Source organism: Sarcophilus harrisii, chromosome 4 (assembly GCF_902635505.1).
Source record: "Sarcophilus harrisii chromosome 4, mSarHar1.11, whole genome shotgun sequence".
In the NCBI taxonomy this organism is placed as follows: Eukaryota; Metazoa; Chordata; class Mammalia; order Dasyuromorphia; family Dasyuridae; genus Sarcophilus; species Sarcophilus harrisii.
In genome coordinates, this window is record NC_045429.1 from 108,254,735 (window position 1) to 108,315,682 (window position 60,948).

At 35.9% G+C, this 60,948-nt stretch overlaps 1 protein-coding gene across 3 annotated transcripts; it reads left to right on the forward strand.

Moving 5' to 3' along the window:
- The first annotated feature begins 16,000 nt into the window (after nt 1–16,000).
- On the forward strand, nt 16,001–41,881 carry FLVCR1 (FLVCR heme transporter 1). Of its 3 annotated transcripts, XM_031937343.1 has the most exons (10): nt 16,001–16,834; nt 21,933–22,077; nt 26,862–26,999; nt 28,682–28,749; nt 29,389–29,492; nt 31,268–31,378; nt 32,018–32,123; nt 32,505–32,616; nt 39,880–39,947; nt 40,108–41,881. In XM_031937343.1, exons 1-10 carry the CDS (start codon nt 16,082–16,084, stop codon nt 40,132–40,134), a joined length of 1,632 nt encoding a protein of 543 aa, XP_031793203.1. In that variant the 5' UTR covers nt 16,001–16,081; the 3' UTR covers nt 40,135–41,881. The 3 variants fall into 3 exon arrangements, with proteins under 3 accessions (XP_031793203.1, XP_031793204.1, XP_031793205.1); XM_031937344.1 differs by lacking the exon at nt 40,108–41,881 and having other exon boundaries at nt 32,536–32,616; nt 39,880–39,951; XM_031937345.1 differs by lacking the exons at nt 32,505–32,616; nt 40,108–41,881.
- Nucleotides 41,882–60,948: the final 19,067 nt, after the last annotated feature.

Genomic DNA, 60,948 nt, shown 5'->3' on the forward strand with positions numbered 1-60,948 from the left:
GTTATTCCTAGGCAAGCCTGGTATCAAATGAGAGAATTACCCTTTATATTATGATATATTATTATAGATTATAATACATGTGATATATATTGTTGTATAAAAAATGATGAACAAGAAAGCTTGGAAAGATTACCTGAACTGATGCTGAATGAAACAAACAGAACCAGAAATCCATTACACACAGTAACAGCAATTGTGAGATGATCAACTATAAAAGACTTGGTTTTTCTTAGAAGTTTAGTGATCCAAGACAATCCCAATAAACTTTGGATAGAAAACGCCATCTGCATCCAGAAAGAGAACTGTGGAGAGGTAATGTAAATCAACACATGCTATGTTCACTTTTTTTCTGCTTTTTTTTCCTGTCGTTTTTCCCTTTTGTTCTATTTTCCCCTCCCAACAAGTATAAACAGGAAAAAAATAAAACAATTAAATACAAAAAAATAAGAATAGAGGTAATACCCTCTTTCCTAAGAAAACCTAAAAATATACTTCAGAATAGCTTATTTCTAAGCAAGCCTGGTATCTAATGAAGGATTACTCTTCTTATTGTGATACATTATTATAGATTATAATATATGTTATATGGCAGATTCATAATACATGTTATAGATTATAATATTATATAGCATGTATATCACATATTTTGTAACTATAAATACAACAGAAATGTTACCCTAAAAAAGGGAAAGTAAAAAGAAAGATATCAATGTATAATATGAATCAGGTATGAGAAGTAATTTAATGTGATATGCAATGGGAAGGTAAACACAGAACTCACAATGTACATTTAACCAAAACAAACTTAGAACAGGGTACAGAAACATAAATGCTGTTATAAACATCTGGGCAGCTCATACTTAAACCCAATCAAGACATAAAGTAGTTTGCAAGATTGGCAATTAGGCATTTTTTACATTTCAGCTTGGCTCTGCCAAACTAGCAAACTAGTACTTGTTGGCTGGCAAGATGGTTAAGCTCTGGTTGATTCTCAAGTCAATGACCATTCTCTTCAGTGCACAATCTTCCCTTGTTGCCAGCTAACTCTGGCCTTATGAAGATTTCTAGACTTATAAGGTCCCGGCCAAACCGTAGGGACTTAAGATGGGGACTTATTTCTCAAAGATAGAAAAGAATGAACACCAAAGATGTAGCCAAATCCAAACTGGAGCTAGACCAGGCATGTGCTCACAATTGCATGGTGACCAAGGTAGGGAAGCCCAGCTTCTCCTCCTTTCCTCAGCTCTTGGAAGGTATCTCCAAATCATCCTGTGTGGTTCTCAGTCAGAAAATAAAAGAAAGGGATTGGACTGGACATTTTCTTTTAATCTGTGGAGTTATCAGCTCTACTGGCTCCTAAGCCAATAAATAAGAGGACTTTCATCTCAAAGGGCACAGCCCCTCCACAATGATTCCTACACATAGCCAGAAGCAGGAACATCTATGGGATGACCCTTGTACAAGGACTTAGGCACTAGTCATTGCTGGTAATAGGCCACCGCCTATTTAGGTGAGTTGTAATTTGGATAATTCAGATTGTGCTGTTTTGAGATTCCACAAAAGTCCAACTCTGATACTGAGGTAGATCAATCCCTAACATATAGAAAGAAAATCAAGAGAAAACAATGTCATAAAAATGAGGGTATAGAGAGTACATAAGGAGAGAAGGTGTTGAGAAGTTCAAAACTTGAAGAGATGTCAAGAATGAAGAAAACCAAGAAAAGACCACCAGATTTAGCTATTGGGATTTATTTAATTTATCTTGGAGAGAATAATTTCAGTAGAGTTGTAATGACAAGTCAGATTGCAAGAAGTTGGAAAGTGAGGGTAAGAGGAATGCTTCAATAACCCTCTTTTCTTTCTTCTTTGGAAAAATACTATATATTATTGCTAATTCACTTCTTTCTTATTCCACAGATGAAAAGGAGAAAATCACTATACCCTCAAAAAATGAGCATAGTGAAGCAAAACAAATACATGTTGGCCAAGTTTAAAAATGTCTCATTTTGTACTTGGTCAGGAAGTGGGAAATAAGTCTTTCTCATTGGTCTTTTGAAGCTGGGGTCAGTCATTGCATTGAGCCAAGTTCTTAAGTCCCTCAAGGTTCTTTTACTTTGCAGTGTGATTATTCCTCCATAAACTGTTCTCCTGGTTCTACAACATCATTTTGTATCATAAATCATCACCCACTGTTGCTATTACTAAATACAATGTTCTCTTGGTTGTTCTTACTTCACTTGGCATCAATTCATGAAAGCCTTTGAAGGTTTTTCTGAACTCTACCTGCTCATTCATATACCACAACTTCTTCAGCCATTCCCCAATTAATAGGCATCCCCTTAGTTTCCAAGTTTTTGCCCCAAAGAGAACAGTTATAAATATTTTTGTACATGTGGTTCCTTTTCCCTTTATGATCTCTTTGGGACATAGACCTTGTCATAGTATTGCTCGATCAAAGGAAATGCACAATTTTCTGGTCCTTTGGGCATAGTTTCAAATTGCTCTCCAGAATGGTTGGATCAGTTAAATATTCAACCAATAGTGCATTACTGTCCCATTTCCTCTATATCCTCTCTAATATTTATCATTTTCCTTTTCTGTCATATTAGCCAATCTGATAGTTGTGAGGTGGTACCTCAGAGTTGTTTTAATTTGCATTTCTCTAATTAAAGGGAATTTAGAGCATTTCTTCATATGATTATAAGTAGTTTGATTTCTTCATCTGAAAAGTGCCTGTTCGTATACTTTGACCATTTAGCAATTGGGGGATGGCTTGTTTGATTCTGTTCTTTATATATTTGAGAAATGAGGCCTGCATTAAAGTCTTGCTATAAAGATTGTTTTCCAGCTTTCTGCTTTCCTTCTAATCTTGGTTACATTGGCTTTGTTTGTACAAAAGATTTTAATTTAATGTAAACAAAATTACCCATTTTATATTTTGTAATGCTCTCTATCTTTTGTTTGGTCACAAATTCTTCCCTTCTTCATAGATTTGACAGGTAGACTATTATTCCTTGATCTCATAATTTACTTATAAATTTACTTTATTACTTTAATTATACTCATAATTTATTTATGTCTAAATCATGTGCCTATTTTGACCTTATCTTGGAATACAGTGCAAGATGTTAATCTATACCTCATATCTGCATTTTTTTTTTTTTTTTTTAGTTTTCCCAGCAGTTTTTATTAAATAGTAAGTTCTTATCCCAGAGGCTGAGGTCTTATTGGGCTTGTCAAACACTAGATTACCATGATCATTTACTATTGTGTCTTATGTGTCTAATATATCCCACTAATCTACTACTCTCTTTACTTATCAGTACTAATTAGTTTTGCAGATTATCATTTTATACAATTTGAGATCTGGAATTGCTGGGTCACCTTAATTTGCATTTTTTATTAATTCCCTTGATTTTCTTGACCTTTTATTCTTCCAGATGAATTTTCTTATTTTTTTCCAACTCCATTAAATTTTTTTGGGGGGGGGGCAATTTGATTGATATATTCCTGAATAAATAAATTAAGCATAATAGTCATTTTTATTATATTGGCTTGGCCTACTAATGAGCAACTGGCATTTTTCCAATTATTTATATCTTACCTTATTTATATGAAAAGTGTCCTGGCAGGTAGACTGTCAAGTATTTTATTTTTTTATTTTATAAAGCTTTTTATTTTCAGACATATGCACAGATAATTTGACAACATTGACCTTTGCATTGCCTTGTATTTCAGATTTTCTCCTCCTTCCCCCCACTCTCCCCGCTAGATGGCAAGCAATTCAATATATGTTAAACATGTTAAAATATATATTAAATCCAATATGTATAAACATATTTATACAATTCTCTTGCTACATAAGAGAAATCAGATCAAAAAAAGAAAGTAAATGAGCAAGAAAAAACGCAAGTGAACAACAATAAAAAGAGTGAGAATGTTATATTGTGATCCACATTCAGTTCCTATAGTCCTCTCTCTGAGTGTAGATAACTCTCTTCATCACAAGATCATTGGAACTGGCATCAATCATTTTATTGCTGGGAAGAGTCACATCCATCAGAATTGATTATCATATAATCTTATTGTTGCCATGTACAATGATCTCCTGGTTCTGCTTATTTCACTCAGCATCAGTTTATCTAAGTCTCTCTGGGCGTCTCTGAAATTATCCTGCTGATCATTTCTTATAGAACAATAATATTCCATAGCATTCATTACTTATTCAGCCATTCTCCAATTGATGGTCATCCTCTCAGTTTCCAGTTTCTGGCCACTACAAAGAGGGCTGACACAAACATTTTTGCACATGTTGGTCCCTTTTCCTCCTTTAAGATCTCTTTGGGGTATAAGTCCAGTAGTAACACTGCTGGATCAAAGGGTATGCACAGTTTGCTAACTTTTTGAGCATAATTCCAAATTGCTCTCCAGAATGGCTGGATCCTTTCACAGGTCCACCAACAATGTATCAGTGTCCCAGTTTTCCCACATCCCTTTCAACATTTGTCCTTGTCTTTTCCTGTCACCTTAGCCAATCTGAGAGTGTGTGGTGTTATCTCAGAGTTTTCTTAATTTGCACAAAATAGAATTTCTTTTTCTATCTCTTGATGCTGGATGTGTTTTGTAATTCTTATGGGTTTATTTTATATCCTGCAACTTTTCTAAAGTTGTTAATCATTTTAAATGGTTTTTTAGTTGATTCTCTAGTATTCTCTAAGTACACCATCATATCTGCAAAGAATGATAGTTTTGTTTCCTTATTGCCTATTTGAATTCGTTCAATATTTTTCTTCTTTTCTTATTACTATAGCTAACATTTCTAGAACAATACTGGGTAATAATGGTGATAATGGGACTCCTTGCTTTACCCCTGATATTACTGGGAAAGTTTCTAGGTTATCCTCCCTAACACATAATGCTTGCTGATGATTTAGACAGGTTTAGATAAGATACTGCTTATCATTTAAGGAAAACACCCTTTATTTCTATGCTCTCTGGTGTTTTTAATAGGAATGGGTGCTGTATTTTGTCAAAAGCTTTTTTAAGCACCTATTGAGATAATCATATGATTTCTGTTGGTTTTCTTATTGATATAGTCAATTATGTTGATAGTTTCCCTACTATTGAATCAACCCTTCATTCCTGGTATAAATTCCACCTGGCTATAGTGTATGATCCTTGTAATATATTGCTATGATCTCCTTTCCAGTATTTTATTTAACATTTTTGCATGAACATTCATTAGGAAAATTGATCTATAGTTTTCTTTTTCTGTTTTAACTCTTCTTGGTTTAAGGGTCAGCACATATTTATATCATAAAAGGAATTTGACAGGATGCCTTTTCCTATTTTCCCAAAGAGTTTATGTAACATTAGAAACAATTGTTCATGAATGTTTGATCAGAGGTAGAGCCTTGGTGAGGATAGAGATTCACCAAGTTCTCCTCTAAACTTCTTCAAATTCCTTTAAATAATGACTCTAAACACATTTTTGAGAGTCAGAACACAGAAAAACAGTGAATGGAATATTTTCCAGTCAAAGAAAACTTAAAAGGTCAGCAGGAAACATCTATGAAACCAGGGTAGGAGTCCAGCAGGCAGTCCTGCTACAGGCTGTGCCAGTGAAGTCCCAGCTCTGGCTCCAGTGCCAGCAAAGCAAGAACAGGCATTGGATCTCTGAATCAGTGGCAGTACTGGCAGTTTCTAGACCGCTCAGATCAGAGTCACCAGAAACAACTTAAAATGTCAGCAGAAAAGATCTGTCAATAAGGTGAAAGGGCCTTGGAAAACCAGAAAACCAAGAAGGGGTTAGATGGCAATGGTAGCCACAGCTTCTAGAGGCTTCAGTCACAGGAAGTCCCTTTACTAGCACTGAGGGAAAACTGTCGCTTTAGCACAGTAGTACTTACGGCCACAGTGGAGTGGGGACCCTTCTCACAGTTCCAGGGCAGAACAGAGTTCTTGTGGTCAGATCCCTAGAAGGATATCTGCAAACAGCTGCACAAAATGGTTGAAGCTCTGGACAGAGCACCTTCCACCCTAGAAACAGAGCCCTACTTTAACAAAGAGGAATGGGCTCAAAAAATGAGCAGACAAGAGAAAAACATTCTAACCATAGAAAATGTTCATGGTGACAAAAAAGATTAAAACACATACTCAGAAGATGATAACAAAGTAACACTCCTATACTCCAAATCTCCAAGAAGAATAAGAATTGGGCTTGGTCAATGGAAGAGCTTAAAAGGGATTTTGAAAATCAATAAAGAAAGCTAGAGGGAAAATTGGGAAGAGAATTGAGAATGACACAAAAGGAAATACAAAAAGCTAATGAGAAGAAGAATACCTTAAAAAGCAAAATTTGTCAAATGGGAAAGGAGGTACAAAAACTCATTGAGGAAAATAATTTCTCAATTCTTTAAAAAATTAGAATTGAGCAAATGAAAGCTAATGATTTTATAAGAAACCAAGAAACAATAAAACAAATGTGAAATATCTCTTTTAAAAGAAAGTTTTTTTTTTTCTTTCCTCTTTACCTTTTTATGCTTCTCTTGAGTTCTGTATTTGAAGATTAAATTTTCTATTCAGCTCTGGTCTTTTCATCAGAAATAGATGAAATTCACCTGTTTCATTTAATGTCCATCTTTTTTTCTGAAAGATGATGTTCAATTTTCGCTGGATAGTTGATTTTTGGCTGCAATCCAAGTTCCTTGGCCTTTCAAAATATCAGATTCCATTCCCTTCAGCCTTTTAAAGTGGAAGCTGCTAGGTCCTGGATAATCCTGATTGTGGCTCCTCAATATTTGAATTGTTTCCTTCTGGCTGCTTGCAATATTTTCCCCTTGACTTGATAATTCTGAAATTTAGCTACAATGTTCCTTGGAATTTTCATCTCTTTCTGGGGGTAATCAGTGAATTCTTTCGATGGTTATTTTATCCTCTGGTTCTAGGACATCTAGGCAGTTTTCCTTGATGATTTCTGAAAGATGATATCTAGGCTCTTTTTTTCATCATGGTTTTCAGGAAGTCCAATAATTCTTATATTGTCTCTCCTAGATTTATTTTCCAGGTCAATTGTTTTTTCCAATGAGGTATTTTACAATTTTTTCTTTTTTCTTTTTTTTTTTTGGTTTTGTTTGATTCTTGAAGTCTCATTAATGATGACTCAATAAGACTTCCATTGTTCATTCTAATTTTTAGTGAATTATTTTCTTCAGTAAGCTTTGTTTTTTAATCTTCTTTTGCATTTGGGCAATTGAGGTGTTTTGTTCATTGCATTTTTTTTCCATTTCACAAATTCTATTTTTCAATGAATTGGTTTCTTTTTCATATCTATTTTTTAAAGAGTAAAATGCTTTTTCCATTTCATCAGATGTATTTTGTAGGAGTCTTCTTCAGATAATTTCTGTTTTTCCTTTTCCGTTCCCTCTTATAAAGATCTCATTTCCTTTCCCCATTTTTCTTCTGTCTTTTAAGATCCTTTTTGAATTCTTCCAAGAGAACCTTGTGAAATGGACACCAACTCATATCATCCTTTGGGGCTTCATCTGGAACTAATTTGCCTTTAGAATCCTCATGATACGAGGTCTGTTCTTCTCTTACTCCATAAAAGCTGCTTACAGTCAGAGTTCTTTTTGCTTTTTTGCTCATTTTTTTAAAAAGCTTGAGGTATGCTCTTAAAACAAAGTGGTGATAACCACTTTAGTTTGCTCTGGGGCTGGTGTTGCTGACTGACTTCTAGTGTTGGGTAGGCATGGCCAGGTCCCATATTCTGGAGTTCAGGGGCTCACAATTTGCCCTTTGTATTTGCTTTAGTTATCTTACAGCTAATCTGCTGATCCATTGGCTTGTAACCAGGACAGAGTAGCCTGAGAGCCTTGCAGTAGATTTCCTGGTACACAGATGCTGCAATACCCTGGCTTCCTGCCCCAGCTCCTTGCCCCCATGCTTCCTGCACTGTAGTCTGGCCTAGGCAGCCTTTCCCCTTGCCTGACTGAAATGAACCTTTTCTGAAGTTCTTCCAGAGTATCTTCTTCTGGAGATTTGTTGTACTCCAAATATTTGTGGGTTCTGTTACTCCAAAACCAGTTCAGAGGCTTAATCTATTGTTGATCTGAGGGAAGTTCACAGGAGGTCACATAGATATGTGTCTACTCTCCACAATCTTGGCTCCAAACTTCCTCTCCCAGTGTGATATATCTCATTAGAAAAAAAAAAAAAAGTCAACCTAAAAAAAAAAAAGATGCAGGAGAAATAATTTTAAATTTACTAGTCTACCTGAAATCCATGACCAAAAAAAGCAAAAATCCTAGACATCCTCTTTTAAGAAATTATCAAGAAAAATTGACCTGATATTCTAGAACTAGAGGGTAAAATGCAAATTGAAAGAATCACCTCCTGAAAGAGATGCCCAAAAGAAAATTCACAGGAATATTATAACCAAATTCCAGAACTTCCAGGTCAAGAAGAAAATATTGCAAGCATCCAGAAAGAAAAAAATTTAAGTAGAGTGGAGTCACCATCAGGATCACACAAAATTTAGTAGCTTCTACATTAAAAAACTGGAGGGCTTGGAATATGATATTCCAAAGAACAATGGAGTTATATCTAACAACAAAGAATCACCTAACCAGCAAAACTGAGTATAATCTTTGAGTAAAAAGTGGTAATTCAATGTAGTAGAGGATTTTCAAGCATTTGCAATGAAAAGACAGATCGGAATGACTCAGCATAACAAGGTAATCAGGAAAGGGATATCATAAGGATTTTAATATAGTTGATCTGTTTACAATCCTACATGGGAAGATGATATTTTAACTCAATAGAACTTTCTCATAATTGTGGTAGTTAGGAGTATAAAGAAACAGAATAGGTATGAATTGAATATGAAGGGATGATATTTTTAAAATAAAAGTAAGAAGTAGAAAGGAATGTACTGGAAGAATGGAAAAGGGAGAGATGGAATGGTGTAAATTATTTGGATAAAAGAGGCAAGAAAAAGTTTTTACTGTGAAAGGAAAGAAGGTGAAAAGAGAGGGAATGAGTGAACCTTACTTTCATCAGAATTGGTTCAAAGAGGAAATAACATACACAATTGATATGGGTACAGAAACCCATCATACACTGCAGGAAAGTAAGAAGGGAAGGGGATATGAGAAACAGAGAGGGTGCTAGAAGAAAGGGCATATTGGGGGAGGAGGTGGTCAATAGCAAAACACTTTTGAGAAGAGTCAGGATGAAAGAGAGAAAATAGAATAAATGGGGGGATACAGTCAGCAATTGTAATTGAGAAAAGAATTTTGAAGCAAGTTACTCTGATGAAAGCCTCATTTCTTAAATGTATAGGGAACTGAGTCAGATTTATCTTTTTAAAGGCCATTTCCTAATTGATAAATGATCAAAAGATATGAATTATGCCCAAAGGGCTAAAAAATCATGCATATCCTTTGACCTAATGATACTACTCCTAGGCATGAATCCCAAAAGAAATTAAAAAAAAAAAAAAAAGGAAAAGGACCTGTATGTACAAAAATATTTATAGTAGCTCTTTTCTCAGAGCAAAAAATTAGAAATTGAGACCATGCCCATCAAATGGAGAATAGCTAAAAAAATTATGGTATATGGCTATGGTGAATATTATTGTTCTCTAAACAATGATGAGCAGGGTGCTCTCAAAAAAATCTGGAAAGTCTTCCATGAACTCAAGCAAAATGAAATGTACTATGTACAAAGAGTAATGCTGTGGGATGATCAATGTGAATGACTTTGCTATTCTCAGCAATAGTCTCACAGCTATTCCGAAAAACTTAAAATGAAAAATGCTATCTATAGCCAGAGAAAAAATTGATTTTGTCTGAATATAGATTGAAGCATACTTTTTTTACTTTATTTTTCTTGAAGGTTTTTTTGGGGGGGAAGGTTCTATATTTTTTATCATAATGTGACTTTTATGGAAATATTTTGCATAACTTCAGATTGCCTTCTTGAAAGGGAGTGGAAATAGGGAGGAAGGGAAAAAATTGGTACTCAAAGTTTTAAATATAAATGTAAAAAATTGTTTTGTATGTAACTGGGAAAATAAAATATTAAATATATATTTTTAAATGAAATGTTTAGAAGAATTCACTTGAGAAATCATCTGGCTATAGGGATTTTTTCTTGGGGAATTCATGGATGACATGTTCAATTTCTTTTTCTAAAATGGGATTATTTAGGCATTCTATTTTCTCATCTGTTAATCTGGGCAGTTTATATTTTTGTAAATAAGCATCAATTTCACTCAGATTGTTAGATGTATTAGTATATAATTGAACAAAGTAATTTCTAATAATTGCTTTAATTTAGTTAAAAGAATTCATTAACCTAAATGTCAACTAATTAAGCTCTTTGTGGTGGTAGATTCGCCCTTTTGATTTTTGATACTGAATAGTTTTCTTTTTTCTTTAATCAGACTAACCAATAATTTATCTATTTTGTTGGGGGGTTTTCATAAAACCAGCTCCTAGTTTTACTTATCAACTCAATAGTTTTCTTGCTTTCAATTTTATTTATCTCACCTTTGGTTTTCAGGATTTCCAATTTGGTGTTTAATTGTGGATTTTTTAATTTGTTCTTTTTCTAATTTTTTTAGCTGCATGCCCAATCTGTTCTTCCACTGTTTTATTGTTGTAAGAATTTAGAGAAATGCAATTTTCCCCAAGTACTGCTTTGCTTGTATGCCAAAATATTGGTATTTTGTTTCATTGTTCTTATTATTTTTAATAACATTATTGTTTCTATGATTTGTTCCTTAACCCACTTTATTCTTTAGGATTAAACTGTTTCCAATTAATTTTATCCTTTTCCACTGCCTTTTGTTGAACATAATTTTTACTGCCTTATGATCAAAAAAAAGGATGTATTTAATATTTCTGCCTTTCTCCATTTGTTTTTTGAGATTTTTATCCTGTAATAAATGGTTAAATTTTCGTGTGGATGTTATATACTACTGAGAAAAAGATATATTCTTTTTTTATTCCCATTCAATTTTCTTTACAAGTCTGTCACATTGAACTTCTCTGAAATTCTATTTACCTCCTTAATGTTTTTCTTATTTATTTTTTAGTTAGATTCATCTAAATCTGATAGGAGACAGTTGAGGTCCCCTAGTATTATAGTTTTGCTCTTTCCTCCTATAATTCAATTAACTTCTCCTTTAAGAATAGGAATACTATACCACTCAATGCCTATATGTTTAGTATTGATATTACTTCATTCTCTATGGTACCATAGTAAGATGTACTTTCTTTCCTTATTTCTTTTCATTAGATCTACTTTTGTATTTGCTTTGTCTGAGATCATGATTGCTTTTTTTTTTTTTTTTTAACTTAACTGGAAGCATAATAGATTTTGCTCCAGCCCCTTTATTCTGTCTCTCTGCTTCAAGTGTGTTTCTTGTAACTGAATATTGTAGGATTCTGATTTTTGATCCAGTCTGCTATCTGTTTCTGTTTTATGGGAGACTTCATTGTATTCATATTCACAGTTATGATTACTGTTTATTTCCCTCCATCCTATTTTTTTCTTCTTGTGTTTCCTCTCCTTCTACCCTTTCCCTCCTTACCAGTGTCTTGCTTTTGACCACCAACTCCCCCAATCTGCCAGTTCTTCTGTCATCCCCTCCCTTACTTAATCTTCTCTCCTTCAACTTCCCTGTAGGATAAGATAAATTTCTCTACTCAACTGTGTATGTTCCCTCTTTTAGCCAATTCCAATGAGAATAAGTTTTGAGTGAAGTCTTCTGATCACCTTCCCATGTTCCCTTCCACTGTAATACCTCTTCATGTGAGATAATTTACTTCTCCACTTCTCCCTCCCTTCTTCCCTATGTTTCTCCTCTTCCTCATCTCTTAATTTTTTGATGCCATTCCTATAAATTTTACTTGAACCTTCTATCTATGCAGATTCTTTTTAACTGCACTATTAGTGATACAATTCTTAAGAATTACAAGTATCATCTTTCCAGAAAAGGATATAAAGTTATGTTTTCTTTCCTTTTTACTATTTTTGTGTTTCTCTTTGAGTATTGATATTGAAAATAAATGTTTTTGTTCAGCTCTGGTTTTCTTCTTATGAAAGCTTGAAAATCTATTTCAGTAAGTGATCATTTTTTCATTTGAAGAGAAAGAGAAAAAAATTATGCTCTATTTTACCAGGTAGATAATCCTAGCTCCTTTGCCTTCCAGAATATCATGTCCCATAATCTTTGATCTTTTAATGTTTCAGCTGTTAAATCCTATATAATCTTGATTGTGGCTCTCTGATTTTTAAATTGTTTCTTTCTGGCTTCTGAAATTTGGTTAAAATGTTCCTGGGAGCATTCATTTTGGGATCTCTTTCCAGAGGTGATCAGTAGATTTCTTCAATACCTATTTTGCTTTCTGGTTCTAGGATACCAAGGTAATTTTCTTTGATAATTTTTTGAAGTATGATGTCCAGGTCCTCCTTTTGGTTATGAATTTCAGGTAGTCCAGTGATTCTGACATTATCTTTCCTGGATCTATAATCCAGGTCAGTTATTTTTTCCAAGGAAGTATTTTACATTTTCTTCTATTTTTATTCTTTTGATTTTAATTGATTCTTGATGTCTCATAGTCACTAACTTCCACTTGTCCAATTCTAATTTTTAAGTTATTTTCATCAGTTAGCTTTTGTACCTCCTTTTCCACTTGGCCAATTCTACTTTTTAAAAAAGATGTTTTATTTTTTTACATTGGAACTTTTTTCATGATTCTCTTGCATTACCTTCATTTCTCTTCCCAATTCTTCTTCTCTCTCTCTTGATTCTTAAACTGCCTTTTGAGTTCATTCTGGGATTAAGACCAATTCCCATTTTTCTTTGGGGGTTTGTCTATAGATGTTTTGACAATGTTATCCTCTTCTGAGTTTGTGTCATCATAATAACTTTCTATGGTGAGATTATTTAGGAAGGAGAGGGTTGCTCATTTTTTCTAGTCTTCTTCCTTATTTCTAAATTTGAGTTCTGCTCCTGAGGTAGAAGAGGTATTGTCCCAAGCTTTCTGTGCCAGAGGCTACAGGCCCTAGCCATTTGTCTGGTGCTGCACTGGTGCTGCCCTGGGCCCATGGGGGACCCTTGTGCCTGATGTTGGGCTGAGGAGGTGAGGTGGGATAAAGTGGGGGATAGCAGCTTGTCTGATGCTGCACTGAGGCACGTGTGTGTGTGTGTGTGTGTGTGGTGGTGGTGGGGATCCCAGGGCTGGTGTCTTTCCACATGCACAGGCCTATGGTTGAGTGTTGGGTACTGGCTGAGGAATGTTGGGGTAAAGTGTGTTTTGGTGTTAACAATTTACCTTATGCCATACTAGGGTTCGGGATCTTCCACTGATTTGCTGCTGGCTTGGGATGCTTTCTGTCCTGGACTGAACTCCTTTTTTATCTAAGTGAGACAGATCTTTCCTGTTGACTTTACAATTTTCTTGGGCTAGTTTTACCCTGCCTTTTTGCTGGTTCTATTCCAAAATTTGTTTGAGGATAACATTTTATAGCTGTTTGGAGGTGGCTATAGGAGAGTTCAGGCAATTTCCTGCTTACTCTGCCATCTTAGCTCTCTGAAGTCTGATGGTGAAGTCTTTTAGATGCTTATATTTATAGAAAAAAATGTACCTCAAGACACTGCAGAGCCTTCCAGAAGAAATCTGTAATCACTCAAAGACATTTAGTGTCCTATCTGCATAGGAAAGAAATGGATAAAGAACAGCTATTGCCAAGTTTTCAATCTGCATTTGGATGGATATCTGATAATATTACAACAGTTTGTATATCTGGGACATATTTAGGCCCAGATTTGAAAAGGAGGTAAGTAGGCTAGATTATTTTTGGAAAATGGCAAAATTTCCCATGAAATAACATATTTTCAACATTAGCATTTATTAGTGTTGTTATATTCCCCCAGTATGTTGTATGTTTATTATGAGCAGGGTTTGGTTCATTTTTTGTAATTATATCCCCAATCCCTTGCACAGTAATATTCTCTCTAAAATGTAACATTCTCTGTTGAGGTTTTCTTGGGGTCTCTGGAGGCAGCCTTCGTTTTCAGTTCAGTAACCACCACAAGGTCAGCCAGGAGTTAAAGTCCAAATCCTTTATTATCTCATTCAAAGTCTTATCTCCTTCACCTGGGGCTCAGCTAGTTTTCTGGAGGCCTTCTGGAGTCTTGGTTTCAGTGGAGAAGCAAAGGAGAGCCTGCCACCAAAGTGGTGCGAGATGGGATGCATCTGTCTGAGTCCAAAAGTTTGTGCTCCATCCTTCAGCCTTCTGTCCGCTTGTCTCTGAATCTCTCAATCTCCCTGGCTGAGGCTTTTAGTTTATATGCTACACACTGAGTACAAACCAATCATTATATCACTCGGAAACCATTATTTGTTGTAGGATTAAATCAATGCTAAACTAGTCTTAACCATCGTCTCCTCCATTCCACATAGTGCCTTGTTTCAAGTTCTGGTCCATAACATCTCCTTGTAGGATTAAATCAATCATACTGAACTAAATTAGATTACTATTGTCTCTATCAATTCCTAAGCACCTTGTAAGAACCCTTTGTTTCAAGTTTAGAGTTCTGGCCCATAACAGTACTTGGCACTTGGTGCTTAAAAATACTTGTTTGATTGATTTGCTTGATTCAGGGACTGGAAAGATTTCCTTCAGCAGTGTTCTCATGTGATTTTAATAATATCTTGAAGAAATCCTATATAAGGAAGGGAAGAAAAACAGCTTTTCTATTCTGTCTGTGAGACTTACAAAGCACTCAAAGATAATGCAGTGAATTTTAACCCCAAATGCTAAAAGCTTTTGAGACAGTATATTTGACACAAGGTTAGGGAGGATTAGAAAGAGGAGGGAGTCTTCCTGCACAAAGTAGGCAGGACTTCCTCCTTGATTCTCTTCCTTTCGATTCTGTTTAATGTTTTCAAGGATGAATTGGAAGGAGAGAGGGAGGGAGGGAGAAATGAAGGGAAGAAGAGAGGGAGGGAGGGAGGAAAGGAAAAAAAGGAAAGAGGGAAGGAGGAAGGGAGGAAAGGAAAAAAGGAAGGGAGGGAGGAAGAGAAAAAAGGAAGGAGGGAAAAAGGAAGGGAGGGAGGAAGAGAAAAAAGGAAGGAGGGGAAAAGGAAGGGAGGGAGGAAGAGAAAAAAGGAAGGAGGGGAAAAGGAAGGGAAAGGGAAAAAAGAAAAAAGGAAGAAAAAGAAAGGGAAAGGGAAAGGGAAAGAAAAAAAAAGGGAAAGGAAAAGGAAAGGGAAAAAAAAAAAGGGGAAAAAAAAGGAAAAAGAAAGAAAGGGAAAAAAAGGGGAAAAGAAAAAAGGAAAGGGGAAAAAGGGAAAGGGAAAAAAGGAAAAAGGAAAAAAGGGGTGGGAAAGAAAACAAAAGCTAGAAGCAGGGGAAACGTGGCTACTTCTGCGCTGAAAGGTCACGTGTCAAGGTTAACGGTTAGATGACGCTTCACTCCGCGTCCGTCTCTGCATCCTCACGGTCACTATCTGGCGTTCACAGCAGTAGCCGTCTCCCTCTCCCCCATCCTCGGGCTCTGGATGTCCCCGTCCCTCGCTGGCGTTCTTCTCTCTTTCTCCATCTCACCTCTCCCCCCCTCCCCCTTCCCCTCCCCCGGCTGGCGCTCCTACACCGGATTCCCAGACTTCTTCCTCCCCCGGCGCCCCTCCCCGCCCTTCAGAGTCTTCCCTTGGGCCGTTCCCTCCAGCCCCACTCTAACCCAAACGCGCGGGCCCCTCTCCGCCCCCTCGGCCTCCCCTCCATCCCCGTCCTTTTCCTCCCCCTCCTCTCCTGCCCTACCTCGGCGCCTCGGATTGGCTCAGCCCGAAGACGAGCGTCACGCTGATTGGCCGGGGACCAGGGCCGAGACGGCCCCCTTTCGAGCCCGGTTTTCCCCGGGCGCTCCGAGGGGGAAGCCATCTCCCGGTGTGGCGGTGGCCCGGTGAGGCCCTAGTCCGGCGGCTTGCCCAGGCTCGGGGGTGGGAGCGGGGAGGGGTGGGGAAGGGGCGGAGGCGGCCCGGGTCTCGCGGCGCCCGGAGGGGACATGACTAAGACGGCGGCCGCGGCGGCTGCGGGGCCGGAGGAGGAGAGCCTGGCGGAGGGCAAGGCTCCGGGCTCGGACGCCTTCGCTCCTGCCCAGGGGGAGCCGGCGGGCAAGCGGGCGAATGGAACCCTCCAGGCCGCGGCGAACGGGGACCCGCTGTCGCGCCAGGCGGCCGGCGGCGGCGCGGACAAGTTTGACAAGTGCCAGGCCGGGGAGGAGGAGGAGGAGGAGCCCCGGGCCAGGCTGGTGCCCCTGCTTCTCGGCGGCGGCGGCGGGGACAAGGCCGGGGCGGAGACGGGGGCCCGCGGCCTGCGGACGGCGCTCTCGCCGCGGCGCTTCGTCGTGCTGCTCATCTTCAGCCTGTACTCGCTGGTCAACGCCTTCCAGTGGATCCAGTACAGCATCATCAGCAACGTGTTCGAGGACTTCTACGGCGTGCCCCTGACGGACATCGACTGGCTGTCCATGATCTACATGCTGGCCTACGTGCCCCTCATCTTCCCGGCCGCCTGGCTGCTGGACAGGTGCGGCCTGCGCCTCACGGCGCTGCTGGGCGCCGGCTTCAACGCGCTGGGCGCCTGGGTCAAGTGCGGCAGCGTGGCCCGGGACCGCTACTGGGCCACCATGCTGGGCCAGCTGCTCTGCGCCGTGGCGCAGGTGTTCATCCTGGGCCTGCCCTCGCACGTCGCCTCGGTGTGGTTCGGGCCCCGGGAGGTGTCCACCGCCTGCGCCACGGCCGTGCTGGGGAACCAGGTGAGGAGGGCGGCGCCGCCGGGGAGGCAGAGGGGCGGCGGCAGGGGAGCGCAGGCCGGGAAAGCCTCGGCGAGCCCGGCCTAGTGAGGGGGTCTCCGCCCAGCCCGCGAGGGCCGGGGCACGGCGCTCAATTCGGGGCCGAAGTTTTGTCCTTTGTCAAACGAGGGTGCCTCCGAAACAGTGTGTGAGCTGTGGGCATTGTCACTGACCTTTGCGAGCTGCAGTTGTCTGATCCGTTAAATGAGCAACGTTCTCTGCCTTTCCCTCTCTGCTTCTCCCTTCCCTTTTCCTTAACTCTTTGCCCCCTCTCTTTCCCTTCCTCCTTCTCTCTCTCTCTCTCTCTCTCTCTCTCTCTCTCTCTCTCTCTCTCTTTCTTTCTCTCTCTCTCTCTTTTTCTTTCTTCTCTCTTTCGTCTCTTTCTCTTTCTTTCTTCTCTCTCTCTTTCTCTTTCTTCTCTCTTTCTCTTTCTCTCTTTCTTCTCTCTCTTTTTTCTCTCTTTCTTCTCTTTCTTTGTTCTCTCTCTCTTCTCTCTCTTTTCTTCTCTCTTTCTCTTTTTCTTCTCTCTCTTTCTTCTCTCTCTTTCTCCTCTCTCTCTTCTCTCTCTCTTTCTCTTTCTCCTCTCTTTCTTTCTTCTCTCTCTCTCTCTTCTCTATCTCTTTCTTCTCTTCTCTCTCTCCCTCCCTCCCTTTCTCTCTCTCTCTCAATATCTCTGTCTTTTGGTTTTGTTCAACAGTATCCAATTCACAATCCACTCACAATCTATCCACTTAAGAGTTTTCTGGAGTGCTTTGCCATTTTCTTCTCCATCTCACTTTACAGATGAGGAGATTGAGGCAAAAAGGGATGTGTCATGCCCAGGGTTATATACCTAATAAGTATCTAAGCCTGACTTTGACTCAGGTCTTCCTGACTCCAGACCTAATGCTCTATTGCATAAACTAGCTATTCCTTTTTTTTTTTTTTTTTTTTTTTTATTGCATTACCTAAAGAGCAGTCAAAATTTTTATTATTAAATTTTAATATTTTTTTGAATTTTGATTCCAGACTCTTTCCCTCCTACCTCACCAATCCAATGAGAAGGCAATCAATCTGATATCAATCTTGAATATGAAATAATATACAAAACATTTCCATACTAACCATATCACACACACAAAAAAATGAAAAAATATGTTTCAGTATGTACCCAAGGGCTTTTCAATTCTCCCTCTGGAGGTGGTTAGCATTTTTTTCATTATGAGTCCTTTGAAATTGTCCTAGATCATTATATTAATCTGAGCAGCTAAGTCTTTCACAATTGATCATCATAACAATGTTGTTGCTATATACAATGATCTCATGTTTTTGCTCACTTCACTTTGGATCAGTTCATAGAGGTCTTCCCATGTTTTTCTGAAACCATCCTACTTAGCATTTCTTGTAAGCACGGTAGTACTCCATCACAATAATATACTACATCTTATTTAGCCATTTCCCAACTGATGAATATCTTGTTAAGTTCCAACTATTTGCCACTACAAAAAGAAGTGCTATAGATATTTTTGTACATATAGGTCTTTTTCTCATTTCCTTGATTTCTTTGGGATACAGAGCTAGTAATGGTATTGTTGGGTCAAACAGTATGCACATTTTTTAACCTATTGGGTGTAGTTTCAAATTGTTCTTCTGAATGATTTAGACCAATTCACTGCATCACTAACAGTTTTTTAATGTAATTATTTTGCTTTATTCCCTTAAGAATTTTTGTGTTGGCAGTCTGATAGGTATGAAGTATTACCTCAGAGTTCTTTTAATTTTTTCTAATCATTAGTAATTTGAAATATTTTTTCATATGACTATAGTGAGCATTAATTTTATCTTCTGAAAATTGATTGTTTATGTCCTTGGACCATTTTTCAGTTGAGGAATAGTTCTTATTTGAGAAATAGGACCTACTACAGAAAAGTGCTGTAAACATTTTTGATATTTCTTAATTGTCTATGGTGCTTTTAATACTAGATAGTTTCCCTGATTATCTTTTAATTAGGTCTGCTTTTGTTTTGATTGCTATCTCTGACGTTTCATTTCCTTAAGCTCAAGCATAATTCTGTTCCATTCATTTTAACTTTATGTGGATGTCTTTCTTTGTCAAGTGTCTCTTTTAAGCAATACATTGTTGAATTCTAGTTTCTAATCCATTCTACTGTTTCTGTTTTATGGGTGAACTCATCACATTCACATTCACAGTTATGATTTCTGACCATATTTTCCTTCATCTATTTATCCTTTTCTGTCTCTTTATCCTGTCCTCAAAAATCTCTTTTGCTTCTATTACCTTCCTTTTTATTCCCTTCTTTTTTATCATTCCTTATATTTATTCCTTTTATCATTCCTTCCCCTCCTCTTCACCTTTCTCTTAACCCTTTTCCCCATTGTTTTATACTTTCCCTCACTGTTTTCTTTTTGGGTAAGATATATTTCTATAGCCAGAGGTGGGGGGGAGGGAGCGGGCACGCATGCACATAGGTACGTGTGTTATTTTCTTCAGAATTTTTGGTGCCTCTTTAACCAAGCTATTGATTCTCTTTTCGTTATTTTCTTGCATCTCTGTCATTTTTTCCCCTAATTTTTCTTTTACTACTATTATCTCTTTAACTCTTTCAGGAATTCTTGTTGGGTGTGGGTCCAATTAGTTTTTACTTTGAGGATTTTTTTTTGGGGGGGAGGGGTGGCTATTTTCACATTATTTATATTCTGAGTCTTCCTGGCCACCATAGTAATTTTTTATTGGTCAAGTTTTTAGTTATTGATTGTTCATTTTTCTAGAGTATTTCTTGAGTTTTTGATAATTTTGTCAAAGTCACAATAGTGACTTTCTTGATAATTTTAGTTAAAGTTTGGCCCTTCTCATCTGTCCCAAGCTTTAGGCTTTTTCATGCTGTTGTTTTCAGAGCTAGTCCTGGAAGTCTCCAAGTTTTTGGTGTTTCCAAGGTGGTGTGATCTGCAGAGAGGTATGGTCACTGCTCTCCTTGTCTACACTGTGTCCTTGCCCAGGAGGGGAGTCCCTATTCCCCTGAAGCCACAAGCATTATCTCTCCTCTTTGCTTTGGAACTGTGACCATGGTCCCTGCTCTCCTATAGTCACAAACACTCCCCTCTGCTCCCTAGTGACCAACCACAAGCGCTGGAGCTGTGTAAGTGAGTGGCAGTGAAGGGACCCCAGGAGCTCTTTCTTACACACTGTTGACTTCCTTCCCATCTCTGGCCTGAGAGTTCCCAATGCTGCTGCTGCTGCTGCACAATCTCCTCCTAGAGCTGCTTGTTCTGGGCCACCCCCGCCCCCGCCCCTGCTGTCACAGAGCTCTCCTGCTGACCCCTCAGTCATTGCTCTAGTCTTCAGATTGGTTTTCCACTCTCCAAAGTCTGATGTGAGCCACTGTTTGAAAGTTGTCTGTAGGGGACACTGATGGGATTCAGCGGGCATCTGCCTCCCCTGGCCATCTGGGCTCTGCTAGAACGGAGTCTCTCATATTCCTGTGTCAGCGTAGAGTAGCTCACTGACCATTTTGAGCCTCAATCTCCTCACCCTTACACTGAGGGAATTCTTAGCACACCATGTGACCTGTGGACCTGTCACTGGCCTTTTTGATTAAGTTTTCTCATCCATAAAATTAGGGACCCAATATTCATGAGATTGAAAAGCAATTTACATAGATTTTGTTATTCCTCAATCCCTCCTTATTCTGGCTCCTCTGATAATTATTTCCTGTTTATCTCATGCATAGATTACTTTGTTTGCATTTTGTCTCCTCAGTTAGACTGTAAGCTTCTCAAGGACATAGGTTGTCTTTTGCCTCTTTTTTTCACCAATTTTTAGCATGGTGCCTGGCACATTGTAGGGGCTTTAAATGTTTGTTGATTAATTAAAGTTACTTTATATGATAATATGGGTTCATTCCTATTTTACACATAACTAAATTGAGGAGTATGGTGGGGGTACCTTATCTACAATTTTAATTTTATAACTAGTAAAAATAGGATTCCAAGACTGGTATTCTTTCAATTGAACTTGCAGGTATTTGATGAAATTTCTTCCTGCTCAGAAATTCAAAATTATTTAAAAGTATCTATCAGTCTTATATCAGGAATTCCCCTATCTCATCAACTAAACCATTATGTTTGATTTTATCTGCTTAATTATCTTTCTAAGGATAGTCTTTTCACTGCCATACATCTAAGAATGTGAATACAATCATTCTCATTTGCTTTGCCTTGGCGAGATCACATCCATAATATTGCATTCTGTTCTGGCCTCCATAGTTTAGGAAGAACATGGATAAGCTCAAGAATTTCGCAAGAAGCATATCCAGCGTACTGAAGGGCCTTAAATTTATTCTATAAGAGAATTGGTAGAAGAACTGATGCTACTTAGTCTAGAGAAAATAGTACTTGGACTGAAAGGGAGAACATGATCATTGTCCTCAAATATTTAAAGGTCTATCAGGCAGAAGCATTAAATTTGTTTTGTTTAGCTCCAGAGGGTTGAACTTGAAGCAAAAGATAGAAGTTGGCTCAATATGAGGAAAAAAAACAAGCAAATGTTGTCTCAATATGAAGAAAAACTTCTTAAAAGAGCTGTCAAAAAAACAAAACAAAACCATGGAACAGGCTGAAGTAATGGGTTTCTCTTTCTTTGGAGGTCTCCAATTAAAATATGGATGACTGATTTTTTGAGTATATTGTATTCTAGAGGGAATTATTTTACATTTATGGATTAGATTAGATGTCTTTCAACTCTAAAATCCTATGATTGAGTGAAAAACTAAGGATTAAAATTGACGCTATTTTCAAATAGAAAATAAAACTGGCTTTTGGGTATCTAAAATTGAGTAATTGAAGTAAAAGTTATTGGATTTATTCCATAGAATACATTCTTTTCCTGTTTTTAAATTGTTATTTATCTTTTATTAAAGGAAATGTTAAGAAAGAAAGCAGATATAAATTGTCAGTAACTCCTTCAAATATTGATATTCTTTTAAATTTCACTACTTTTTTAGATTTGGAAAGAATTTGTGATGAACAGCTTTTACAGTTGCTTATTTTGGTGTATATTTTATAGCTTGGTGTTGCAGTCGGCTTTTTGTTACCACCAGTTTTGGTGCCCAACACAAAGAATGACACAGCTCTCATGTCCCACAATATCAACATCATGTTCTATGGAACAGCATCAGTTGCAACTCTTTTGTTCATACTCACAGTAATTGGTAAGCAAATTTGTTTTTCCTAAAATTTAAGTAGGGTGACTCTAGTGGAGGAATATAAAAGAATAATCATCTGTATTGAAGTTTCTTATTCATAATTTCTCAGATGTTATTTGCTTGCTTTCGATTCATGACATATATATATATTTGGGAATGCCACAACAATAATCCCAGCAACCCCAGTTTACCTTTTTAATAATATAGTAAATTATAAGTCTACTTAATCTTGTATCTCTCTACTAATTTTTCAGTTCATCCTGCTAACCTGTTGGTTTTAAAGATTAGTGCATATTGGCCGTTGCTTCCTCTAATATTTCATCTTATGCTAACCAGCTCAGGGTCAGACTTGTGCTTTTTGGGGGAAGTCATCTAATATGGACCACTGCCTTCTGTTAATGATAATCCTTTCCAGGGAATCTCTTGTCTCTCCCTGCCCTCCCCTTGCCTGCCCCCTCTTCCCTTAATACTGAGTCTGAAAATGTTGGGCAAATCTTGGGCAGCAGCAGGCTGTTGGTCAGTTTCCAACTGTGGCAAATATCTGCTTGTTAGGCCACTCGGGCTGCTGCAGACATTCATCACTGAGTGTTCTCCACCTCGTCTGGTCCTGCCCTGAAGCAGTCAGTCAAAATCAGCTGCAAACTGCCACCGTCAGTGGGGAAGAAGCTCTGGGAAGGTTGGCTTTTAAAGTTTTTGCTTTCTTAAGGGGAAACAATTCTATAACTCTGGGGGAAATTTTGGTGAAACTTGTTAAATTAATAATAAATTCTAGCAATGAAATTCAAAAGGAAAACCCACAGCACTGGACCTGTGGCAACCAAAAGCATAATAGTGCTGAAAGAGATCTTCAATGCTATATATAATACAGTTTCCTCATTTTACTGATGAGAAAACTGAGTTAAGTGACTATCTCAAGGTCACAGAGAGAGTAAATGGCAGAAATAATTTGAACCCAGGTCTTTTGACCCCAAATCCAACACTTTTCCTACTATATCATTCTGAGGAACTTAAAAAATATTTGCTGATTGAAGAAAGAAGTATCATTAAAAATGATTCTGTATTGTAAAATACCTGTCTAATTTTCTTACTGGCAATGGAACACTAATGAAAGATTACTTTTATGGAAACTATTTCTCATAAATATGTTTAGCTATTTATAGAGAATGTCTCATCATAAACTGCCTCTATAAATGAAATGAAAATTGAAGGTCTAGGAACTAATTTCCCATAAAACTGATCTAAAAACGACAAATAGTTATAGTGGTTATGTTAAGTATGTAGAATCGTCATTTTGCCTTTGTTTTCCTGTAGGTTTATGTACTGAATTCTTATGTCAGTTGGAGATTGCAACTTTGTAGCTGTGAGCATATTAAAAAGGAATAAAATAGAATATATAATTATCTGTGACCTATTCTTGCTGCCTTAGAAAGTTATATCTTTATTTGGAAAATACATAATGTAGAAATCTGCTTTTGTGATAGCCATTTTTAAACTTCCTTATTTACAATGGCCTTCCAATTAGATTAGGAAATTTTTTGTGCTATAAAAAAGTGGGGGATTTTTTTGTACTTTTATTATATGTTTATAAAATTTTGTTGTAAACATAAAATTCATTTTTGTAATAGAAGTAGAAAAAAGAGTTGACTAGAAAACATGTCCTCAAAGGTGAATAAAAAATACATCTGCCTATATGGATTTAAAGAAGAATTCTATGATATTCAAATGCTGATTAACTCCTATGTTACATAAATTATTTGCAGAGAGAGAGAGAGAGAGAGAAGGTACCTTACTAAACTCCATCAGTGAAAGAAATATGGTCTTGAAAAATAAAAGAGGGATGAAATGGGGAAGGAAGAGAAAAAAGCCCTACAACAATATATTCAAGAGAGTATTCACTATGGCCAAGCTCTGTTTGTACCAGGAATCCAGAGATGGTTCATCATTAGGAAAGCTGTCTAAACAAAAGACACAATATTAATAATAAATCAATAAAGGTGATGTGGTTATAAAAATTCATTAAAAGGACTTGATAAAATATAGTACTGATTCATCTTTTCAAAAAAAAAACCCTGAAAATTATAGGAATAAAAAAACTTCATTAAGCAGTAGATACCAAAAGCTATCCCTATTTGTAATAGAGAAATGCTAGAAGTCTTTCTAGTTGGATTGTTATTATTTGATTAAGTTATGAAAATGCAGTAAGAAGAAAATAAGAAATTGAAGGAATAAACCTAGGCAGAGATGGGGCAAAATAATATCTATTTGTAGATGACTTAATAGTTTAGAGCAGAGGTATCAACACTTCTGAGTGCAGTTTGACTTAGAATAAAATGTAATTAGGAAATATTTAACAAAATAAACAAAAATACAATAAAGCATGGCTATGTGGGGTTTTTTAAGTCATTATATCTTATATGTGGTTTAAGTGGTTCCTATTAAGTAAGTGAAATAATACTGGGATAAGATTTGTCTGGCATTTCCAACAAGTAAATTCCTTTAGAAAAGAGGCAGAACCAATCTACTTTTGACCATCAAAAAAGTCAAACAAGTTTCTTAAGCATTGGCAATGTGCAAAGCACCATGCCAGGTAATAAGGCAGATAAAGTAGAACATGATCCTTCCCCTCATGGAGCTTGTGGGCCGGAAGGGAAGACCATGACTGGACCTTGAGAAAGGTAGGGCAGTTGTTGAGAGTCTTTCCACTGTGAAGCTGGTGGTGGTCATTGTGAAGTGTGCACGTGTTATTTTCAGTTTCACCTATGCCTTCTTATAATTTGCAATCTAAGGATAGTGTGTCTTTTAAGCTGATGCACTCAGAGCTGATTCTGCACAGTCAGCAAGCAGCACTTAAAGTCTTATCGAGACTAGAGAGCAGCAGGCATACCTCACCAAAAACAGTAATACATTTAAGCATATTCATATTGGACGAGCCCACAAACTTTTCTTAGGGACCTACTATGTCCTGGGCCCTGGTGTGTCTGCAGCGTCCTAGATTACGTTGTCCTTTACCCCACAGTCACAGGGAAAGAACCTTAACTGGGGCTGAGTTTGAGGGAGGAAAAGAGAAAAGAAGGGATTGGAGTCAGTAGTAGAATGAGCCCTATTTCACCCAGGGTAGGGCAATACAAAGCTATACTTTAAGATACCTTTGCCTTTGCCCCTCATAATAGAGCTGGGTGCCATTTGCCCAGGCTCCCGTTTTTATCTCTGGTTTTATATTTAGGTAAAGTAAAGAATGTGGGCAATAAAGGCTAGGGGAGTTAGTTTCCCTGTTTGGCCAGGAGAGGAGTTGGCAGTCAGTGATTACTGGCTAGCATGTGTGCTCTAGTCAATAAACTCAGTGAAATTCACATTTGGAGTAAAAGGTTCTTTCACACTTCTTGGGGGAAGAACATCCAGACCTTCATTTTGCTATAATTAACTCAAAATCTTAATATCAATTTCATTATTGCTTCATAAGAATACAGTTTTCTAGTTCTAAAAGCTTAGCGTATAGTTGTGAATTACATATTACTAGTGACAATAAGATGAAGCATTTCTCATCTAACAAGGGATTTGCAAAAATGACAACAGACTTCTCCATCACTAAAAGAACCAAATAGAGTATAAAGAAGAAGAGGAACAGCAACAGTTTAAACATTTGACTTTCTTATGAAAGAAAAGACAATGGGGGAGTAAATATCTTTTAAGTTGTTTACAATAAAGTTTTATGTAAGACCTGTCTGGGAATAAACATCTAGGTTAATGTGATAATTTTGATTTTAGAGTACCAATATTTTGAGCAGTTTCAACAGGAATTTTGAAGAATTCTAAGGTTACAAAAAGCATCTTCCTGCCTCTCAAGCAGCTATGTACATAAACCATTTTGGAAAAAGAATTATTATTCCTTAGCAAACCTCACCCTAAAGCTGGTGGTAACTTTTTTTCCCCTTTTCTATTTTTCACATTATTGAATTTATTTTTATTCTTATCAATATTGAATTTTGCCCACACAGGTATTACTTGCTCATTTTGTCTCCTAACATATATTCTCTCTTATCTAAAATCTTATCCAACCACCTTTTACAGAAAGCTAGGTAGGAAGTCTAATAATGTTCATACCTTTTATTGCCCATATTGGGATTAGGAAAGTAGAAGATAATCTCAAGTATTCATTGAAAACATTGTATTATCTACCACAATCCTATCAAGGTCTGGACTAGTATTATGAGTACCTGGCACCAGAAGTATTATATTTTTTAATACCCTCAGTTCAGCTTCTGGCTTATCTATTAATAATAGAATAGGTTGCCAAGATCCAGCACTTCCCCTAGGCTTGACTTAGAATAAGACTTTTGAGTTGCAGGGGTAGAATTATATCAAATGATGCGTCTGAATAAGAAGCTTTTTGTAAGTTTATTACATCATAACATTTGACAAAAGTGTGGATGTATAGACTTGTTTAAATCTGAAGCTTGACTTTAACAAAATAAATTGAGTCTAAAAATAGAATTTCTTGAAAAATGAAAAATTCTTCATTTAATATATACTGAATAGTATTTCTGTTCAGCAGAACCATGGCATGATTTTGGTGTGTTTTCAATCCACTTTGGTAAAATGGCCAATTCTTTTATCCCTGGAGAAATGAATATGCATAAGCTCAGGCAAAAGAGTTGAAATGATTCTGTCTCATAAATAATTGGGTAAAAATTAGAAGCTTTACTAAAAGTTTCTTTAGATCTTTAAGTCAAAAATGAATCAGAGACCTTTATTCATTAATATAATAACTGTTGACTCTCTTATTTTTCTAGCTTTCAAAGAAAAGCCTCGGTATCCACCAAGTGAAGCTCAAGCAGTTCTCCAGCACAATCCCCCAGAGTATTCTTATAAAAAATCAATAATGAATTTGTTTAAAAATATTCCCTTTGTGCTTTTGCTAATTAGTTATGGTAAGTAAAGTATTTTCTTTGATATAGTATGTTTGTAGAGTATGTAACACTATGGTTATTTTTATTTGGTTGGATTAAACTTCATTATTGAGTAAAGTTTATTAATCCCACAAAACTTATGTGAGGATTCCGAGTTCCTATGCATAAATGTAAGAAAATGCCTCGTTACAGTTTGTTGTTAAGGCAAGAAGGCCTCTAGCAGAGAGCCCACTTTTCTTTTTGTGTACTCACACACACACACAAAATGTAGCTGGTTCTTAGACTTTATTTTTTATTATCATGTTATATCTCCATTTCTTTATAATCAACTCCTTTTGACCTCTGGCAGTTTGACTTCTGTTTTAACTAAATAAAGTCAATCATAATTAACATTTTTCTCTGGTCTTATTATTTTGAATCTCTTCATTTCTTTTATTATGACTAGAACCCTTTTTTCTTTTATATTTTTTCTAGTCTCTCCCCATTCCTGTTTTCCTCACTTTTCTGCATTTTCTATGACCAAGGAGTTTTTGGTTGGCAAACTAACCACTTGATCTGTTTTCCTTGAGCAGTATTCTTTACTCAGCTTTTAATTATATACAGAATTTTATGGTAATTGTTTTATGTGTATTATTCTTTTCTCACCAATAAAGACTTGAGGATAAGGACTTTGTCTTGGACTTCTTTTATATTGTTCATATTGTTGGAGCTGTATAGTAGACACCCAGTAGTTGGATTTTTTGTTTGAGAGATGTGGTTTATTAAGTTTCCAGGGCTTGATTAGAATTTGATAGATTGAATCAGAATAATAATGAATTGTGTTTTGACAGAATTCTACTTTAATTATATCTAGTAAATTAAAGGAGATAGGTTTTTTGTGGGTAGATTTTATTAACTCAAATTCTTTTTTATACTATTTAATTTTTTCCCCAATTACATGTTAAAACAATTTTTAGCTATTTTTTAAAAAAGTTTTGAGTTCCAAGTTCTATCCATCCTTCTCTTCCTCCTCCCTGAGAATAGTAAGCAGTCTGATTTAGGTTATGCAATCATTTCCATAGTAATCATTTTGTACAAGAAAACTCAAGGAAGGAAGGAATGATTCAGTCTGTGGTCAGACAACATTTGTTCTTTCTCTGGAGAAGGATAGTGTTTTTCATCATAAGTTCTTTGGTATTGTCTTGAAACATGTATTGCTAAGAATAGCTGAGTCCTTCACAGTTGTTTATTATACAATATTGTTGTTACTATATGCAATATTTTCCTATTTCTGCTCACTTCACTTTACATCAGTTCATATAAGTGTTTGAAGTTTTTTCTGAACTCATCCTGCTCAATAACATCCTATTATATAGTCATATACTACAGAAGTGAGGAACTCATTTGCTTAATCAACCATAGGTGATGATGGGCTGAAAGCTAGGTACAACTTCTCACTGTTTGAGTTCAATTAAGTAGATAATCATGTATTACCTGAGAATGATGTTATAAATACCCAGATGGTTCTTGGCACCCTGATATATCACAACTTGTTCAACTATTCTGCAATTGATGGGCATCCTCTAGATTTCCATAGCTTAAATTCCATAGCGTCTCCCTTTATTAGCCCTCTAAAAATGAATTTTCAGTTTGGATTAAAATTTTTTTTTTGCTACTGTCATATTTTTATGGACAGGTGCATTTAATGTTTTCTATTGTTATAGGTATTATGACTGGATCATTTTATTCAGTCTCAACACTGTTAAATCAAATGATCTTGACATATTATAAGGTAAGATTTTGCCTAAAATTTTTAGTTAGCAGTATAGTATTAAGCTACTTTAAGGAATATCTTAGAAATAAATATTCTGTCCTTAATTCATTATTTTTTGCATGATTATTTTATTTGCATTGAAAAAAGAAATAGAAACTAATTCTTAAAGATTTAAAACAGCATTTTTCATAATTGTCATTGACAGAATTTAATCAGCTAGTATTTATGCAGATTTTGATAACTGATGGAGATACAGAAAAAGAAGACATGTTAGAATACTAGGAGGAAAAGCAATAATAAAATAAGTAAATATCTCTGTTTAATCCAGTATATCTTTGACCCCCAGTAGAAAAAAATAATTTTTAGATAATTGTAAATTCCTTAAAAATTGCTGGGTTTATAGCTACATAAAATAAATGGATTATTTTCATAGATTAAAAGGTTTGGTTTTTTTTGTTGTTGTTGTTGAATAGTGTTATTATCTCCTTCACTCTACCTAGACTTATACCTATCGCAGAGACTAAACCTTCTTACTTTGCATGTTAGTTTTACTTGATTGCTTAAAAATTAAATTCCTCTAAGAAAATCCAGAAATGTGAAGAACGAATTTGAGTTGAAGAGAGTATCTAATTAATGCTATATGAAAACTTTTGTAAGGGAGAAGAAATCAGTGCTGGACTGATTGGGCTTACTCTAGTTATAGCAGGAATGGTGGGTTCAATTCTTTGTGGCTTGTGGCTGGATTACACCAAAACCTACAAGTAAGTGAAAATGATAAATGTGCTGTAATTTGGTTCTCTGTGGTAGTAAATGTTACAACCAGAGTGACTTTAATAAGGACTTTTAATTCTAGAAGAAATATGAGATATGGCCAACAAGATTATTTTTTTCCTCCTGTGTGTTAAATGTTAAAAAATTGTAGACTTCTAAATTTAATTTTTATCATAGTAATGAGAGCTGCCTGGTTTCATATCTATGAAGTGGTCCAATCCATTATCTAAGTGCATTGTTTTTAAATTCATTTTCTCATATAAGGGATATTGTACATTGAAAGTACTTAGTCTTCAAAACTTGCTTGTTTCCTCAGAAATTAATGGTATTATGGTATCCTTATATTAGAAACTTTAACTGCTGATTTTATTTTTGAATTTTTGACCATCTTTTGACCTGACTAGAATAGCAGTAGATATCCTAAATCTAAGGAATTAATTCTTCCATTCTAACTTTTCTTTGATTTAGGAACCTCACAATGGTTTCTAGCGGGCCCTGTCCCAACCCCATTCAAAAGTAATAAATCTAGCTTCTCTAATAGACTCAGTAAAAGGGGCTCAGTATTATTTGTTGAATATAAAGTGCTGACTACAAGGTTATTGTAATTATTTCATTCAGAAGGAAGCTTCAGAAAGTTCTGTGAAATGAACTGCAGTGCCACAGAGTGGAAAATCTGTTTTTTCCAAAGGTTTTTTTTCTTCTAATACTGAGCCTTTTTGTTGTTGTTATTCCAATGTACATTATCCCCATTAGGATTCAACTAGACCAAAAACAAAGGATTTGATTGGTGGGAGGGAGAGGAGGTAAGTAAGCTTAAAATGGTGAAATAGATATGGATTTCAAATTTTTTCTTCTAAAATTGTAGAATGACAACAATCCCAATCTCTCAAAGACCAAAGAAGAGATAATTAATAATTTTTGAATATCAAGGAAATTTTCTCTAAGGTTTCAGAGTAAATTTTTAAAACCTCATACATTTATAGACATAAAAAAATCTTCAGAATTCCATGGAAAATAATTTTTTTTATTTCAGAAGCAATTATTGGAGCTTATTTATACATTGGATAATTGTTTGTATTTGTTGGCCTTTAAAGTTCCTTTCAGTTATAAAAGTATATGAGCTTCTGCATCTCTGTCATTCCACTCATTCATTCCACAAAAACTTACCAAATACCTAGAGTTTGCATAATGACTGCCTTAGGTATTATAGATTATACAGTTATAATGTATGCCTTATAATCTAGTGTGTGAGATAAATATAGATAAAAAGTTAAGTAACAAAACAAGTATCATTAAAGGAAATAAATGACTGTGTCATTGTTACCAGCAATGGCTGTTGTAGGAATTCAGGAGAGGGAAAAATTATTTTGGACAAAAGTAGTCAGAAAAAGTTTTGAAGAGAATATAGGATTTGAACTAAGCCTTGAAGGATGAGAAAGGATGTTGTCTCATTCAAAAGTACAAATGGCCATGCTTTTTATTCATTCCACAGTCCCTATTCTGTGTAGGTGAACTCTGACTTTGAAAGGAACTAAAACCCACTATCTTTTGTGACTAAATCTGACTTCTCTGTTGAATTTTGACCACTAGAAAATATTGTTACTGCAAAGATATAGCAATAGTCAGCCATAGGTTTTTTTTTGTTTGTTTGTTTGTTTGCTTGGTTTTGAGGGGGGGGAAGGGGTCAGGGTTGTGGTCAGGATATTCAGGTTCTAATAACAATAATAATAATTGTGTTTTGTTTTTTGCTTTTTTTTTTTTTTAGACAGACTACTCTAATAGTTTACGTGTTGTCTTTTATTGGAATGATTATATTTACTTTCACCTTGAACCTTGAACACCTTTTCATTGTGTTTATTACTGGAGGAGCACTCGGGTAAGAATCTTGGATTAGAGTTATAGACTTGTGGAATTAGAAAAAAAAGGAATAATTACTATTTCAGTATTGAGAGATTTGTTGTCATAATTTAAAAGAAAGCCTTCCATTTCATCCAAAAGTACTTTGTTTTAAACTTTGCAAAAATCTATTGGTATATGAACATGTGAAGCTACTTAAAAGGGGAAAATAGTTTTTTGTTTCTCTATTTTTGTTTTTATTTTTTTTGCTATGCACACATTACAAAGGTAGGGAATAGGAAAAAAAAAAAGGCTGCTTAATCAGTTCAGTTTTACTTAAGTGTAAAGACAAATTTGATTAAAGACAATTATAGATTAAGAAATTAAGTATAAAAATATATAAAAGTTAGAACAAAGGTAAACTTGGACTGGTTTATGTTCTCTAATAGGGAAAATAATGAACTAGAGTGGCAAAAGGAGCTCTATGATTTAGAAGCAGCAGAACAGACTTGAAATTATCCATGAAAGAGTTTTACTATGGTCAAAGGATCTGTAGCAGGGCATTCTCTAGCTCAGTCAACTTTGAATCCAGCATGTTAGTAAAGGAAAAACAACTGAATCAGTATATGATGGAATCTTTAGGATGAATATTTACTTAATTGTGCATTTGTATTTCTAGCTTCTTCATGACTGGTTATCTCCCCTTGGGTTTTGAATTTGCTGTTGAAATAACATACCCTGAATCTGAAGGGACTTCATCAGGTCTTCTGAATGCTTCTGCACAGGTAAATTTTTGATCATTCTTGAATTTTAGCACATTCTGGCCAAAGATTCTTTACTGGATATTTAAAAGAATGTATAATAGGGATGTCTGCTAATATTTTTTCTCTGATAGAGAGTGCTTTGTGTTCAGATTTGTCCCTTAAAGTAGTAGATTTCCAGAGTACAAATTAGAAAAATAAAAATTATTTGAAAAATTCCTCTCTAACTTAAAAAATATATATAAAGTTTAATCCATTCTATCAGTAGGCTTTTATCATGTATCTTTAATTACTATGTGCTAGGTTCTTGATATAAAAATAACAGAAGTGATAGAACTGGTGCCCTCTAAGAAGGCAAAAATCCTTTGTATTTCCATAAAAATTCCTTATCTTGTCTTATTTCAGTTATTTGGAATTTTTTTTACATTGGTTCAAGGAAAGCTTATTTCAGAACATGGCCCTCTTGCTGGAAATCTTTTCCTTTGTGCATGGATATTTTTAGGCATCATTTTAACAGGTAAGTTAATGATGTTAATTTTGTAAAAAGTATTTATATTTAATTCTTCATGTAATTTGAGTCAAATGTTCTTTTTGGCAGATAGTTAAGATTCATTTGTGCAGAATTCTCAGATATATAGCTAAATATGGTGCAGTCTTGTCCCTACCCATAGAATCTCTGTCTTTCTCTATGTGTCTGACTGTTTTTCTCATTCTTCCCTTATAAGATCAGAATTTAAGCTTATTTCTAGAGCATTTAAATTAACTTACAGGGCACCTTACAAATATTTGGATCATAAGCATATTTATTACAAAGCAGAAACAGACATAAGTAGAACTCTAAAACCAAGTCTCAAAGAAAGGAACAAACAATATTTTAAAGGATATCCCAAGATATCACTGGTCCTAGGGGGTCAAATATTAGTCCCTGTCAGCCTTTATCTTCCAGTGGGTTACTACTATTTTCCATAGCTTTTGTCTGCCATTTTTGTTGTAGCTATTGTTTGATGATTCTAAAACTCCATCATCCTACCACTGGTGAGGCTTTTTCTTTCCCAGATTAGTGCCATAACTTAGAAAAAAAGGAGAGTGCTTTTCTCTTTTCTCTCTCTTGGATTTTTAAATGTCTCTTTTGGCATATAAAACATCCACTAATTTTTTTAAGAGAATAATTACAAGGGAAATTAAAAACAAAGTGAACAATGGCAGTTCTCATTTGAATTTTAAAACATACTACTATGCTTAAATAATACCAAAAAATATCATCGTTAAATTGTTAAATTTACAAATTTAAGTGATTTTAAAATAACCTAATTAAAAGATATATATATATATATATATATATATTTTATAATAACTTTTTATTGACAGAACCCATGCCAAGGTAATTTTTTACAACATATCTCTTGCACTCACTTCTGTTCCGATTTTTCCCCTCTCCCTCCACCCCCTCTCCTAGATGGCAAGCAGTCCTACATATGTTAAATATGTGGCACTATATCCTAGATACAATATATGTGTGCAGAACCGAACAGTTCTCTTGTTGCACAGGAAGAGTTTGATTCAGAAGGTAGAAATAACCCAGGAAGAAAAACAAAAATGCAAACAGTTTACATTCATTTCCCAGTGTTCTTTCTTTGGGAGTAGTTGCTTCTGTCCATCATTGATCAATTGAAACTGAATTAGGTCTCTTTGTCAAAGAAATTCACTTCCATCAGAATACATCTTCATACAGTATTGTTGTTGAAGTATAAAAGGTCTCCTGGTTCTGCTCATTTCACTTAGCATCAGTTCATGTAAGTCTCTCCAAGCCTCTCTATATTCATCCTGCTGCTATATTCATTCAGCCTGCTATATTCATCATCATTTCTTACAGAACAATAATGTTCCATAAATTCATATACCACAATTTACCCAGCAGCCATTCTCCAATTGATGGGCATCCATTCATTTTCCAGTTTTTAGCCACTACAAACAGGGCTGCCACAAACATTTTGGCACATAGAGGTCCCTTTCCCTTCTTTAGTATCTCTTTGGGGGTATAGGCCCAGTAGTAGCACTGCTGGATCAAAGGGTATGCACAGTTTGATAACTTTTTGGGCATAATTCCAGATTGCTCTCCAGAATGGTTGGATTCGTTCACAACTCCACCAACAATGTATCAGTGTCCCAGTTTTCCCGCATCCCCTCCAACATTCAGCATTATTTTTTTCCTGTCATCTTAGCCAATCTGACAGGTGTGTAGTGGTATCTCAGAGTTGTCTTAATTTGCATTTCTCTGATCAATAGTGATTTGGAACACTCTTTCATATGAGTGGTAATAGTTTCAATTTCATCATCTGAAAATTGTTTGTTCATATCCTTTGACCATTTATCAATTGGAGAATGGCTTGATTTCTTCTAAGCTAGACTCAATTCTCTATATATTTTGGAAATGAGGCCTTTATCAGAACCTTCAACTGTGAAGATGTTTTCCCAGTTTGTTGCTTCCCTTCTAATCTTGTTTACATTAGTTTTGTTTGTACAAAGGCTTTTTAATTTGATGTAATCAAAATTTTTTATTTTGTGATCAGTAATGGTCTCTAGTTCATCTTTGGTCACAAATGTCTTCCTCCTCCACAAGTCTGAGAGATAAATTATCCTATGTTCCTCTAATTTATTTATAATCTTTATGCCTTTATAATCATGGACCCATTTTGATCTTATCTTGGTATACAGTGTTAAGTGTGGGTCCATGCCTAATTTCTGCCATACTAATTTCCAGTTATCCCAGTAGTTTTTGTCAAATAATGAATTCTTATCCCAAAAGTTAGGATCTTTGGGTTTGTCAAACACTAGATTGCTATGTGAACCTAACCTATTCCACTGATCAACTAATCTATTTCTTAGCCAATACCAAATGATTTTGGTGACTGCTGCTTTATAATATAGTTTTAGATCGGTAGCTAGACACCTTCATTTTGATTTTTTTTCAATAATTCCCTTGAGATTCTCGACCTTTTATTATTCCATATGAATTTTGTTGTTATTTTTTCTAGATTATTAAAATATTTTCTTGGAAGTCTGATTGGTATAGCACTAAATAAATAGTATTGTCATCTTTATTATATTCACTTGGCCTATCCAAGAGCACTTAATATTTTTCCAATTATTTAAGTCTGACTTTATTTGTGTGGAAAGTTTTTTTGTAATTTTGCTCATATAATTCCTGACTTTCCTTTGGTAGATAGATTCCCAAATATTTTATGCTGTTGACAGTTATTTTGAATGGAATTTATCTTTGTATCTCTTGCTGTTGGATTTTGTTAGTGATGTATAAAAATGCTGAGGATTTATGGGGATGTATTTTATAACCTGCAACTTTGCTAAAGTTATGAATTATTTCTAATAGCTTTTTAGTAGAATCTCTGGGGTTCTCTAAGTATACCATCATATTATCTGCAAAGAGTGATAGTTTAGTTTCCTCATTGCCTACTCTAATTCCTTTAATCTCTTTCTCAACTCTTATTGCCAAGGCTAGTGTTTCTAATACAATATTGAATAATAATGGTGATAGTGGGCAACCTTGCTTCACTTCAGATCTTACTGAAAGGTTCCAGTTTTCCCCATTGCATATGATGTTATTGATGGTTTTAAATATATTCCACTATTTTAAGGAAAAGTCCATTTATTCCTATACTCTCAAGTGTTTTATTAGGAATGGATGTTGGATTTTATCAAATGCTTTTCTGCATCTATTGAGGTGATGATATGGTTTTGTTAGTTTGATTATTGATATAATTCATTATGCTAATAGTTTTCCTAATATTAACCAGCCCTGCATTCCTGGTATAAATCCTACTGGTCATAGTATAATATCCTGGGATGATTTTGTAATCTTTGTTAATATTTTATTTAAGATTTTAGCATCAATATTCATTAGGAGATTGGTCTATAATTTTCTTTCTCTGTTTTCAGCCTACCTGTTTAGGTATCAGTACCATGTTGTCATAAAAGATTTGGTAGGACTTCTTCAATCCTATTTTTCAAATAGTTTATATAGCATTGGAGTTAATTGTTCTTTAAATGTTTGGTAGAATTCACATGTAAATCCATCTGGTCCTGGGGATTTTTTCTTAGGGAGTTGGTTAATAGCTTGTTCTATTTCTTTTTCTAAGATGGGACTGTTTAGGATATTTACTTCTTCCTTTGTTAATCTGGGCAAGCTATATTTTTGAAGGTATTCTTCTATTTCATTTAAATTGTCGAATTTATTGGCATAAAGTTGGGCAAAGTAATTCCTAATTATTGCTCTAATTTCCTCTTCGTTAGTGGCGAATTCATCCTTTTCATTTTTAAGACTAACAATTTTATTTTCCTCTTTCCTTTTTTTAATTAGATTTGCTAAGGGTTTGTATATTTTGGTTTTTTCATAGAATCAACTCTTAGTTTTATTAATTAATTCAATAGTTTTTTACTTTCAATTTTATTGATCCTTTTATTTTTAGAATTTCAAGTTTAGTGTTTGATTGGGGGGTTAATTTGTTCCTTTTCTAGCATTTTTAGTTTCAATGGTTTGACCTTCTCTTTCTCTATTTTATGCAAGTAGGCCTCTACAGATTAAAATTTTTCCTTATTACCACTTTGGTGCATCCACAATTTGGTATGATATCTCATTTTTCGTTTTCTTGGGTGAAGTTATTAATTATGTCTATGATTTGCTGTTTCCTCAATCATTCTTTAATGAATTAGTTTCAATTATTTTTTGTTCTACTTTCCCTTTTTTGTTGAATTAATTTTCATTTGTCTGGTCTGAAAGGATGCATTCACTATTTCTTTATACTCATTTGAGTTTGAGGTTTTTATGTCCCTAAATATGGTCAATTTTGTATGGTTCATGAACTGCAGAAAAAAGTGTACTCCTTTTTTCTCCATTTCGTTTTCTCAGGATCTATCTATCAACTTTTCTAGTATTCTATTTACCTCTTTGACTTCTTTCTTATTTATTTTGTGGTTTGATTTATCAATTCAAATTCAAGGTTAGGATCTCCACTATTATGTTTGCTGTCTAGTTCTTCTTGCAGCTCTCTTAATTTCTCTTTTAAGGTTTAGATGCTACACCATTTGGTGCATATATTTTAATATTGATATTGCTTCATTATCTATGCTACCCTTTAGCAAGATATAGTATCCTTCCTTATCTTTTTTAATTAGATCAATTTTTGCTTTTTCTTGATCTGAGATCAGGATGGCTACCCCTGCTTTTTTGACTTCACCCTGAACCATAGTAGATTTTGCTCCAGCTTTTTACCTTTTACTCTGCATGCAATTTCCCTGCTTCAGGTGTGTTTCCTGTAAAACAACATATTGTAGGATTCTGGCTTTTAATCCATTCTGCTAACTGCTTCCTCTTTATGGGGGAGTTTACCCGTTCATTTTGGTTTTAAAATTCTGTATTCCCATCTTTTAAACCCTGTTTATGCTTTTCTCCCTTCTTTCCCCCTTCCCCCTTATATTAAACTTTGAACCCTTGCTTCTCAAGCTCTCCATATCCCTCCTCCCCCTTGGGTTCCTCCCTTTTCTCCTTTCCTGGGTTTCCTTTTCCCTTCTGCTTAGCTTTTCCTTCCTTTTCTTTTCCCTTCTCACTTTTCAATGGGTGGGAGGATTTCCCATAAATTGGATTCCTAAATTTTTTTTTCTCTTGAATTCGTGGCAGTAAGATCCCACTATATTCATCCCCTCCATTCTTTCTCTCAGATATAATGGTTTCCTTTGCCTCTTTGTAGGATGTAGTACCCCCACCTTACCCTTTTCTTCCTCTAGTTTCTGAACAAATATACATGTAGTTTCCTCTTTTGCAGAATCAGTTCCCAAGATTTCTTTTTACCTTTTTAGGTTTCTCTTGAATTCTATATTTGTAGATCAAACTATTTGTTAAGTTCTGTTTTTTTTTCGTCAAAAATAAATGAAATTCACTTATTTTGTTGAATGTCCATCTTCTTCCCTGGAAAAAGATGCTCATTCTGGCTGGGTAAGTTATTTTTGGTTGCATACCGAGTTCCTTAGCCTTTCGGAATACCATATTCCAGGCCCTTCGATCTTTTAATGTGGATGCTGCTGGATCTTGGCTGATCCTTATTGTGGCTCCTCTGTATTTGAACTGGTTTTTCTAGCTGCTTGCAGTATTTTTTCCTTCGTCTGAGGGTTCTGGCATTTGGCCACTATATTTCTTGGTGTTTTGATTTTAGGATCCCTTTCAGTAGGTGATCAGTGAATCCTTTCAATGTCTATTTTACCCTCCGTTTCTATGACTTCTGGGCAGTTCTCTTTCATAATTTCCTGGAAATTAGTATCCAGGCTCTTTTTTTCACTGTATTTTTCTGGGAGTCCAATGATTCTCAGATTGTCTCTCCTCGACCTATTTTCCAGGTCTGTTTTCCCCAGAAGGAATTTCACATTTTTCTCCATTGTTTGATTTTTTTTTTTGGCTTTGCTTGACTGATTCTTCTTGTCTCCTTGAGTCATGCAATTTCATTTGTTCTATTTTTATTTTCAATGAAGTGTTTTCTTCACTCACTTTTTTTATGTCTTTTTCTAATTGTCCAATTGAGATGTTTTATTCTATGGAATGTTTTTCCATGTCACCAATTTTATTTTTTAGAGAGCTATTTTCTGTTTCCAGTTCACTAATCCTATTTTTCAAGGATTTGTTTTCTTTATCCACTCTGTCTTTAACTGAGTGGGACAATTTCTTCAGTCTCTCTTGCCAAGCCTCCCTCTCCTTTTCCCATTTTTCTTCTAGCTCCCTCGTGAGAGCCTTTTTAATTTCTTCTATGAGATTCATCTGTGCTGAGGAACAAATGATCTCCTCCTGTGGGGATTCACCTGAAGATAATCTGTTTTTAGTCTCCTCAGGGTTTAGAGTCTTTTCTCTGTATAAAAGCTGTCAATCGTTAAAGTCCTTTTTAACTTTTTGCTCATTTTGTCAGAGAAGAATCAGAGACAAACTAGCAAAGAAAAAAAAGGAAAAAAACCCAAATGGAATCTGCTTTTTTGGGGGAGGGGCTGGGTGGCGTCGCCGAGCTTCCTCTACAGACTGAGGGGGCAGCAGCGAGGCACTAGCAGGACTGGGCTGCACCTGCGCTCTGAGACTCTGAGAGCGTGCTGAGACGCTGTGGTGGAGGGGTGGCCAGTCTCAAGGGACTCCAGCTGTTCGGGGTTGTATTCTTCACCCCCGGTGTTTTTAGCTTCTCTGCTGGGCCACTGACTTGCTGCCAGAGCAAAGTATCCAGTCCTGTGGTGAAGCTCTCCCCGCAGAGACGGCTGAGATCACACCCCCACCCCCTCCGGTCTGCTCGGCTGTGAGCTGCCTGCCGAGCTCTCCCTGCCACTGCCCTCAGCCTGTGCCCAATCTAAAACCGTCCCGCCCTCGAGCAAAAACGGACCTTTGCTGGTGAATCTCAAGGATGTCTTCTCTTTGTAACTGTTTGTGGGGTTTTTTTCAGTCAGGCATTAATTCAGAGGCTTGTAATGAGATGGATTCTGAGAGAAAATGCGGAGCTTACACAGCTGTGTGCCTCCTCGCCGCCATCTTGGCCGGAAGTCTTAAAAGATAATTACATGAAGCCAATTACATAGTCTAATGATCTGCATTACTGCAACAGCATAAGTGATAGGGTAATAAGGAGACACTTCTGATTATAAATTATAACTAAAGTATTCTCATTCGATTTTAGAAAAGTATACTTTATATGATTGCTCATTTACAAAGTATTATACTAATATATATTCTTTTCTGTTTCAGCATTAATTAAATCTGATCTGAAGAGACACAATGTAAACTTAGGAGCTCGGAATATGGATATTAAAGCTGTGGGTGCTATTTTCATCATTTTACTTAATATTAAGAAACTATTTATTAAATGCAAAATCATTCTAATTTGCTGGCTTTTTAGCTTCTTAGATGTCAGGAATGTTTTTACATGGTAGATATTATAATAATAAATGTTTTATCTTCTGATTCTTTGCACAGGTGCCTGTCAACAGTCCTGAAGAGTGAAAATCAAAAAATATTTTGTTGGCCAAACAGTCAGAATCAAAAATTTGCAGCGAATGGAAAAATTCAGTAGAAATAATGAGCAAATTTTGTGTAATACTAAGCAGGATGAATTGTAATAATCAGATCTTTGAGCAGGCAGAATTGATCTGCAAGTTATGGGAGATGGAACTTTACTTGAAAATAATTATGTGAATTATAAATGCACAATTACTTTTGCCTAAAAGATGTTACAACATTTTAACACTATTTGTTATTTATCAAACTGTTTTACATTTTTTATAATAGCACATCTCAGAAAATATGAGCATTTATGCATTTACTTTTTGAAAATGGAATATTTTTCTATTTTTTTTTTTAAACAGAGTGGCAACAGAGAACACATTCTCATTTGATATATTTAGGATTGTGACTTCTTTTCTAAGACAATTCTTTTCTAAGAGAATAAATTCTCTTTCTAGCAAAGGAGAAATAAAATGTTTTTAGTGTTTTATTATGGGCATAGATGAAAATTAGGCAGCCTGGTTTTGGTGAAGAAAGAACTAGCCTTGGATTCTGAGTGACGCAGACTCAAGTCCTGCTTCTGCTGTATCCAGTCTGGGTGATCTCAGGGCCTCAGTCAACTCTCTTTAGATTATAAGTTGCAAAACAGTTGCTGAATTGAATTGATAAAAGAAGTTTCCTCACCAGTATTTCTCTATATTAATGAAATCACAGATCCAGATTCCCTCCCCAAATGTATAAACATGCCAGACTCTAAAAATCCAGAACCTGAATGTGTACTTTCTTAACTAAGGCTTATTCATGATATCTGCCAATCTGTTAATATGTGCTGATAGTATACAAACATGAAGCTACTGACCTACTAAGAGGGTTGTTTGTGCTTGGAGTTCTCTACTGCCCAAAGGAGTCTTGTATTTCATATTGACTATAAAACAACTGTCAAAACTCTATCCCGTGTTTTATTATGAGAGCAATAGAATAGCACTAAACCACTTCTATTTAGTCATGATATGATCACCTTGTGTTTTTTGTCTTAGAGGCTGCTAAGATAGAAAAACTTCCATTTGCTTTATAGTCATAGATTTTCTTAGTGAAGCCTCCTTTAAATGTAGCTGCTACTTGGGCACAATTATTGCAACTCTCCAATTGCAAGTCTTTGGATTCTATTTTCCTCACCATCTACCACATGCCCTTTTAGACATTATGCTATGTAACACAGGTATAGCACTTAAGCCAAGGAATTCTTCATGAATGTGTCAGAGAAGAGCTGTGTTCTCTTTACCCCATAAAAAGGCATTTACAATAACCTTAAATATTCTTATGACAGTCTGCTCCTTCATGTGTACAAGCAAAGAATTGTCTGAGTGTTTTCCCACAGTGCCTACTGGAGTGTTTACTCTGCATACCCTGGACATGTAAATATTTCTGACTGAAAAATTGTACTGTATTATATATAGTATAACTGTACTGACAGGGCCATAAGACCTAATTTTTTTTTCAAATTTTGGATTCCACATTTTGAAATCTTTTTAAGGAAATATCATAAGGGTAGCTAAAGCCTTGAATAATTGCATTATTTACATCAAGTTTACACATAAATTAGCCTAAACATAGAAATCCATGAGAAATGCTCCTTTGTAGTTGAATAATTCTGATATGAGAAGGATCCTTGGACAGATTTATATTTAAATTATAATTAATTCTATACAGTCAAGACATAATCAAAATAGCTGCCTATATGTGTGTGTATATAATCTCATAAGTGAATGTGGGGATTGTGAAATGATGATTTATTATCAATATATATACACATATACATACATATATATACATATATATATGCATTTTTCTATATGTAGCCTGACACTGGAAAAAACTACTAGATTAAAAATCAGGAGCCCTCAATTCTCATTCTAGACCTACCAAATGACTATCTAATTGAAAACAAGTCATTTAACCTCTCTAGGACTGCTGATGAATCTGTTAAAATAGAATCTTTCCTAAAATATTTGCCAGTACTTTAGCCCAGGTTGAGTTGGGTGGAATCTGATAATTGGTATCCAAGTCTTGTAAGCCTCAATCTGTGCTATTGAATGAGACTGTGTGATTCATTTACATCCCAGCTTCTTAAACTGTGGGTCACATATGGAATCTCATAAGTGAATGTGGGGATTGTGAAATGATGATTTATTATCAATAAATGTTTGATTTAAATACTTATTTTATGTACCTATTTACCTGAGGTCATCTATATATTTCTCAGATTGCAAGTGAAAAATGTTTAAGAAGCCCTGATCTACATCATGGATACACATGATCCTTACATCCTTCTTAATGGCCTGCTTGAATGATGATGGTTCAGTTAATAATGTGTATTAATAGGAATATATTTAAAGAAATGTTAATGTGATTATTAAATGATTTATTTTTCAGACTCTTAAAATTAAGACTTTAATAGGCACTTGCTTTTAAGGCCCCTGAGATTTTTGTACAATACAATTAAAACTGGAATTACTGTCTTTTGGAAATGGTTATGTATGTATGTTTTCCCCTAGGTTTTTTTTTTTAAACCTGAGTTAACAAAAGAAAAGAGATGGACTATAGATTTCCTTTATGTGAACTAGAGCTATAGTTTAAGTGGAAAAGGTCTGTGTCATCATACTATCATTTATATTTTGGATTGGATTCCCTTCATTTGTGAGGAGTTTTCGTTAAATTATTTTAGTGATGTATTAAGTGGCACAAAGTTGATTAGGATTTTTTCCTTCATAAATATTCCATTTCATTTGTTTGAAGTGATGAGAGCTTGGTTTCACCAAATACCAAAATTGATTCTCTTGAGCTTCAATCATTCATCACCACTTTTGGTGTTTGTTTTTGTTTGAAACTAGTCATTTGAAATTTATGAACACAAGTAATCCTTTCTGTCATTCTAGAGATTACTGTGCCTTCTCCCTGGACCTTCTGGCATGCTCCTTAGCTCACCCTCCAACCAGGCTTCCTGGGCAGGAGTGCCATTGCTAAACTTCTTAGTGTAATGGGTTCTGCTTCCATGAGGCTAAATGAGTGCCCTGCTAGCACTAAGAGTATGTTGTCTGCTTCCATAAAAATGCCTTTCTAAATGTTGCAAAGATGATTTGTTCTGTATATTGGAAAAATGTCATATAAAATGTATTTGTTTAAACTCAGAGTAACTGCAAAAAGAACGGTTTTCATGTTTTCTTGGAGTTTGAATTATCACTGACATTTTTTTTCATGTTCCTTTGTTTAAATGGTACGTTTATTCTTCAGTATTGAAATGAATTTATTTTTTAAAAATTCATGACTTATTTGCTATTTTATTTGTCATTTCCTTCTCCAGCTCATTTTACAGATGAGGAAACTTAGGCAAATGGTGTTAAGCAACTTGCACAATGTGTGGCAGCTAATGTCTAAAGCCTATTTTGAAAGAACTCAGGTTTTCTGCCTCTCGACAGAGCAACCTGGTTGGACCATTTTGCTAACTATCATCCTTAATTCTTCCCTCCCATGTCAAGCAGAACAGATCAGATCCCTCTTTTGCCAGGAATCCCTTAAAAGGATTTGAAGAAAATTATCACACACCTTCTAAGCTTTCTTCAAGCTAAATATTCTCTTGGTTTTTTGCTGATTCTGCCATTCATCTCACAGAAGTTACTGAAAAAATTGGCAAATGGGATTACTGAGCCATTATCAGTGATTTCTGAAAAATCTTGAAATAGGTTCTCCAGGGTTCACCTTTCCTAGCTCATCACCCTTACCTTAGCTTCCAGACAAAGGCTACAAATTAGAGTAAGGTTACTTTCCCTCAAGGGCTTCGCTAATGGGTCCAAATTCAATGGACCAGGTAGTGGGCTCGTGTGCCCACACCAAAGGGACTGCTTACACACTAAAGAATCACATAGTCCTGCCATCTAGGGGAGGGGGTGGGGGGATAAGAGGTGAAAAATTGGAACAAGAGGTTTGGCAATTGTTAATGCTGTAAAGTTACCCATGCATATATCATATCCTGTAAATAAAAGGCTATTAAATTAAAAAAAAAAAAAGAATCACATAGTGTTATGATTACTATTAGTACATACTGTTGGGAAGTTAATATTTAAGCCTCATTGGGATGAACACTTCTGCAAGGCTGCTAATTATCCATTTTACATCTTGCCTTCACTGAGCAGACTAATCAAAAGCCAAGCAGGATCTTTTCTCCAGTAGACCTTTTCTAATGACCATTTCTTTTCTCACCACCAGTCCACTGCAAACACAATCACTCTCTGGTGGCTGCTATTGCTGCTCCCTTATTGATGGGAAATACCTCTGCTGAGGCAGAAAGCCTCCAGATCTTTGTTATTGTCAGAAGCCCTGTTCCAAAGGAAAAATGTTACAAAAAAAGTCAGCAACAATGCAGTAGACAGATTGTGTTCTCAGGCTTGCAATTGGATAAAGACAAGGGCACCCTAACCCCTTCAAAAGCTCATTTTTAAAAGTTTTTATTTTTGACATTACAATTTTTTTTTTTGCATTCTAAGTTTCCCTCCTGCTTCTCCCCCACATATTGAGAAGGCAAGCAGTATATCAGCACATGAAGTCATGAAAAGCATATTTCCATATTAGCCATGTTGTAAAAATAAAAACAATAAAAAGCAAGAAACCATGGGAAAAAAGATGCTTCAATCTGCATTGAGGTAATCAGTTCTCTATCTGGAGATAGATGGCAATTTTCATTGTGGGTCCTTTGGAATTGTCTCAGATCACTTGTCATGATCGGTATAGCTAGGTCTCATAGTTGACCATCATAATATTGCTTTTACTGTGTGCAATGACCTGATTCTGCTGTCTTTGCATATAGGTCTTTCCATATTTTTCTGAAACCATCCTGTTCATCATTTTCTATAGCACAATAGTATTCCATCACAATCCTATACCCACACCTTGTTCAGTCATCTCTTGGTTGATAGACATCCAAAGTACTTGCTAAAGAGTTGGGTCATATCTTTAATCTATACACAGGATTCTAGCTCAACAGCTAATGAAAAGAACTCAAACCAGCAATGAGTCATCCATCCTGGAAGCCAGTCCCGTCCCATATGTTTTTATCTGATCACCAAGAATGGCTACCTCAAGCATGCTTTTAGAGAACAGGTCACTTACAGGGTTTTTGCTCTAGTATATAGGCAGGAAATCTCCAAACAATATACGGAGCTACTAATCACTATTGATTAGAGAAATGCAAGTAACATACCACTTCACACCTCAGCTAAAATGACAGGAAAAGATGACAAATGTTGGAGGGAATGTGGGAAAACTGGGATACTACTACATTGTTAATGGAGTTGTGAATGGATCCAACCATTCAGGAGAGCAATTTGGAATTATGTTCAAAAGGTTATCAAACTGTGCATACTCTGACCAAGCAGTGTTTCTACCCAAAGAGATCTTAAAGGAAGGAAAGGGACCCACATGTGCAAAAATGTTTGTGGCAGCCCTTTCTGTAGTAGCAAGAAACTGGGAACTTAGTGGATGCCCATCAATTGGAAAATGGTTGGGTAAATTGTGGTATATGAATGTTATGGAATATTATTGTTCTGTAAGAAATGACCAGCAGGATGATTTCAGAAAGGCCTGGAGAGACTTACATGAACTGATGTTGAGTGAGATGAGCAGAACCAGGAAATCATTATACATGGCAACAAGAAGATTATACGAGGATCAATTCTAATGGACGGGCTCTTTTCAACAATGAGATGATTCAGACCAGTTCTAATGATCTTGTGATGAAGAGAGCCATCTACACCCAGAGAGAGGACTGTGGGAACTGAGGGTGGATCATAACATAGCATTTTCACTCTTTCTATTGTTTCCTTACATTTTGTTTCTCAATTTTTTTTCCTTCTTGATCCGATTTTTCTTGTGCAGCAAGATAACTGTATAAATATATATGCATATGTTGGATTTGACATATTTTAGCATTTATCATGGATTACTTGCCATCTAGGGGAGGAGCTGGGCGGGGGGGAAGGAGGGGAAAATTTGGAACACGAGGCTTTGCAACGGTCAATGCTGAAAAATTACTCATGCATATGTTTTGTAAATAAAAAAGCTTTAATTTTAAAAAAAATTACAAGAGGAAGCAGAAAAAAAAAGAAATCTGAACTCAAATCTTCCTGACTTTAAACACAGTGCTCTACCCATTGCATCCCTTAGCTGCTTCAGGGAGATAATTATTTGGGAAGTGTTAGAAGAGGTCTGAAGAATATTCATTGCTTCGTTGTGAAATGCTGAAAATCTGGGTTTCCACAGAGTGTTGCAATAAACACATACAGCTTCTTACAGGGCAGCAGAAATACCACAATAGGCTTTTACTGGGGATTTACCAACCCTTTACAACCGGCTTCACCAGTTATTTTTATTGGAAGTGAATGGCATTTTCCATCCAAAGTTTATCTTGGATCTCTGAATTGTTAAGAACTAAGTCTATTGTTGATCGTCACATAATTTTGCTATTGCTGCTGCAAGCACTTTCTAAACCTGTCCAAGGTTATAAGACAAAAACAAACCAACAGGAGAGGGTGGTTTATAATTAACTAGGGGGTGCAATGGATAGAGCTTTTGGATCTGGAGTCAGTAAGATCCGAGTTCAAATTTTATCTCGGACATTTATTAGTTGCCTGATCCTGGTCAAATCATTTAATCTCCAATTACCTCAGTTTCCAAACCTGATAAAATGGATATATTAATAGCATTTTCCACTTGGATTGCTGTGAAGATCAAATGAGATAATATTTGTAAAGTACCCTGCAAAATGTAAAGCCAGCTACTACTACTACCTCTCCCCTGTAATCTTTTTCTGAATTCCCTAATATGGCTTTAAACTAGAGGCAAAGAAGGGACCCTAGATGGATAGAATACTAGCCCTAGAGTCAGGAAGAAGTTCAAATCCAGCTCAAGACACTTGACACTTCCTAGTTGTATTTCTCTTGGCAAGTCGCTTAACCCAAATTGCCTTCCACAAAAACAAAAGACTAGAGACAGAGAGAAAAGGAGGCTGAGCCCGGGATGTCCATTTCTATAAGCAATGCTACAAATACAAGGCAATTTGGGGAGGGGAGGGCAAGGAGAACACAACATAGAAGGTAACACTTGACGAATTTTGAAAGGACAAGTCAGATTAATGCCTAAATCTTCCTTTGTAATTTTACCTAACAGAGCCCAAGTGCCTTTAACTGAGCTTGTTAACTTGTACACTCAGTTTTGTTCTCCTTTGTTCTGCTTGCCTTTGAATTAATTCAGATTTCATGATAAGCTACTGAAATACAGGTAGTGGAAACTGGTAGAAACTTGATTTTTCACCTGGGCCCTCAGTTTGGATAAATAAATATTTGCTGTTCAGGTCCACTCAGGGATTCATTTTATTCTTTGGAGCGAGGAATTACCCTCAGGGGCGTATGAAATATTTAACTTTTATTCTATTTTATAATTGTTTACAGGGAATATTCATTGTTCCATGTGGGAGATGTTGAAAAGCTGGGTTTCTACAGAATGTTGCAGGCTTCGAGGTAGTGTGGGATAATGGGTACCACTGACCAAGAGGTTTTCAGAATGTGAAAGGTTAAGGAAGATTAAAATTCCACAGAGCAATTAAGTGATCTATAGAAGCCTTGACCAAACAAGGAATTGAGGAGCTAGGAAGGCACAGGTGGATTCAACCAATCAGAAAGAGTCTTGTAGTTTTGAGAAAAACACAAACTGAAAATAATAGATGATCCAGCCCAAGCTAATTGGGGTCAGTGATCTGACTTGACTAAATCACTATTGCATCTGCTTCATAGGTTAATTGAATATTAAACAATACACTCTGTAGGAGGAGTTTTCTGCCATTTATGAACATAGGATGTATGATGAGGGAGGGGGAGCATGGTTATACAATTTTAGGGGGAAACATATATTGGGCGTATCAAAAACATTATTTCCTGAAAGGAACGGACCAATCCGGTCTCTGAAATGCCCCAAGCTAATAAGTATAAAGTTTCTCCCACTTTTGTGCTCTGGGCTCCCTAAATGGAGAGGAGCTGCTTCTGGTCAGAAATGCTGATGATTCCTTGAGCTTTTTCTTTAATAAATTTTCCTCAATACCTGATTTTCAGTATCAAGAGTGTATTTTTAACACTTCAGGTTAGGAATAACTAGAGTTTTCAATAAAAACTGAATTATCCTCCTGCATCTTGGCCCCAAATCAAAATTCCAATCAGCTCTGGATTAGTCAAAACCACACCTGGTTTTCAAAGTAGCTAGGGCAGGGTTTTTAATCTCCCCTAAATTTCTTCCCAGGGCAGCTAGATAGTATAGTGGGTAAAGCTTGGGCTTGGATTTAAGAAGAACTGAGTTCAAAACTGACCTCAAACACTTACTAGTTGTGTGACCCTGGGTAAGACATTCAATCATTTGCCTCAGTTTCCTCATCTGTAAAATAAGCTGCAGAAGGTAACAGCAAACTACTCTATTTTCTTTGCAAAAACCAACCAAACAAATGCAAATGAGATTACAAAGAGTTGGACATGACTAAATTACAACAAAATTTTTTTCCAGTGATTGGAGAATGATGATGATGATTCTGATGAAGATGATCATAGCCATTATTTCTACAGTGCTTTATATAACCGATATTATTTTGTCCTTGCAACAACCTCAGAGGTAAATGTTATTATTATCCTCATTTTACTCATGAGGAAACTGAGGCAAGCAATGGTTAGATGGTCTATCCTGAGTCATACAGTGTCTGAGGTATGATTTGAACTCCATTTTTATTACTGTATATACTATTGAAAGAGCACATTTATAATGCAAATAGTCCTTGAAGTAACACATTAAACTAATCTATTCAACCTGAGGAAGTAAATGAAAATTATTAATTCTTTAAGATAACACACCATTTAGTTTGGCGCTTACAATTCTTTATATTTTTTTCTAGCTAATAATGGGAAAACTAGTGAAAGTGAATGGCTAAATTTAGCTTTGGGGAATTTTTTGTGAGCTGTCATTTCTTCTCCCCAAACCCTGAATTGGCAAAAAGTGAAAGTTTTTCTGGATTACCAAATGCCTATCTTCAATTCTTAAGGGACCTCACTGAAACTCACAATCAAGAGAACTGGGTTTGAGTCCTGCCTCCTACATTTAACCAATTTGTGATGATGATTAAGTAGCTTAATCCCTCTCTTGCTTTTAATTTCCTTGTTTGCAACATCAGATGAAAATCTCACTTATCCCATAGGAATATTGAGAAGATCAAATGAGATAGTTTGAATTTTTTTTAGGTAAATGTCAGTTGTAAGGATCTCCAGGGATCCTCAAACTACTGCCCGCGGGTCATATGCAGCAGCTGAGGACGTTTCTCCCCCTCATTCAGGGCTATGAAGTTTCTTTATTTAAAGGCCCACAAAACAAAGCTTTTGTTTTTACTATAGTCCGGCCCTCCAGCAGTCTGAGGGACAGTGAACCGGCCCCCTATTTAAAAAGTTTGAGGACCCCTGATCTAGTCTAATGGTCACTGGAACCTCCTGGGGCGGTTATTAACAACACCCTCAAATTAACATGCACATGGATCAATTAGTAAACACTATAGAGCAGTTATGTACCAAGCACTGCTCTAAAAGCTATAGATGTATTTTTAAATAATTCCCTACCCTAAAGAAATGTTAGATTTTTATTAATTACAATATATATATCAATATATATTTTATAAAATGTTATTAAAATATATCAGTATCTTTTTCTGTACCACCTTCATTTCCAAATAGATTTCTTCCTCTTTCCCTACCCAGAGAAACATTCTTTGCTGCAAAGAATTTTTTAAAAAATTTAAAAGAACAAAAAGATTCATGCAGCAAAACTAATAAAATGAACTAAGTTTAACAATAGAAGCAATGTCCCTGACCCACAATTCCTCAGACTCTGCAAATAAGGGAAGAAAGGGCATTTTTTCATCACTTCTCCAGAACTATATACGGTGTTCAGTTTCATTTTTTGTTGTCCTTCCACATATGTTGTTTTAGTTACCATGCTTATTTTCCTGGCTCTTCATTTGGTATGAATTCATACAAGTTTTGTCATGTCTTACCACATACTTTATGTTCTTTGTTTTTTTTTTTTGTTTTTTTTTAAACACAGTAACATTCTTCTTGTTGTTCATCCTTCATTTTGGGCCAATGACATCATAAGACATCATAAGAATGATATCTTCATTTACTCATAAATTGGATTTAAGTGAAAAAGTTGCAAAAAAGTCACAAACCTAAATCTCTCTTCCAGATTCATGAAAGTCCATTCTATTACATTTATGGACCACAAATTTTTTTGAGCACTTGACTGTTGCAATTAATAAAAATAGATTTATTTAAAAGCTAAATTATTTTTTAATTTAAAAACCCCTCCCTGAGATGATAAGCAATCAGATATAGGTTATACATATGCAATTATGTAAAACATTTCCATAATAGTCATTTTGTACAAGAAGACTCAAAAAAAGGAAGAGTGAAAGTGAAAAATAGCATGCTTCAGTCATTTATTAAGCACTTGCTATGTACTGTGCTAAACCCTGGTTTAGCATAATAGTCCCTGCTCCTCAAGGAGCTCATATTCTAAATATTCTAAATTCTAATTCTAAATATTCTAAAAAAGACAACACAAAGTATGTACAAGCAAGATATAAACAGGATACATTGGAGATTATCAACTGAGGGAAGATTTTAGCATTAAGGGGAACCAGATAAGTTTCTTGAAGAGAAGCAAATTTTAGCTGAGTTTAAAGGAATATAAGGAAATCCGAGGTGGAGATGGGGAGGGAGAGAATTCTGAAGATGGACAACAGCCATTTATTTGATTGATTAAAATCTAAGATCCTTTAGGTAGAGAATGATTTTGTTATTTAAATGAACAATTGTTATTTTTAAAATAAATTCATAGTAAATAGGCAGAGATGGAGCTCCTGTTCAAGGAACAGCAATGGGGCTAATAGCTGGATCACTGAAAATATGAGAAGGGAAAGGGAAGTTATTGTGAAAAGCATGTATTTTTATTCATGTCCAATTCCTCTTTGGAGTTTTCTTTGCAATGATACTGAAATAGTTTGACAGTACCTTCTCCAGTTCAATTTACAGATGAGGAAATGGAAGCAAACAGGGTTAAGTGAATTGCCCAGGGTCACATGGCTAGTAGTTGAACTTCTATTTGAACTTAGATCTTCCTGACTACAGTTGTGGCATTATATTCACTTCACCATCTGTCTGTTTCTAGATAAAGGAGAATGACATAAAAAACTGGAAAGATAGAATATTATGGAGTACTTTAAAAGCTAAAGAAGATGTTATATATAATCCTAAAAGCAACAGAGAGCCAGTAAGTGGGGAAAAACAAATAAAACAAAAAATATCCTATAAGACTTCAAAAATTCTCTCATTTCTGTTCAGTTGGCTTTAGAAGTCTAAGGGAGGCAGCCAAGTCATGCCAGTACTACAAAGCACTGGATTTTAAGACTGGATGGCATTTAACTGATGAAGAAAAACTTAGTACTCGGTACTTTTGGTAACTTTGTTGGAAACAAATTTATTAATTTTATAAACCCTAGAATATCTGGAGAAAGAAAAAGAAACAAAGAGACAGACAGACAGAAAAGAGAGAGAGAGAGAGAGAGAGAGAGACAGAGAGACAGAGAGACAGACAGAGAGAGACAGAGAGACAGAGAGAGACAGACAAAGACAGAGACAGAGAGGGGGGAAGGAGGGAGGAAGGGAAGGATAGAGAAAGAGGAAGAAGAAGAGGGAGAGAGAGAGAGAGAGAGAGAGAGAGAGAGAGAGAGAGAGAGAGAGAGAGAGAGAGAGAGAGAATTTTCTTCTCCTATGTATTTTCTAAGGTTAAACATGGATGCAAAATTTAGCCTAATGACTTGGCTCAATAGTTTCATGCATTCAAGAGACTCATTTTCAAGAGTCTCTTGATACTTCTGTTAACTGAATTATTTGAAAGGTTCCATGACCTTGCCTAATAACCACCATAATATATCTTTAGGGATTTCATAGTTCATCCTTGAACTTGGACTTAATTTTCCTTTAGAAACTGGCTTTGATAAGGATATTACAAGGGAATTTCAGAGATGTTATTATAGTTTTAAAAAACACATATAGCTTAAATAACAAGCTGCTTAATATAATATAGGCAGCTAGGTGGCACAGCAGATATAGAGCTGGACCTGGAATGAGGATGACTTGAGTTCAAATTTGGCTACAGACACATACCTAACCCTAACCCTAACCCTGGATAAAGTCATTTACTACATTTTCCCCACTATAATATGTGGCTAACAATATCACCTACCTCCAAGGATGTTGTCAGGGTCAAGGAAGATAGTATTTGTATCGTGCTTAGTGCAGTGCCTGGCACATAGTAGGTACTTAAATAAGCATTTGTTTTCTTTCTAAAGTTCTACGATTTTTTTTCAGTTTTCAATAGTATTTTCCCCCAAATAAATATAAAGACAGTTTTTAGCATTAATTTTTTAAGACTTTATCTTTCAAAGTTTTCTCCTTCTTCCATATCTCTTCCCTCTCCAAGACGGCAAGCAATCTGATAAAAGTTAAACAGGTGCAGTCCTTATAAACATATTTCCATATTTGTCATGTCCAAGAAAAATCAGACCAAAAAGGGAAAAACATTAGAAAGAAAAAAAATTGATGAAAATGTTATGTTTCATTCCATAGTCATTCTCCATAGTTCTCTCTCTGGATGCAAATTGCTATTTCCAACCTGAATTTATTGGAATTGCCTTGAATCATGGCATTGTTGAGAAGAGCCAAGTCCATCAGAAGTGATCATTGCATAATCTTTTTGCTGTGTACAATATTCTCTCCATTCTGCCTGCTTCACTCAGAGTCAGTTCATGTAAGTCTCTCCAGAATTTTCTGAAATTAGCCTGTTCATCGCAATGATTACTTCAATGCATATGACTTCTAGATCTACATATCTAATTCTGATTTATCATAAAATGCTCTTTAGAAATTTCCTACTGGAGGCCCAATGAGCATCTCAAACTCAACATGTCCAAAAACAAAATTCATTTATTCTCTCTCCTTCAAACCACTTCACCCCACTTTGTAACCTATTTCTTTGGAAGGTTTGGCTGTCCTTTGGTCTTCCAGGTTTGCAACCCTGGAACATCCCTGATTTTTCTTTCTCCTTTAACACCTGTATTCAATCAGTTACCAAGTATCATCAATACTACTATAACAATGTGTCTCATATGATTTCTCCCATCCCCATCCCCCTCCACTCAAATTCTTCTCATCTCTCAGGCAGACCACCTGGCTGTGACAAATTAGAATTAGAATGACCAGTAGATGTTAAATATATTAAAATATAACTTAGATACACAATAAGTATACATGACCAAAACATTATTTTGCTGTACAAAAAGAATCAGACTCTGAATTATTGTACAATTAGCTTGTGAAGGAAATCAAAAATGCATGTGTGCATAAATATAGGGACTGGGGATTTAATGTAATGGTTTTTAGTCATCTCCCAGAGTTATTTTTCTGGGCATAGCTAGCTCAGTTCATTACTGCTCCATTAGAAATGATTTGGTTGATCTCGTTGCTGAGGATGGCCTGATCCATCAGAACTGGTCATCATCTAGTATTGTTGTTGACCTATATAATGATCCCCTGGTCCTGCTCATTTCACTCAGCATCAGTTCACATATAGCTTAAAACAAGCTGCTTAATATAATATAGGCAGCTAGGTGGCACAGCAGATATAGAGCTGGACCTGGAATGAGGATGACTTGAGTTCAAATTTGGCTACAGACACATACCTAACCCTAACCCTAACCCTGGATAAAGTCATTTACTACATTTAATTCTAATAAATATTCTGACAAAAGAACAACAAGATGGCTAGGAAGAAATAAAAGCTTCTCAGTAATATTGTGTTCTCTTCTTCTATCCTGTCAAAGTCACAGGGCAGCTGGAGCTTTTGTTCCAGGGTGCCAAAATCAACTGGTAGTGACAGTACTTGCAGTCCAAACCAACATACTTTAAAGTCAGTGAGAACAATGAAAAGCATTTTATGCCTGGTAAGGGAATTTAGCAAGCACTGAAGTCTCATTCTTTCATACACAGAGGGTTAGTTTTGCCCTGTCTTGCTTCATTTATATCATATTGGCCTAAGAAAAATGAAAATAAATATCAAAAACTTTTAAGAGCTCATGTCACCTTCCTATTCAAAAGGCTCCAATGGCTGAGTCCCTCTCACCTCCACGCCTGTTTGGCATCCAAAATTCTTCATTGCCATCTCTCTTCCCCACTCTCAGATCTTCCCAATCTATTTATTTGTTTGTTTTTTGTTTAGACAATTGGAGTTTAATGACTTGCTCAAGGACACATAGCTAACAAGTGTTAAATGTTTAGACTTCAGGTAGATTGAGGAAGGAACTTGGAGACCAAAGTCAAACAATTTCTAATGTCAATTTTACAATGAATAAATTCATTTTGAAGGGAGCTGGGTCCTCAGCCAGATACAACCACTGATTGCATGGTCTATATATCCTTATTGGTTTTAGGTTTCATGTGTCCACAGGAAAGGACATTTTTTACATAAAATTTTTTTATATACAAATACATGTACATATGCATACATACACATTTATTAGTAAGGCAGCTAAGTGGTGCAGTGTGCATAAAGTACTGATTGTAGAATCAGGAAGCTTCATCTTTATGCAGTCAAATTCAGCTTCGGACACTAGCTGTGTGACCCTAGGAAAGTCGCTTAAACCTGCTTGTCTCAATTTCTTATCTATAAAAATGACTAGAAGAAGGAAATAGCAAACCTCTCTCCAGTATCTCCACCAAAAAAACTCCAAATAGGGTCATGAAGAGTCAGACATAACAGAAATGAACAATCTATATGTTTATCTTTAATATATATGTAACGAATCATTCAATAAATACTACTATAACTATGACAACTAAAGAACCCCCTCCATCTAAAATAAGTAAATGAATGAATGAATGAACTAGATAATGAATTAAATGTAATGAATCATTCAATAAATATTAGTATAATTATGACAAATAAGTAAATGAATGAATGAACTAGAGAATGAATTAAATAAATGAATGAACAAACAAACGAATGAATGAATAGACGGATGAATAAATAAATGAAACGCAGATTTTCATGCTTTTGGCTATAAAAATGGGCATAGGACCCCCTCTGCTGGTCACTTACTATATTTATCTGTAGAATAAACCATGGCATCATACTGTTACCCTATAATTGTTTGTACCAATGGGAGTTACTATGTGGAGAAATTATATTCAGTTGTAGAACTTAGAGAGGCAACAAGAAATAGAAAAAGAACTGGACCTGAAGTCAGGAAGATCTTTGGTCACATCCTGGAAAATCATGTCATTTTTCAGTGATCCAGACAACTCTATAAATTGGAAAGAAAGTGCCCATCTGCATTGCTAGGAGAAATTTCTTCCAATGGAATCATAAGTCTGGTCCCATCTCCATGAACCTTTATACTTCCCAATGACATTGTAAAGATCTTGTATGTACATAGTTATTTGTATGCTGTCTCTCTCATCAGAATGTAAGCAGACTAAGGGCATGGATGCTGTTTTTAATTCTCTCCCTGCTTCTTGTAGCTCTCAGATCAGTGCTTTTTTCCCTCATTGAAAGAATTCTTTATATGTGACTATATATTTGGGTCCTTTCCTCACAAGTTACTTTTCATCAGTTTCAGCTAGCACTCACTGTCTTATCACCTGTGTAACTTTGGGCAAATCATGTAACCTCTCTAGAAACTTAGTCTCATTTGTAAAATGAAGAGGTAAGTCCAGGTAAATATTTGGCAAATATTATTGGTAAATAGTTGACAATCAGATCTGAAGGGGATACATTTTTATACATTTAATACATTTTTAAGTCTAGGCTGCGTTATTAACATTTTCCCCATCACTTTCTTAAGTCCAGACAATCAATAAAACAATATCAAGCCCTGATTTTGTTTGTCTATTTCTGAGGTGTAAGTGTTTCTTAATGAAATTTTAACAATTAGTTTATCAGGATCAGGTTTGAGCACACCCCTAAGTTAGGAACATATCATCTCCCATCGCTATATTTTTGCCACTCAGAAAATATAGTTAGCGTCGATCCCCATTTCATTTCTATCTACAAAGTATAATAGACTCAAAGTACATGTAACGTATGTGACTGATATAATTTCTACTTGGAAGAAGCAGGGGAACCTGCATCCAGAAAAGTATGATAACATGTAACAAAAGTGCCTTGCTTGGCAGACCTTGGGTAACTGGTTCCCATCTGCTAACAATGTGATAAAAAAAAGATAAAACTATTGATTGACTGTATAGCCAGAACTGGAATACATTTAAAAGATCCTCATTGACTGAAACCAACAGTAATCCTCCTTCTGATAAAGAAGCAGGAACGTTGAAATCCTTAATATTCCCAGGAGAGAAGTCTCAGGCTTTTATCTCCCTACAGCACTGCTATGATACTACCCATGAGAGCCTTGCTGTTGCTTCTTTTCCATTTTGTCTATTCTTTCCTAATTTAAATGAAGAACTTTTAGAGACAGCTATGATTTTGTGAGCTTTGAAAGGTCAAAATGTCAAGCTACTAAATAAATATCTGGGAACATATCAAAAGTCAAATGGTACAATATTGAACATCCTGCTTAATCCAATCCAGTAGCAGCCAAGATGCAAGATCCAGCGGCTTTGCTGAATTTCACATTTGGAAGAGAATATGGCAGGATAAATGTTTGTAGACACTGTTTTAAATTTGAGCCCACTCTCCCAGATGGCACTGAGGACAAAGTAGCCCTAAGACCTGGATGGAAATGGTTCTACTTTTGTCCTTGCTGTATCTTTAAAGTAATTATCCCTTTGTAAAAGTAATTTATGTTAAGTAGCTAAATGGAAGTGGGATACTAATTACTAGTGAAGAGAATACATCAGAATAATAACTTGAGCTTCTAGCATTAGAAAAAGAGTACTCCCTAAAATCCTGAGGGAGGAGATAGAGCCAGCCCAACTCTGGGAATCCAACCAGCCAGCGTGCAAGTCAACGCGAAAGAATTTAAGATTAGAGACTTGTTATGAAAGTGTCATAGACTCATAGCTAAAAAGTTCTCATTAGAGATCACCCTAATTTAGCACATGAGAAAACTGAGGAATAGAAAGGGAAAATGATTAAAGGTCACATGGTTAATAAACAGCAAAACCAAGATCTAAATTCATATTTTTGAGGTCAAAAACAGTGTTCACCCTACTTTAGCATTTCAGTAATCATTCCTAAATAGCTGACATCAACAGTCATTTGTGTTCCTACGCCATTACAAAATGGACTCCCACCCAAATGCTTCTATCCAACAGGACTATTCTTGCCTGAGAAATCTTATGTCATTGAAATTGATCTGCTCATAATCAACAGAATTCAGAGCTCCCCCCCCCTAAAATGGGAACAACCATAGTGATTCATTACTGATCTCAGAGGTGCTGAGTGGATTCATGAGTAATGGACCTTCTCCTGCCAAGGAGAAAAGTGTTAACTGTTTAGAATTGTATTACTAACGATTTCTAGGTTCCTTTCTCATCCTGTTGCCCTAACCATTTCTTTGTTGTTTAAATATAGCACTTCTTCACAAAAGTCAGCCATATTCAACAGCCACTTTTATTCTCCAATTCTACTTCTGAAGAAAAAAAGAAGAAATGGGCATTAAGTTAAAACCTCCTCTGCCATTGAAATACTCATACACACAAATAAATACACAGTGTGTTTATGTGATTTATACACACACACACAGACACACACACACACAGGCTTAACTCAAGTCCTACCATCTCAAAAAAGACATTTTTCTCCATCCCTAATTTGTTTTGCTCAAGACTAATCCCTCCCTTACTCTACCCTCTCTTAATTTGTGCTTCTCCCTTTCTCCTGAAATGTATGTCTCCCTGTGAATTTGATCATTTGATCAGTAAACATTAAGTGCCTACTATGTGCCAAACATTGTGCATACAAAAAGAGATAAAGATAGTCCCTATCCAAAAAACTTTACAGTCTAATGGGGGAGACAACATGCAAATAAATATATACAAAACAAGCTATATACAAGAGAAATAGGAAATCATTAACAAAGGAAAGGCAACAGAATTAAGAGAGTTGGGAAAAACTTGCAATAAAAGATGGAATTTTAGTTGATACTCAGGGAGACAAGGAAGCTCATAGGTGGAGATGAGAAGGGAGAGTATTTCCAAGGATAGGAGACAACCAGAAAAAATAACTGGATGAAATTTTATTGAGAGATGGAATTTCATGGAACAGCTAGAAGGTCAATGTTTCTGGGGAGTACTGGTATTAAAAGACTGGAGTAGCAGGAAGTCTGGAGTATTCTTCCTTTTTTTGACCAGTTCAAATGAAAGTCAGGGTCAATTGTCAGCCATTTCTCACATCTGCTTTCTCCTCTTTTGAATAGATGTCTGTTTGTATACACAGACTATGTGAGATAATTTCCCCTAAATCCCCACCTCCTTCCCCATCAATGTTCCCCTCTTTCCCTGTCTTTCTATCTTTTTGTTAAGACCATTAAGCTGTAAAAGCAGCACTCCCAGGCCTTGTCTAATCAGACTACCTCATTAAACTCTGATGATTTGGGGGGTTCTTAATTTTGGGGACTTGTATTATCTACCCATATTTGAATTTAAGCAGTTTGTGCTTGTTTAGTCTTTTATTATTGTTTATTCATGTTTATCTTTACATAAAAAAAGTCTTAATGTCTGTGTTTCAATTTTAAAGGTTCTCCCTTGCTCTGGTCTTTTCATCAGGAATTCTTGGAAGTCCTCTATTTTATTAAAGATCTATTTTCTCTTCCAATAGCATTATACTCAGTTTTACTTAGTAAATTAATCTTGGTTATAAACCTATATCCTTTGCCTTCTGAAATATCATATTTCAAACTCACAGTTTTTTTAGGGTAATAGCCATTATTACCATAGTGTGTGATTCTGACTAACTCCTTGGTACTTGAATTCTTTCTTTCTGGCTGATTACAGTATTTTAACTTTGTCTTTGAATATAATATTCCTGGGAGTTTTTATTTTGGAGTTTTTTTCAGGATATCATCAGTAGAGTTTTTCTGTTTCTTCTTTCCCCTTCGGTTCTAAGTGATCTGGACAATTTTCTCAAAAGATTTCTTGTAATATAATACTTAAGCTTGGTTTTGGTCATGATGTGTAATACCCTCTTTAAAATGTAATGTTCTCAGTTGAGGTTTTCTTGGGGTCTCTGGAGGCAGCCTTTGTTTCAATTCAATAATCACCACATGAGTTACCAGGGGTTAAAGTCCAAATCCTTTATTGTCTCCTTCAAAGTCCTATCTCCTTCATTTGGGGCTTGACTAGTTTTCTTAGAGGCCTATCTCTCTCCTTGGTTTCCAGAGCTTGAGCTCCTGCCTCCTTCTCCGGCCTCTGAATCTCTCTAAATCCAAAGATTTATGCTTCAGCCTCCAGCCACCACAAAGGTGGACGCTGGAATGAATCTGTCTCAGCCTCTGAGAACTTCTAGTGTGCTTGTCCTTTCTGGCCCTGAGAGCTTCTAGCTTATATGTTCCAGGCTGAGTATAAACCAATCATTATATCGCTAGGAAACCATTATTTGTTGCAGGATTAAATCAATGCTAAACTAGATTTAACCATTGTCTCCTCAAGTCCACTGAGTACCTTGTTTCAGGTTCTGGCCCATAACATCTCCTTGTCTGATTAAATCAATCATACTGAACCATGCTAAATTAGATAACCATCATCTCTATCAATTCCACTGACTTAGCACCTTGTAAGAATCCTTTGTTTCAAGTTCAGAGTTCTGGCCCATAACAATGATGTTCAGCTATGCTTATTTTTTTTCTCCTCAATCCATTTTTTCAATTCAGTTGTTTTTGCTATGAGATAATGTTATATTTTCTTCCATCTCTTCAGTCTTTTTGTTGCCTCAAGAAGACTTTGGTCCAGTCTAATTTTAGAAAAATTTTTGCTTGGATAAAGTTTTGTATTTCTCTGTACTGTTCATTCCCTTTCTGTTTCATTCTTCCTAACTCCCTTTTCTCTTCCAATTTTTTACCCCAGGTGTTATAAATATTTTTCAACTTTTGCTTCATCTCATCCAGGAATTCTAGTTAACTTTGTTTCCAGACTGTGTTCTTCTCTGAAAGTTTGCTTGTAGATGTTTTGGAGTCATTTTTCTCTTCTTTTTTTGTGTCTTGAGCATATCTGCCATCATAATAACTCATTTTTTTACCCAGAAATTTTCATATGACCCAGAGCATATAAGTGTATAAGATAGGTATATAAATCAAACATTTATTAGTAATAAATCATGTTCAGTTATGAGATACCATATGGGGATGTAATTCACAGTTCAAGAAGGGAGAGCATCTCTTCAATGTTTCCTATCACTCTGTATTATTGGCTCTCTATCATTCGTTCTCTCTTTCTCCATATGTGTCAATGTATATGCATATGTGTGTATACATATATATATATAAATTATATACATGTATATATATTCATATATAGAATGTATGCCTATACATACACATATAGAAGATACCTAGATATTGTCATGTGGCTCCTTCCATTAAAATATAGGGGCTGTTTTTGCCTTTATTTGTATCTCGTTAGCATAATACTTGGCATACAGTTATATAATAATAATTATATAAATAAATAT

Excerpts from the sequence above, each read along its gene's own strand:
- FLVCR1 (XM_031937343.1), top strand. The coding sequence starts at position 16,082 with ATGACTAAGACGGCGGCCGCGGCGGCTGCGGGGCCGGAGGAGGAGAGC. Across the intron at positions 16,835-21,932 it reads CGGCCGTGCTGGGGAACCAG|CTTGGTGTTGCAGTCGGCTT; the intron begins GTGAGGAGGGCG and ends TATATTTTATAG. Across the intron at positions 32,617-39,879 it reads TTTAGGCATCATTTTAACAG|CATTAATTAAATCTGATCTG; the intron begins GTAAGTTAATGA and ends TTTCTGTTTCAG.